Here is a 60948-nt window from a genome sequence, read left to right as displayed (position 1 = left end):
AACAACACAGACACCCTACTATCATAGCAAGAAGAGGTATGTGCATTGTTCCCAAAGTTAATTAGTGAGTACTGAATTCTCCATTTATCTAGCAGTTTGCTCTGATGAAACATATGAGTGAAATAAGGAAACATATAGCACACATTCCCATTTTATTAATGGAATCAACACTATAGATTTAATATCAGATCCAACATATATTGTGTACAACTTTTGTAGGTTGTATTTATTTTCACAGGTGTTTTGTCACTGTATCTATTTCTGCATTACATTAGTTATTATGTTAGCATGTTACATAATAATACAACATTTTCTTAAAATTCTCATTTTAAGATAATTGAAGTTGCCACCAATCACATTTAAAAACAATATATCCACTGATATATTTTCTTTATTGCTTGTGAAATACTAATTTATGCTTATATATAGTTCACAGTTACCAACATAGTAAATGTACTTGAGTCACAGCATAAAAATAATGTACATTATTTGGAATGTAGTGAATGCCCACTGAAGAATGGACAGGAGACACTCATAACACTCAAGAGTATGTTCAGGATTCCTTCTCAGCTAAGTCTTCAATGGTGATGGCATACTTGTTGTGGAAACCACCCACATTGCTCTCAACCTCAGCATGACCATTAGGGTTCACCTGTGGGCCATTGCCAATTGTCTCTGTCTCCTCACTGGAAAAACCCACATAAAGGTTACATCACTGTAGGCAATAAATTTTCAGCAAAGTGCTACATGACAAATATTTGACATTTAACTTCTTTTGTTAGTGAAGCATTTGTGCCATTGAACATTTTGTTAAGGAAAATTTCATCATCTTTATAAAGCCACATTTATGTGATCAATAATTGTATGTATGTGGCAGGACTTGCTCATTCGGTGATGAAAATCCCACCACAGCTAACATCCTTTGCAAAAATTAACCATTAACCAAACTTTCTTCGTAAACAATTTATCAGTCTGTGATGACAAAAGAAGAGTTATAAATGCATGTAAGGAGAATAAGATATGCCAGAGGAAGATTCAGATTTGTACTTAGAAGAAATAAGAATCTTTTGCATGGTTCTTTATGCTGCACAATATGTTTTTAAATCTGCAATATTAACTACCAGTGGTACCAAGTATGCATTATTTTGAATGATATCTAGAGTCAGTTTCTGTACTACAAGAACAAAAATATAAAAATGTATATTGATGTGTTGCACCTATATTGTATGCAGGATCCCTGTAATTGTTATTTGTAACCGTGTGACCTGTGATATAATTCTCTTTAACTCACCACACTTTTCATGAATCTGAGGTCGATTGTGACCAATCAATTCATATGAAATATACTACTTCAGATAACAACTGCTTTGTTCATCATAAACTAAATTCTTTGTAGAAAACGTTGGGTCTGATGTAGCATACCAGACACTCTTGGTCACTACATAAAATGGGTTGAAATTATTCATCCTTTAACCTTATTCATCTTTTTGCTCCATTTACTTTATCAGCTTTCCTTGTCTGATTAAAGTTTTTGTAATTGGATTCTCTTTTAGAAATTATCACTAATGATACAAGAGGACACCACTGATCTTAATGTTGAAAGTTTTTTTTAGAAAACCCTTTGAAGCAGTACTTCACTTCTGACAAATAATTTCATGTAAAAGATGGAGCTTTAATTACTATTAGTTATTTTAAACATCAGTAAAGACATGTCAGTAACTTTCATTATACTTTGCATAAGCAAAATCCAATTATAATTTCATTAATCCTCTGAGAAATTGTTTGATGTACAGGGGATAGGCAAAATAATGTGAACATTGTAATTACTTGGGAATGGTTTATTAATAAGGGATTGGACCCCATTTGCCTGCAATGCAGGTGTGATACTGCTTGGAAAACTGGTATACAATGACTTCAAAGTCTCCAGTGGAATGTTATGCCACTCTTCAATCAAAACCTCTTCTAACTCCTCACATGTTCATACCACTTGAGTCTTTTAGTTTTCACACTATTGGTTTAATGATGATCTGATATATTCTTGTTTTTCCTGCCTGGATAGTAACTTAGGTCTTGTGGTGTTATGTGTGGTTCCTAGACATCTTCACCCAGCTCAATTTCTTGTTATGATCTCTTGTTCTATAAGGTTTTGTTGGTTGATGTTGACACTGAGGTATGTGAATGTGTCTATCTTTTGTATTGCTAAGCTTCTGATTGTTAGATGGTTTGATCCTAACTGAGCTCTTTAATAAACATTATAAACACATTTTGCATGCAACCAGAACCAGCAGTTTGTGAGGGATTTCCAATGTTTGCATTAGTAGCCATCAGCATAACTTCAATTTACACAATACTTAATTTGAATCATTAGACATGTCATATTCCTATGTCTGGCTTGTCTGAAGTCAAAGGAAAGATGCCGCTAGTTCCTAGCATAAAAGCAGCAGCCTCACATGAAAAGGGGGGGGGGGGGAGGGGGTGGTCTTTTGTGGGTGTGACATTTGCAAGGGTGGTTGTTGTAGTTAGTCTGGCAGAGCTTTATCAGATGGCAGATGTGTGTATCTTTATGAGATGGCACTGCATTGTTTTTGGTTAGGGCGAAGGTGGCTCACTGACGTAGCAAATCAGTCATTCAGTGCACTGAACTGTTGTCTGCATGGCGAAGTTTTTGTTTCTCATTTATAAAACTTGAAGATAGCTTTACACATGTATATGAAGCTGTGGACCTGCCACCTGGACAACAAACAACTACAAGCTAAGTATATTCACAGGATTTGTGTATTTGGGATTCTATATTATTAATTAGGGCTTGAGTTAATGCCAATAAACGATGAGTAGATATCAAACTAACATGGTACTAATGCAGAATGCTTACTTCCATTCTACTAACAGAACTGGATATATCAAAAGGAAAACACCAAATGCACAATTTGACATATGATTTATGTAAATATGGCTTGCTCCTTAGCATTGGACATTATGAGTTTAGTAAGGTGGTTTTAAATACAGAAACTGGTAAAGTAAATTGCTGTCTCTATTTCAACCCTCAGGCCTGTGAGAACGCAATGCAATACTTTACTTGTTTACACTACATTAGCATACACTGATGAGCCAAAACATTTTACCCACTGTCCACTAGAAGACTGAATGCCACCTGGCACACGCTGCAGAAAGGAATGTATATGAGTGGAGTAGGGGATAAATAGGGACTCATTCTAGTGACAATACAGGTCACAATTGGGGAAATCTACTGACATAACTGACTTTGACAAAGTGAAGGGTGTTATGGTCCAGTGGTTGGAAATGAAATGAGCATCTCAGAAACTCTCACTAAAAGCCTTAAAGATATATATCTACACAGTAAACATCACTGACTAAAAGTGAGGCATTGTAAAGTGAGCCATCATGACAGGAGGCCACACAGTTCATGAACTCATTTCTTAAACTTCCTGTGAGGCACTGAAATTATTACAAAAGTTTTGTATCGTAAGACAAGACTTTAAAAAGCATCAAGACATTTCCATAAGATTTGTCTATGTAGAAAAAGTGGTTGACAATATAAAATAGTCTAGTTATTTGAAATTCTCAGAAATATATATATATATATATATATATATATATATATATATATATATATATATATATATATATATATATATAAGCTATAGGGAAAGAGGAGTAATATTCAGTATGTACGAGAACCAAGATGGAACAATAAGGATGCAAGACCAAGAGAGAACTGTTCAGATTAAAAAAGCCATGAAGCTCAACCACCAAATTATCTGCAAGGTGGGCGCCGCAACTCTTGATACGCGCCCGCACACATGTGCCGTTGCCATGGCAAAATTACAAGAACTAAGGTACGAATTGTTGCCACACCCGCCTTATCCACCTGATATGGCTCCGCTAGACTTCCGTCTCTTTCCAAAACTGAAAATTTTTCTTGGTGGACGAAGATTCACTTCAAACGAAGAACTGCTAGCCGGAGTTGACAACTACTTTGCAGGCCTGGAGGAAACTCATTTTCGAGATGGGATCAAGGCACTGGAACATCGTTGGACCAAGTGCATTAATCTACAAGGAGACTACATTGAAAAATAAAGCATTTCAGTGATGTAAGTACTTTTTTTCTATTCCGCACCGAGAACTTTTCAAGCAATCCTCGTACATGATCGTTTTGGTAGTCCAGGTGTTCTGATGTGAAGAGGAATAATTTTGTTGCGGCATACTGACCTGCAAATCCTTAAACACGGTTTGTTCACTGGTCAACGTTATTGTGACACTGTACTTTTTACCCACATGGATCTTTTCAGGGGAGCACTCATCCCTAACGCCATGTTTATGGGCGACAATCTGCCACTGCATCAAATTGCACAGGTGGAGTTGTTCTTGAAACAAGAGGATATTTGGCAAATGGATTCGCCTGCCCATTCCCCAGATATAAATCCTATTGAGCACTTGTGGGATACATTGAGAAGAGTTACTGCAGCACGTCACATGTACCAATGACTATCCAGAAGCTGTCAACTATGCTGGTGAAGGACTGGAACTCTGTACCACAAGAACTCATTGCCAATCTTATTACCACTAGAACTCATTACCAATCTTATGGCTAGGATGGGAGCACGTTGCAGAACATACACTGCTGACCGTGGTGATTAAGAAGCATGTAATGTCCAGGGAACCATCATAAATCGCAGTGACTTCATTTATTTACTGTCTTTGAATAAAAGTATAATTTCTGTTCATCTCATTGCGTATTTCTTTAAGTTATTTCTTTACTATGCTGCAGCAGTTCTTCCTATGTATGGCCCAAGATTCAACCTGAAATCTCATTGACTGGAGCAGAACTGTCTTCAGTGATGAGTCCCACCTCGAACTGTAGCCCAATGACCAACGAAGATGCGTCTGGAGACGTGTTGACAGCGGTGAGATACAAGCTTCACTGTCGTGCGCCATACGGCCCGACAACGAGGAGTCATGGTCTGAGGTGGCATAGCGGTAAGTTGACAATATTCTCTATTTTCTTACACTTAATGGAAAGCCATACTAGATGTACATTTTAGCAAGATAATGCCCACTCGCACACGGCAAGAGTTTTTATTGATTGTCCTCGTGCTTGCCAAACCCTACTTTGACCGGAAAGGTCGCCGGATCTCTCCCCAACCGAGAACGTTTGGAGCATTATGTGGAGGACTCTCCAACTAGGTCGGGAGTTTGACAATCTAACGCAAATTTGGACACAATTTGGCACCACATCCCTTGGCACGACATCCAACTACTCTATTAGTCAATGCCAAGTCGAATAACTGCTTGAGCACATTACTGGCCTGCTCAATTTGTGAAGCTCTTTCTCGTGAATAAATCATCCAGTTCATCTGAAATTTTAATCATTTATCTGTCTGTACATGTACGTCACACCTACCGATTTCCATCCCATTCAGACAATTCCTTCATGGTGCGTTGTTTTACAGTGTCTTTTTAGTGTCTGATCTGCTATGCTAATCCCCTCGAATCACCTGATTTAATTTGACTACAGTCCATTACCATTGTTTAACTTTTTAATTTGTGTTATAACCTCTTTTCAAGACACTGCACAACATATTCTGCTGATAATCCAGGTACTTTGCTGTCTTTGACAGAACTGCAATGTCATCGACAAACCTCAAAGTTTATTTTTTCTATCTGAACTTTAATTCCGTTTCCTAATTTATTTTTGCTTTTCTTCACAGCTTCTTCATTGTAAGTGCTGCATAACATCGGACACATCCTTCAACCCTCAGTCCCTTGTCAACTACTGCTTCCCTTTCTTGTCCTTTGAATCTTACAACCACAATCCGGCTTCTGTACAAGTTGTAGATAACTTTTTGCTCCCTATATTTTACCCCTGCTACCTACAGAATTTGAAAGAGTGTTTACCAGTCATCACTGTCAAAACTTTCTCTACGTCTACAAATGCCATAAATGTAGGCTTTTCTTCAATCTATCTTCTAAGATAAGTTGTAGGATCAGAATTGCCTTGCGTGTTCCATGCATTTCTTCGGAATCCAAACTGATCTTACTGAGGCCAGTTTATACCACCTTTTACATTATTCCGTAATTAATTCGTGTCAGTATTTTGAAACCATGATATTAAACTAGTGGTTCTTTAATATTCACGCATCAATCAACACGCGTCTTCATAACTGTAATTATTACGTTCTCCTTGTAGTGTGAGCATATTTCACTTGTCTGATACAAAGGTTTTCAGAAATAACTGCAACCAGTCGCCTTTTCTTACGCTTCAGTTTGTATTATGCCATGACCAGTTTCGAGTCACCTAGCGACTCACCATCAGACGGTAAAAAATTTTAATGATTGATTGTAGGACTGTAGGTTCAATCGTGGTACGCACATTACTCTGGAATGCATAATTTATGTTTTCCGGTTATGTTAAATCTGCACCTCTATACAGTTTGTGCGACAGGCAACAGTCCCGCCTGGGAATATGCGTTCCAGAATAATGTGTGCACTACGTTTAAAACGTGGGTGCTAATGGCAGAAGAAAGGGGCGAGGATTCTCAACATCTATTATGCGGTCGCATAATCGAAAATTACTGTGAATTTGCTATGAAGCGACATTACAGTACCATGCAGAAAGTTAAAAATTTAGCTGACAATGAAAGAGCAAAAAATTACATTGATCGACAAACGGGATTCATTGTTCTCTACATCAAGGAGCATCTTGTGCTAAATTTTCTGGCATGGAACACGTGAAGAAATTGGTGGTATGGCTAGTAAAATTTATGAAATCTCACACATTTTTCGATAACCATTTGCAAAAGTTTTTGGTGGAACTGAACGAACAATATGGAGACTTCACATATTACTGCGAACTGCGTTGGTTAAGTCAAGGGGCATGCCTGGAACGATTGTTCAATTTATGAACGAAAAAGGATGCAGGAACGAAGATTAAAACATTCGGAATGGATTGAAGACCTCGCATTTTAGGCAGACTTGACTGCACACTATTCACGTAAAACACTGCAAGGTGAGGAACTACGTATTTCTAATTTGATGGGGGTGCATTTAAAAAGAAAATTGCATTTACTAGGGACAAATTGTGACAAACTCAGTCCAGTTCCCTAAGCTTACTAGCGTTAAAGAAAAACGATATTTGAAGAATTCATTGTGGTTTGAAGGAATTACACAGGTAGTTTTCTGAACGTTTTGTGGCCACTTATCGATCTTACATCTATTTCCGGGCTGTTTTCGAGAGATTTTGCCGTTGAAAGCGCCGCTGTGAATGTGGACAGTAACTTATTGATCTGCAATGTAATTATCGTTTTAAAGACAAATCCTTTTACGTTAAAACTTTCCCCACGCCTGCCTAATAAAGCCGCAAAATTGCTACAATATTTCGATGAACATAAGAGTGTAAAAGAACTTTTGTCGATTTTAAAACAAAGTAATTCACAATTACGTAGCAACCTGAGTGCGAAAACTGTGACATTCACCCCATTTACATGGTGCTCCCAAAACCGGATTTCGTAAACCGATTTCGGAATACCGCTTCCGGGTGGTCATATAAACACTTCAAAATCGATTCTGGAAATCCGCTTCTAGTGGTCGGATTTCCAGTTCCGCAATCGATTTTCGCTCCCATGTAACGGGAACCGGTTTTGTAACGTTCTTGGATTGTCAAGTTACCTCTTATTTGCAGAATGCTGTTAATATAGACTTACTGCGTTGTAAAGGAGAAGCAGAAATATTAGAATGAGCACGAAGCTGTCTACGTGTAATATTTAAGTGAAGAGAAATAACGATTGTGTTGACTAATCAGGAACTGGATCAGATGTTTCCCAGAAGCCAAATTTAACTGGGCTAGCAAATCCGAATCAGACCTTAACGTGAAACACGACAGCGAAAAAAGGTTTCCGAAATTTGCTTTTCGTCTTTCGGAAGTGTGTCGCATGTAAACGTAGTGATTGTCTGTGTCTGTCCGTATCTATACCAGATAAAAATTATTTTATGCTTTCAGCGATCCAAAAATAATTCAATAAAAGTGGCAATTTGGTTTATTTGTTATATGTGTTGTTGAGAAATGCGAAATATAGAACCAGATCGTATGCAGTGCGACTGCACTGCCATTTAATCACGACATTCCCACAGTTTCCCCCTCTTCACGATCACAGTATGCCGTTGCGAGTGAGGAAATGTTTAATTACAGACCGATTAAAATTACTTAGAAGATGACGTCTGTCATTTGCCGCTACAACGTTGCCATATCGACTGCCGCCTAACTCTCGCTTATAGGTGACACACTACACATTAGATAACAAAAGCTGCTGGGATGTATGATCGAAATGCGAAATGCTCTGTCGACAGCTGATTTTAAGCGATCAATGACTGAACTGCGGCAGACAACGAGTTTCGTAACCCTGAATTCAAACTCCTGTCCTAACCTATCCACAGCATCGTGGAGTGCAATGTATCTGAGCAAACGGCAGTCAACACAACTAAAATCACGATCGCTTTGTTCACGGCGATTAAGGCTAACCCTTAAGAGTAAATTCAAGACTGAAAAATTTCTGTTTCAGTTCTGAAAGCAGACTGCAATTTCTCGCTATCATTGGCTATCTCAAACTATCCTCACACTGGCTATACGAGCTGCCGCATTACCAACCGACGAGTAGTCCTGTTTGGCACTTCGTTGCACATTATAGGCCACACACGCAGATTTCAAACTGTGTTATCGATAGCTACGATGCCACGGCGTAGGTGCAAGATCATAGGTTGGCACTACGACGCCGACAGACGACAGCGCCCTCTAGCCGGCGCTGTGCAGCTCTACGAGCGCCGCTCCAGATTCAACCAATTTGATTCCGAGTAGACGACCAAGTAACATTGTTTCTATTTCATAGTGGGCGAGCCACTTCAGATTTTGCCTGTGTACCTTCTAGCCGATTTTTGATTGATGTACAGCTTCGCACCTACGCGCGTATCTGTCAGCCAAAGTTAAGTAAAAGAGTTAAAACCCATACGCAGTACCGAAGCATTTCATCTTTTCTGCCCCTACTCACTTCCAACATTCGGCCTACCCTTCACTTTACAGGAGCAGACCCACGCGCCGCCTTCCAGGAGGGATACAAAAGAAACGAAACAAAAATGATAGGAAGAAAAATGAGAGCAAATAAAAAAGTGAATACGATGATGAAAATGATGTGGTAAAGTATTAAAAAATAAAATTACATTTAAACCAATTAATTGAATAAAATAATAAAGTCTTTTAGTTAGATTTATAAATAAAAAACTTCGCTGTGTCAGATGAGATTCGAAGCTACGATCTTCTCCATGTCAGGTTGTGATGTTAACCACTGCACTACGCCACCAGTGTAGTTGTTAAAATATGACTCTCATGTTCCAGTAGCAACGCAGAATTTGCAGCCTTAAAAAATTCGTCTTCACGCAACGTTGAGCGAAGTATATCTATTGTCGTCCGTTATCTATGATTATAATAAGTGAATCACTTCTTGTGTGGGAGGATCCAATAGCGTTTGTTTAGTGCTGTATATGAAACGTATGTATCTGGTTAGCATCGTTGTGTGTCTGTCGCTTTTGGTGTGGTTATCATGTGTAATGAGATACAAAATGAAAGGGGCACACCCAGCATTTGGAATCCAAATACATCAAGAAAAAAAATCGGTCAAGGAATTGGAAGTGAACTGACCAATTATTGTGACAGTTTGGCAACAGCGAATGGTTCGAGCGTGACATTGAGCGCTCTGATTGGAGGAAACCACCTCCAAAGCGCGAAGCGTCAACTTTTAAGTAATTTTAATCAGATTATAGGCTGAGCACTATGGCACTCGTGCCAGCGTACGGGTCGCGAGCTGAATCAAATGGTTCAAATGGCTCTGAGCACTATGGGACTCAACTGCTGTGGTCATAAGTCCCCTAGAACTTAGAACTACGTAAACCTAACTAACCTAAGGACAGCATACAACACCATCATGAGGCAGAGAAAATCCCTGACCCCGCCGGGAATCGAACCCGGCAACCCGGGCGTGGGAAGCGAGAACGCTACCGTACGACCACGAGATGCGGGCCGAGCTGAATCCTTGGCCGCCACTGTTCTAGATGTAGACTTTGTCACGGCAGAGGATGTTGTGGCGGGCTCTATCAGACCAATTAGAAGATTAATAACTAAAAAAAATCTTACTCTTGTTTAATATTTCTGGCTTAGTCAGCCATCATATTAGGCTCCAAGAAGCTGTTCCCAGAGTTGCAAGAAGATGACGAAATGTGGTGTGAGGTACCTGTGGCAGATGTTAGATTCGGTACCATTCCCGTGAGAAAGACCGCCTGCATAATGCTACTGCTCTGTGATTGGCTGCTGTATTCGAAACAAGGGCGCCGAAACGTTAACGTATAGCTATTATTATTAGTTAAACTACTCACTGGAATGACTTCACTTTTTAATATAAATATCTCTCAACAGTTGACTATCAATCAGTCATTTTAGCATTATTAAAAACAATTTAAATCAAAAACAAAAGACTGACGAAATTGCAGACGAAGCACTTTGGAAGCGTTCTGGTCACGCCTTTTCTGGTACGGCGCGCGAAGTGTTTCGGGCTGTTCGTCGCTCTGGATTAGGCAGTCGAGAAGAACAGACATGTTGTCCATCGCAGAATGTGTTTGCCAGTATTCAGTATTAAAAGATTCGCTCCGGTAGTCATGAGACACAGACACGTGCCACAAATAGTGTAGAGATACATTTTCGTAAATATTGTGTTTGATCATGTACTTTGCTGTATCAGAAGGTGTTGTGTTAAGATCATGTAGTCTTCTCGTGTGGCTATATTAAAATGCGCGAGGGACATCCCAAAGAAGTGATACATTATTTCAGAACAGAACCTTGCCAAAAGTCAGTTTCAGCCTCAAGATACAGAACCTACTATCTGCGTGCTGTTTCCTGCGCTGGGGCATCAACTTGAAGACAGCAGGTTAGTGAACTATAACAGAACCTTCGTAATCCACACAGTGCAGTGGGAACAAGTACAGTTCAATTCTTTTATCTTGGCGGCTCGCGCATGCCCGCCCAGACGCGGGAGATTGCTGCGTTGCCAGATGCAAATGACGCATGCGCCAAGAGAAGCAGCGCCGTAGTATAGTGTAGTTCGCAAACTTACGTTTAGGGGGGAGCGCGCAGTTTATGAAGTAAAGCCACCACTGCCGCATTAACCCTTTCGCTGCTACAGAGACGTGCTCCCCGCATTCCGCGCAGACACATGGTGTTCCGACTGCTTTGACACACTTATCAGTCGATTTCACAAAAACTATTTGGCCCAATAATTTGATTTTTACACATTTTCTTGACTGATACCTTCCCCCCATAAATGACTTAATTTTTGTTTCGATGTTCAACGCAGTTATTGTGCAACATTAAATGTAGTAAACCATTGCACAAAATTTTGAAGAGTTTGCAGAGGTAAAAGTCCATAGCATATACTTTCCGTTTGGTCGATTTTAGTTGCCACAATGTTGAGAATGAAACGTGGACAAGATACCCAAATTTCATATAAAATTTAATGTATAACAATATCTCATTTAATTTAAGTACCAGATAGGTGTCGTATGTAATATTGAGAAATATTCCGTCTTTCGGGACTGTAATAAAAGTTTTATTTATACCAGACTCATTTCGCTTTTTTCTACAAAGTTGGCGAAGTACACAAAACTGAATTGTGGACGTAATAAAACACAGAAACTAAAATATATTGTTAGTGAGACGCAGTGCACAAACAATTTGTGTTTGTCAGAATGGACAGCAAATACTTGCCACAACCTAGATCAGTCGACGAAAACATTGAATATGATGATGTTGCCAAAGCAGCGAAGCAAAGAATTGTGTCAGACAATCAAGTAGCTCGGCAACGTACGAGCTGAAACTCTGCTCTAAATAATCCTCTTAATACTGTCGCAAAAGAATATATCTCACTATGAATAGTAAAACAGCGACTGCAGAAGAGAAGATATACAAACAAAACAGATAACATGAATATTGTATGTGTGCCTTTTCATTGTTTTTAATTACTGTGAAAAGAAATATTGGAGGACAAAATTAGAAAAACTAGAAACTTATTATGATTATAATGAAGAGAGAAAGCACTAGAAATTTCAAAAAATTCATGAAGTAAGTCGCTTCGATATTGTTTTTAAATAAAGAAAATATCAAGCACTGAACATGGTTTGAACTCAGAACCATTCACGTAGCAGCCAAGCACCTAAAGCATTACGCTAATGTAGCTTCTCATTCAATAGATCTTCTGGAGGACTTTAAAACATCACACAAAATAACGACAAACACTGTTGGTATGACTGAATTACTCACGTTTCGTTGAAGTACAATATGAAATAATCAATTACCGCTGTTCTTTATTGCGAAAAAGCGGTTCGTGAGAATGATACAAACAGCTTTCCTTACTATCGCCTGAATTAGGAGGCTTATTGCTTGCTTGGTTTAATTAATTAATAGAATATGAAGCAATTGGTATTAATAATGCTTTTTCCAAACTTTCTGCCGGCCGAAGTGGCCGTGCGGTTAAAGGCGCTGCAGTCTGGAACCGCAAGACCGCTACGGTCGCAGGTTCGAATCCTGCCTCGGGCATGGATGTTTGTGATGTCCTTAGGTTAGTTAGGTTTAACTAGTTCTAAGTTCTAGGGGACTAATGACCTCAGCAGTTGAGTCCCATAGTGCTCAGAGCTATTTGAACCATTTGAACCAAACTTTCTATAAAAGAAAATCTACTATCAAGACATTGCTTTTGTTCAATTACTTTATTTTTGACTGAACGTTTCTAAAACTGAAGACGCTCGTCCGTGCTCTGCACTGCAGTTGAGCTCTGGCAATGTTGTTCTCTGTTTATTGGTTGACTGTTTTGTGACGTCAGATGCGCAGAACGAACCTAAACTCGGCCGCCATCGTAAATGACGCGTACTATAGGCGTCTCACGTGTACCGCATGCACAGAACAAATGTGCTTAGTGACGCGTCATCTACAGTAATGCAGAGGAAGTAAAGGAGGGTGATCGCTATTAACACCAACAATCAATTCATTCTTCCTTTGTTGCCGTACAGTTAGAAGATTAATAACTAAAAAAAATCTTACTCTGTCAACAGGTAGCGCCTAAGTCGAGTCACGCACATTGAACCAGTGGACAGGCGGTGGTTTGTATGGTACTTTTCGAGAGATATCTTAGCCAGAGTGACTTACTGAGTGACGCGGTAGCCCTTGTCGTCGGCCTCGTAGTGGACGGTGCGGCGGAGGAAGCCGTCGCTGTAAGAGTACTGGCCGATGGTCTTGAGGCCCTCCCTGGTCTCCTGGCGCGACTGCGTGTTGTCGTTGATGGAGTCCTGCAGGCTTGAGCCGAACGAGTAGCGCGCAGACTCTGCCTGCCGGCGGCGCTCCTCTTCCAGCGCAGCGTCCGCCTTGGTGTCGCCGCTGCGGATCACCCTGCCACACACACACGCCAGCTACTTTAACAACTGCATCTATAATAACAGGTGTCGGCAGAAATTTGTCCAATAGGCGGCAGGATTCTCAAATTGCGGTCTTATGTACACTACTGGCCATTAAAATTGCTACACCAAGAAAAATGCAGATGATAAACAGGCATTCATTGGACAAATATATTATACTAGAACTGACATGTGATTACATTTTCACGCCATTTGGGTGCATAGATCCTGAGAAATCAGTACACAGAACAACCACCTCTGGGCATTGAGTCAAACAGAGCTCACATGGCGTGTACAGGTACAGTTGCCCATACAGCTTCTACATCTACATCTATACTCCGCGAACCACCTTACGGTGTGTGGCGGAGGGTACTTATTGTACCACTATCTGATCCCCCCTTCCCTGTTCCATTCACGAATTGTGCGTGGGAAGAACGACTGCTTGTAAGTCTCCGTATTTGCTCTAATTTCTCGGATCTTTTCGTTGTGATCATTACGCGAGATATATGTGGGCGGTAGTAATATGTTGCCCATCTCTTCCCGGAATGTGCTCTCTCGTAATTTCGATAATAAACCTCTCCGTATTGCGTAACGCCTTTCTTGAAGTGTCCGCCACTGGAGCTTGTTCAGCATCTCCGTAACGCTCTCGCGCTGACTAAATGTCCCCATGACGAATCGCGCTGCTTTTCGCTGGATCATGTCTATCTCTTCTATTAATCCAACCTGGTAAGGGTCCCATACTGATGAGCAATACTCAAGAATCGGACGAACAAGCGTTTTGTAAGCTACTTCTTTCGTCGATGAGTCACATTTTCTTAGCATTCTTCCTATGAATCTCAACCTGGCGCCTGCTTTTCCCACTATTTGTTTTATGTGATCATTCCACTTCAGATCGCTCCGGATAGTAACTCCTAAGTATTTTACGGTCGTTACCGCTTCCAATGATTTACCACCTATGGCATAATCGTACTGGAATGGATTTCTGCCCCTATGTATGCGCATTATATTACATTTATCTACGTTTAGGGAAAGCTGCCAGCTGTCGCACCATGCATTAATCCTCTGCAGGTCCTCCTGGAGTACGTACGAGTCTTCTGATGTTGCTACTTTCTTGTAGACAACCGTGTCATCTGCAAATAGCCTCACGGAGCTACCGATGTTGTCAACTAAGTCATTTATGTATATTGTAAACAATAAAGGTCCTATCACGCTTCCCTGCGGTACTCCCGAAATTACCTCTACATCTGCAGATTTTGAACCGTTAAGAATGACATGTTGTGTTCTTTCTTCTAGGAAATCCTGAATCCAATCACAAACCTGGTCCGATATTCCGTAAGCTCGTATTTTTTTCACTAAACGTAAGTGCGGAACCGTATCAAATGCCTTCCTGAAGTCCAGGAATACGGCATCAATCTGCTCGCCAGTGTCTACGGCACTGTGAATTTCTTGGGCAAATAGGGCGAGCTGAGTTTCACATGATCTCTGTTTGCGGAATCCATGTTGGTTATGATGAAGGAGATTTGTATTATCTAAGAACGTCATAATACGAGAACACAAAACATGTTCCATTATTCTACAACAGATTGACGTAAGCGAAATAGGCCTATAATTATTCGCATCTGATTTATGACCCTTCTTGAAAATGGGAACGACCTGCGCTTTCTTCCAGTCGCTAGGTACTTTACGTTCTTCCAGCGATCTACGATAAATTGCTGATAGAAAGGGGGCAAGTTCTTTAGCATAATCACTGTAGAATCTTAAGGGTATCTCGTCTGGTCCGGATGCTTTTCCGCTACTAAGTGATAGCAGTTGTTTTTCAATTCCGATATCGTTTATTTCAATATTTTCCATTTTGGCGTCCGTGCGACGGCTGAAGTCAGGGACCGTGTTACGATTTTCCGCAGTGAAAAAGTTTCGGAACACTGAATTCAGTATTTCTGCCTTTCTTCGGTCGTCCTCTATTTCGGTGCCATCGTGGTCAACGAGTGACTGAATAGGGGATTTAGATCCGCTTACCGATTTTACATATGACCAAAACTTTTTAGGGTTCTTGTTTAGATTGTTTGCCAATGTTTTATGTTCGAATTCGTTGAATGCTTCTCTCATTGCTCTCTTTACGCTCTTTTTCGCTTCGTTCAGCTTTTCCTTCAACACGATACCACAGTTCATCAAGAGTAGTGACTGGCGTATTGTGACGAGCCAGTTGCTCGGCCACCATTGACCAGACGCTTTCAATTGTTGAGAGATCTGGAGAATGTGCTGGCCAGGGCAGCACTCGAACATTTTCTGTATCCAGAAAGGCCTGTACAGGATCTGCAACATGCGGTCGTGCATTATTCTGCTGAAATGTAGGGTTTCACAAGGATCGAATGAAGGGTAGAGCCACGGGTCGTAACACATCTGAAATGTAACGTCCACTGTTCAAAGTGCCGTCAATGCGAACAAGGGGTGACTGAGGCGTGTAACCAATGGCATCCCATACCATCACGCCGGATGATACGCCAGTATGGCGATGACGAATACACGCTTCCAATGTGCGTTCACAGCATGTCGCCAAACACGGATGCAACCATCATGATGCTGTAAACAGAACCTGGATTCATCCGAAAAAATGACGTTTTGCCATTCGTGCACCCAGGTTCGTTGTTGAGTACACCATCGCAGGCGCTCCTGACTGTGATACAGCGTCAAGGGTAACCGCAGCCATGGTCTCCGAGCTGATAGTCCATGCTGCTGCAAACGTCGTCGAACTGTTCGTGCAGATGGTTGTTGCCTTGCAAACGCCCCCGTCTGTTTACTCAGGGATCGAGACGTGGCTGCACGATCCGTTACAGCCATGCGTATAAGATGGCTGTCATCTCGACTGCTAGTGATACGAGGCCGTTGTTACCCAGCACGGCGTTCCGTATTACCCTCCTGAACCCACCGATTCCATATTCTGCTAACAGTCGTTGGATCTCGACCAACGCGAACAACGATGTCGCGATACGATAAACCGCAATCGCGATAGGCTACAATCCCTGTATCCACATATTAAAGTTTCCCAGTCTAGAAGTCAAAACCCGAGGAAACCATCTCCGAGGACGTGCATGGAGAGGAGATAATGGTGGTTGAAGAGAAAGACAACAGACTGCAAACGAGAACGAAAGAGAGAGTGACAGTGGGAGAGAAAAAATAACGGGACGTAGACAATGGCAGTTGACAGAGAGTCAGTGAATGTGAAAGAGAAGTTGACAATGGTAAGCTAGTGTGAGAGAAAAGGGTGAAGGCAGTGACGGAGGGAGAGACAAAGAGGAGAAAGTGTCCATGGGAGAAAAATGAGACAGTGGGAGGGAGATGCTGAATATGAAGGCTTCACTATAAAAAGAGACTGTATGAAAATGACTTAGAGTTTTCTGCGTTAAAACAGCGTGAATATGTTCGGATGCCAAAATTTTTGGTGAGGAAGATGACCACTGAGGTAGCTGGTTCCCCACTTTTATGTCAGAGCTTTTTAAAGAGAAACATATGCGCCCTTTTTGTGCTCCGATAGGAACTATTCTCAGCTGGAGTAGATTATGAAAATTTTTGTTAAGAAATTATTGTTAATGTATCTTAATTTTTGTTTCCCTAAATTTCGGTTCATATCTAGTTTGCCCTGTGATGGAGCTGATTAGTTGATGGGTGCTTAGCAAGCCCCCTGAATACAGCAGCTGGTTTCTGTGACAGGGGCTCTCTTCTGGCCAACTTTGCGTTGGGTGCCATGTGTGTTTGGTAAACACAGCAACTTAGATCAGCTGTGGATGACCACATAGCGGTCTGGAACCAGTCCCACACCATCAACAAGCGCTGCAAGGCGCCCAATGTGCTCTTTCAAGGGCGTCACGACCGCAGGGTCTTCATAAATTAGCTATACAAAAATAGCCTTTAATTGAGAAAACGGTAAATAACTTACAGATGTTTCCAGAATGAGATTTTCACTCTGCAGCGGAGTGTGCGCTGATATGAAACTTCCCGGCAGATTAAAACTGTGTGCCGGACAGAGACTCGAACTCGGTACCTTTGCCTTTCGCGGGCAAGTGCTCTACGAACTGAGCTACCCAAGCACGACTCACGCCCCCTCCTCACAGCTTTACTTCTGCCAGTACCTCGTCTCCTACCTTCCAAACTTTACAGAAGCTCTCCTGCGAACCTTGCAGAACTAGCACTCCTGAAAGAAAAGATATTGCGGATACATGGCTTAGCCACAGCCTAAGGGATGTTTCCAGAATGAGATTTTCACTCTGCAGCGGAGTGTGCGCTGATATGAAACTTCCTGGCAGATTGAAACTGTGTGCCGGACCGCAGAAATAAAGCTGTGAGGACGGGGCGCGAGTCGTGCTTGGGTAGCTCAGTTGATAGAGCACTTGCCCGCGAAAGGCAAAGGTCCCGAGTTCGAGTCTCGGTCCGGCATACAGTTTTAATCTGCCAGGAAGTTTCAACTTACAGATGTGTTTCATACAGCACGGGATGTAGTATATGTTCAAGTTTTATTTCCGGTTAACACTGGTATTCTCCGAAGTTCCCGCAAGGTTGTATGAGCTAATGAGTTATTACAAAAGTCATCAAGGAGTCTTGTAACGGCGCGGAGGGGGCGCAGTGTTGTCTACGGTTTCATGAATCCAAAACGGCTACCGCAGTTCAGAGACAATTTAGGACTAAATATCGCAAGCCACCACCTTACAGACAAACTGTTCATATTTAGTACAACCGTTTCAACGAAACTGGCTGTGTATCACATAGGACGCCGGGTCAGGGTCGGCCAGCAGTCTCTGACTCAGCAACTAAACAAGTTCCACAGTCTTACTTTCGCAGTATAGGTAAATCAACAAGACGTGCCGGCTTAGAAAAGAATATGAGTAGTATTACAGTGGGGAGGGTATTACGGAAATGCCTGTCATTCAACCCCTACAAACTGGAACCGTTGCAAGCTTTAAGAGAAAGTGCCAAAGAAAAACGAGCTGAGTTTTGTGTATAAATTTTTAACAAAATGCAGACTGACGATAATTTTATTAATAAAATTGTTTTCAGTGACGAAGCAACCTTCCATCCCTGCGGTAAAGTGAATCGGCATAGTGTTCGGATATGGGGTGAGCAGAGCAGAAACCACGTCACGTAATCGAACATGTACAGGACTTGACTGAGTTAAACGTTTTTTTCGCTGTAAGCCGTAACAAGATTTACGGTCATTTCTTTTTTGCCGTGTTAACTGTAACAGGCATATTGTACCTACACACGCCTGAGCATTATCTAATGCCTCAGTTACGACAGAATACGAGCACAGAATTTATTTTCCAGCAAGATGGCGCGCCACCACATTATCATCGTGAAGTTGTCTCTTATCTTCGTAGCAACGTGCCGACTTGGAATGGACGTGGTGGATCAATATCCTGGTCACAAGGATCACCTGATTTAACACCAATGGACTTCTGTGTATGGGGTTACATTAAAGACAGAGTGTTCGTTCCTCCGCTTCCAGGAAACGTCGACGAACTCCAACAACGGATGACACAAGCAGTTGCCACCATACATCAAGACATGCTTTATAGGATTTGGCAGGAAATTAATTACAGATGCCGTGTTACAAAAGGTAGCCACGATGAACACTGGTACATACATTGAAGCGCCAAAAAAACTGGTATAGGCAAGCGTATTCAAATACAGAGATACGTAAATAGGCAGAATACGGCGCTGCGGTCGGCAACCCCTATAAAGGACAAGTGTCTGGCACAGTTGTTACATCGGTTACTACTGCTAAAATGGCAGGTTATCAAGATTTGAACGTGGTGGTTTAGTCAGCGCACGAGCGATGGGACACAGCATCTCGGAGGTAGCGATGAAGTGGGGATTTTCCCGTACGACCATTTCACGAATGTACCGTGAATATCAGGAATCCGGTGAAACATCAAATCTCCAACATCGCCGCGGCCGGGAAAAGATCCTGTAAGAATGGGACCAACGACCACTGAAGAGAATCGTTCAGCGGGACAGAAGTGCAACCCTCCCGCAAATTGGTGCAGATTTCAATGCTGGGCCTTCAACAAGTCTCAGCGTGCGAATCATTCAACGAATCAATATGGATATGGGCTTTCGGAGCCGAATGCCCACTCTTGTAGCCCTGATAACTGCACGGCACAAAACTTTACGTCTCGTCTGGGCCGATCAACAGCGATGATGACTGGAAATATGTTGCCAGGTCGGACGAGTCTCGTTTCAAATTGTATCGAGCGGATGGACGTGTACGGGTATGGAGACAACTTCATGAATCTGTGGATCCTGCATGTCAGCAGGGCAATGTTCAAGCTGGTGGAAGCTCTGTAATGGTGTGGGGAGTGTGCAATTGGAGTGATATGAGACCCCTGATACGTCTAGATACGATTCTGACAGGTGACACGTACGTAAGCATCCTGTTTGATCTCCTGCGACCATACATGTTCATTGTGCATTCCGACGGATTTGGGGAATTCCTGCAGGGGAATGCTGCACCTGACACGTCCCGAATTGCTACAGAGTGACTTCAGGGACACTCTTCTGAGTTTAAACGCTTCCGCAAGCCACCAAACTCCCCAGGACATGAACATTATTGACCGTATATGGGATGCCTTGCAACGTACTGTTCAGAAGAGATCTTCACCCCCTCGTACTCTTACGGATTTATGGCCAGCCCTGCAGGATTCATGGTGTCAGTTCCCTCCAGCACTACTTCAGACACTAGTTGAGTCCACGTCACGTCGTGTTGCGGCACTCCTACGCGATATTTAGGCAGGTGTTCCAGTTTCTTTGGGTGTTCAGCGTCAAACTTGAAGCTATACTGCATTCAATGCTGTATCAAGTGTGTGTGTGTTGGGGCTTATGGGCGCTCAACTTCGAGGTCATCAGCGCTCTGGCACACATCTAAAGGAACGAATGTGGACAGACCTAATGAAACTGAAGCACATACGCAAAGAAAGCGGGAAAAGAAGGCAAATGCTACATAAGAAAGTAAAGCGTAAGGAAAGGGAAAACGTAGCAACAAGAATGCCACAGTAAATTGTCATTGGCTGGCCACTTACATAAAATATGGGCGAGCTTGTCACACAGTGAGCAAATTAAGATCCTCTCCATAAAATCTTTGTAAAAATATTTGACATGGCACAGAACTTTAAAACTTTAACCACATTCGTCCGAGTGTTGCCTAAAAGAGATGGCAGGTCCGCGGGCAAGTCAGCCGAGGCCCGCTGGTCAGAAAATAAAACGCAATCCAATAAAACGTGGCGCACAGTGACCTGGACGCCACAAGCACCACACATTGGAGGGTCCTCTCGCTGGAGCAGGAAGCCATGCGTCATAGGGCTATGGCCTATCCGAAGCCGAGTGAGGAGAACCTCGTCCCGTCGACATTTCCGTAAGTTATTTACCTTTTTCGCAATTAATGATTAGGTTGGTTGGTTGGCTGATTCGGGGGAGGGCACCAAACAGCGAGGTCATCGGTCCCATCGGATTAGGAAAGAATGGTGAAGAAAGGCGGCCGTGCCCTTTCGAAGGAACCATCCCATTAGGGAAGAATGGAGAAGGAAGGCGGGTGTGCCCTTTCAAAGGAACCACCCCGGCACTTTCCTGAAGCGATTTAGGGAAATCACGAAAGACGTAAATCGGGTTTGAACCCTCGTCTTCCCGAATGCGGGTCCAGTGTGCTAACCACTGCGCCGTCTCGCTCGCCAATTAAAGGTTTCTTTTGTATAACTAATTAATAAATACGTTCTGTTTTGTCCGGAAACTTTTTTTACAAAATATGTATGAAGACAGTAACTGTTCTCGAAATAACAGATACTGTAGATGACTGTGCAACTTTCCACCGAGGACACACATGAATAGCGCGACTGAGGGATAGAGCGTCTGCCATGTAAGCAGGAGATCCCGGGTTCGAGTCCCGGTCGGGGCACACATTTTCAGCTGTCCACATCGAGGTATATCAACAACACCTGTCGGCAGCTGATGGTTTCAGTTAGTTATCATTTATTTTTTACAAAAGTCATGCTCGGTAGCATACTCACACGTCAGGTGTGATCTTCCTAACGGGCTGCTGAGGCAGCACGACGGGTGCTGGCAGCGGCTTAGGGGTCGATCGCTCTTGCGAGAAGCGGTGGGGCGGCGCCGCGGGCAGGACGACCTCTGCCGGCTGAGGAAGGAGGGCCGGTGGGGGTGGCGGAGGCGGCAGCGGCGCCGCCGTCGTCGCGGGGGTGGAGGGCTGCCCCCTGGACTGGTGCCCGAAGCGCTGCAGCACGGGCGTCGCCTCCTCCGGCTGCTCCGGCAGTCTGAGCCTCGGGGGCGGTGGGGGCGGCGACGGGGGCGTGCGCGGTGGCGCCGACGTCGAGGTGGGCGCCCTCTGGTGCACTGCGAAGCGGTGCGGAACGTGCGCGGGCTCTGCCGGCTGGTCGGGCAGGGTTACCAGCGGAGGCGGTGGGGGCGGCGGCGGAAGCGGAGACGCGGCGCTGGGGGCGGCCGCGGGGCCTCTGGCGGTCTTGGAGACCAGCACGCGCGCCCTGCCCCTGGCCGGCGGCTCAGTGGAGGCGGCCGGGGCGCGGCGCAGCACGAACAGGGGGTCCTGTGCCGCGCTGGCGTGCAGGCACGCTAACGTCACCTGCGCACGCGACACAAATAAGAATTACCAATCACTGTCAGTAGCTCACTTAATCGGACAGCTTGAGGCCATTTCCATTCCAAATTATTGGAAATCCGAGTATAAGCATGTTTCCAAAAATATTTATTTGAAGGTTATTAGGAATGTATGATACAAGGGCGTGTTGAAAAGTAATGCCTCCAAACTTTTCTATGTGAAAAATCTTAAAAAGCTTTTTAAAATAAAACTAACGTTTTTAACATTCTATATCTTCTTCATGTCTACATATTTGCAGTCCTCTTCCGCTAGAAGGCTCAGAATTGTAGCGTGTAATATGGCGGTGTCTTAACGTAACTTTGTCGATGCGTGAGAAACAGCGTGCTGTAATCGAATTTCGAATTCAAAGAGATCGTCCACATGTGGCAATGTGAGGCTGGAGCCTAGCCCTGCGACGTCTGCAAGATTCCGGCGCCCTGTGTTCACTGTCATCGATCATCATCCGTACAGTCCCCATTTGGCCCCATCCCATTTTCATCTGTCTCCAAAGCTTAAAGCACATATTTGAGGACTTCACTTTGATAGTGACAAAGCGGTGCAAGCGGCAATGATGTTATGGCTCCGTCAACAAACTCAAACATTCTACAGTGACGGTATCAACGAACTATTCTCTCGTTGGGAGCAATGTGTTCGTCCCCAGGATAACCATGTTGAGAAATAAATATGAAGACATGAAGAATACAGATGTAGAATGTTAATAAGGTTTGTTTTATTTAAAAAGCCATGAGATATATCACATAAAACATTCGGGACATTACTTTTCAGTACGCCCTCGAGCAACGTGTGTAGCGGTTAAAGAAACCTGTATGAAATATAAATTATCTGAAATACTCTACAATATAATTTGAAAACATGTCATGTAATGGTACTACAGTAAGGAAAAATGGGATTAAACAAATTAAAGTTAAAATAAGCTTTCCAAGGTTACACTGAACAAGCTTAATGCACAGATGGTTTCATAATCTTGGTATCAAACGTCTAGGGGTGACAGACCACTTCAGGGGAAACAACTTTTGTTACAAAATGTTCCCTGTCGCTCCCCGGTGACATTAAGCGTCCTCTAGTATTGCTTGTGCTCCTCTGTGGCGTGCACACCTCTTGTGTGTTGCCTGTAATCCAGTCACCTGCTCCTTATGAGAGTCGATGGGATAGGGCAGAGGGGGTAGGCCCAGCAAAGTTAAAGTTCCTGATTCGCTTATGGAGTACCTTCATCCGCTCAGGGATACTCATTCTTAAGGTAATCGTACTGAAAATCACTCAATAAATTTTCTGGTGTAGGTAGTATGCAGCATACCTGGTTAGTAGACCCTGTTAGCTCGGTGAAATCTCGTCGTCCCAGGGCCGGTGAATATTAAAGGACGCCTAACATCGCTGGGATGGTTTGTCTAACATCACCACTAAAGTCTGATGCAAGGACTTAGAAACACCCTGTATCGTCCTACTGCAAATATACATTACTGTATTAATCCAGAAATCTGCTCTGTACTCAAAATTTATATGCTGCAATTACTGCTCCTTGGTATGTACGTTAGCAGTTATTTGCTGCTGTTATATGGGTCTACAATGATATCGCCCACATGAGCCAAAGAGTTACGACAGCCTAACGTTGATACCGTGGCAATATTTTCATCGCCAATTTCTGTTCATAATGGTCTGGAGAACTAACTTACTTGCGGCTGAGACTCCTTTTGTGCACAGTTATTTTTTCTGTTACTGGCGCATCTCTTTTAGAGTGAGGTAATAGGTTTGATAGTCCGAATTAATGTAAATAAAGTCGATAAGTGTGCCCAATGACAAATTTTCAGTTCTCCAAAACATTCTAATTCATTTCGACGTACAGCATCTCCACTTGAACTTTCCCCACACATTTTTCTGATAGAGCTACTTTGTCGATTACGGAATCTGAACACCAGTCCAACACTAACTTTGAAATATGTTTGGCATAATTTATCTGTAAATCTTTCTACTGCTGCGTGAAGCTCGATCATTTTTACAGGAACAACGACAGAGCATTGGTATCTGTGCCGGGTAAACACAGCACTACAAGTGGTGAACAGATTTTTACTGTTAGATCGTTTTCTTTTAGCAGAAAGTATGAATTTTTATTTCGATGCTTCTATTTCCTAAAAAGTGGATATTAATGCAAAACTCTGTCAAACACTCTAGGTGGAAGTATCGGCGTGTATTTTACGTAGCATTCTCGTTTTATCTTTTATATGTAAAAATCTATATTTACTTTTAATACTGTATTATTGTACTACACTTCAACATACTTTTAAGCTTATAATTTATAGAGTGCAGCAATCAGTCGTCCTTTTTAGATTTAATTGTGCAAATCCAGATTCCGGCTAGTAACTAGCCATTCTCAGTGCGCTGTTTTTTATTCTCAATGCATGTAAGTCCCTGTTGTTCGGGCGGCAGTCACAGTTCTTTGTGATTTTACAAAGCATAATATAACTAATAATTTTCTTAAATTATTGGGGGGCCTCTGCCCCCCCTCCCCCACCAAAAAAAACGAATTTTTGTGGGGGCTCGGGCGCCCCCAGGCCCCATGGAGAAGCGAGAAGAGGATTTTACGATTTATGAGCTTGGTGCGAATGATGTTCGGTACAGTAAGGACGCTTTCACTGCACCAAAAATGGTTTATATGGCTCCTAGCTCCGCAGATGATGGAGGAATTGAAAGAATATATGATGAGATAAAAGAATTTATTCAGATAGTTAAAGAAGACGAAAATTTAATTGTGATGGCGGACTGGAATTCGATGCACGGAAAGGAATAGAAGGATAAAATGCAGAACATGGAGCGGTGCAAAGTAATGAAAGGAAGAGTTGCCTGGTAGCATTTGGCTCAGAGCTCAGTTTAATCATTGCAAACACTTGGTTTAAAAATCAAGCAAGAAGGCAGCATGCATGGAAGAGACTTGGAGACAACGTAAGGTTTCAAATAGATTACATGACGGTAAGATAAAGATTTCGAAATTAAACCTTAAACTGCAAAACATTCTAGTGGTAGATGTGGACTCTGACCATAATGTATTGGATATCAACTGTATATTAAAACTGAATAAACTGCAGAAATGGAGGAAATTAACGAGATAGAATTTTGATAAGTTAAAGGAACCGAAAGCTGTCGACAGTCTGAAAGGTAGCATTACACAACGGTTGACTACAACAACGGATAGGAATGCTATAGAAGATGAATGGGAGTCCCTGAGAGATGGATTTATTTGAAAGTCGCAAACCTACAGAGTACATTTCTGTTTTCAAAGAGTAAAAATAAATAATGGGAACAAGAATAAAGAAACAATTGCATCACACATATGGAAGTATTAATAGCAACAATAATAATTATTCTTATTATTAATACTTATTCCTATTATTGTTATAATTATTACTATTAATACTTTGGCACGTGTTATGTAATTGTTTCTTTAGTCTTCTGTTCCGATTGTTAATGTTTATCCTGTGAAACTGCAATCGTACTCTATAGGTCTGCGAAAACGGACTGCCAATAGAACATTGCTATGAACTCCGAGAAGTCCTTTTATATGTCAGGAACATATTGTCCCATATAACAGTTTCACACGTATTGCAGTACAAGAACTGCCATAAACAGGGCTCGAACCCGTGACCGTTGGTACGACAAACTAATGCTTTACATACTTCCCCAGTAGAGTTGCACCACACAGACGCTCACCAGTTACGCTTTTCCTGTGCTCCATGGGTCAGGTGTTACGTATTAAACTATATTGGAGTTCTGATTGTTACTCTGTCAATATACGACGTTTGGTAGCGATCTGACTGACTGACAATTGGAGGTTTGGGTGTCAGACGCTCAGCCGTTAAAATGCAGCGGGCTTGTATGGAAGTAATGGTTGAATACTATGGAATGAATAGACTAACGAGTACAGGATATGAGTTGAAAGTAAACCGAAGAAAGAGGGAAGTTGTGAAGAGTAACAGAAATGAGATTAGCTATCAACTTAACATTAAAACTGGGACCACGAAGTAGACGAAGTTAATTCTGCTACCCTGGAAGCGAAATAACATATGACGGAATAAGCAAGGAGGACATAAAAAGTAGACTAGCACAGGCAAAGAGGGCGTTCCTGATCAAAAGAAGTTCATTAGTATCAAACATAGGCCGTAATTGGAGGAAGCAGTTTAGGAGAACGTAGGTCAGGAGGACAGTATTGTACGATAGTGAATCATGGACAGTGAGAAAACCGGAAAAGTAGAGAATTGAAGCGTTTGAGATGTCGTATACAATGATGTTAATGTTAATTGGACTCGTAAGGTAAGGAATGAAGAAATTCTCTGCAGAATCGGCGAATCGAGAAACGTTTGGAAAACACGGACAAGAAGAAGGGACAGGATGATAGGACATGTGTTAAGGCATCAGGTAATAACTTCCGTGATACTAGGAGTTGTAGAGGGTAAAAACTGTAGGGGAAGACAGATATTGTAATACATCCAACAAATAATTGAGGATATAGGGAGCAAATGCTATCGGCCGTATCAAATGTGTCGCAAGACTGATGACATAAAAAGATTATTGGCAAGCAGTACAGGAAAATTGACTGGCGATGATCGAAGTGGATGAAATATAAAATGCCAGTAACAAGAAATAATGTGTTGACATTAAAAAAAATGGTTCAAATGGCTCTGAGCACTATGCGACTTAACTTCTGAGGTCATCAGTCGCCTAGAACGTAGAACTAATTAAACCTAACTAACCTAAGGACATCACACACATCCATGCCCGAGGCAGGATTCGAACCTGCGACCGTAGACGTCGCTCGGCTCCAGACTGTAGCGCCAAGAACCGCACGGCCACTCCGGCCGGCGTGTTGACATAAAATATATATTTAAATTTGATGAAGTCTTTTCTAAAGGTATTTGCTTCGAGTGTAGCCTTGTATGGAAGTGAAACGTGGAAGATAAACTGTAGAGGCAAGAGCAGAACTGAAGCTGTTCAAACGTGGTGCTCCACAAGAATACTGAATGTTAGATGCATAGATTGGGTAAGTAATGATGAGAAGGCCCGCCCGGTTTGCCGAGCAGTCTAACACATGGCTCTCCGAAGTGGGAAGGAGCGCCTGATCCCCGGCACGAATCCACCCGGCGGACTTGCGTCGCGGTCCGGTGTGCCGGCCAGTCTGTGGATGGTTTTTAGGCGGTTTTCCATCTGCCTTGGCGAATGCGGGGTGGTTCCCCTTATTCCGCCTCAGCTACACTATGTCGGCGATTGCTGCACAAACAAGCTCTCCACGTATGCGTACATCGCCATTACTCTACCACGCAAACATAGGGGTTACACTCGTCTGGTGTGAGTCGTTCCCTGGGAGTGGGGGGGGTCTACCAAGGGCAGAACCGCACAATAACTCTGGGTTCGGTGTGGTCGGTGTGGGGCAGCGGAGGGGTGAAGTGGACTGCGGTAGTCGTCATGGGGTTGTTGACCACTGCGGCTGCGGCGGGGACGGAGCTTCTCCGTCGTTTCTAGGTCCCCGGTTAACATACAATACAATACAATACAATGATGAGGTACTGATTCGAATTGTTGAGAAAATAAATGTATGGCACAACTTGGCTACATGAAGGGATCAGTTGATACGACACGTCCAGGGGTATCGTCCGTTTGACAGAGGAGGTAAGTGTCGAGATTAAAATTTTTGAGGCAGACCATAGTTTGAATATAGTTCAAACGGATGTGGGTTGCAGATGTTTTACAGAGATAAAGAGGCTTGCACAGCATATATTAGAGTGAAGAGTTGCATCAAATCAGTCTTCCGACTGCAGACAACGGCGGCAGCAGCAGCAGCAACAACAACAACAATAACTCTCGATAATAATAACTGGTGCTTTGAAGTCAGGTACTGGGTCATACTAGGATACATCATTCCCCAAGAGCACAACCTGCGAAATGCAGTTTGACTTTCTACACTACCTTGCTTTGAATAATATAACGCAGAACATTACACTCAGAACGAATGTCCGACAGAAACAATACAATAATGCCAGATGTTGCCGAAGGAAGTGTAATAGCAAAGGCAATGTTCTCAATATTCGCTGACGAAATTCCAGTTAAATTTGACGTTGAATACGTCGCGAAATTAGCTCCTTTTCAAGCTTATATTAGTCGAGAATCTCTCGTTCAGCGAATATTTCCGTCTGACTGGAAAAGTGCGTACCTCTTGTTTGCAAAAACGGTAAAAACTATGGTGCACAGAAGTGTAGATCAATATCAGTGACGTACATCTCTCACGCGATGTTAGAGCATATTCTAAACTCAGACACTGTACTGTGTCAAATTTGACGTACATTAAAAGACGTTCTTCGTTTCCACATATGAGCTACGTCACGTGAGATATAGAGAAGAAATACGAAGAGTTTTAATGTAATCATGTTGAGTTATAGAGAAGAAATACGAAGGGTTTTAGTGTAATCATGTTGCAATTCTTGCCTAAGCATTTTTGTATATTTGTTGTAGGTATAGAGATCGACAAACGGGTGCAAAACACATCAGCTGTGCAGCAAAGCAGAGATTGGGCAGCGGCGACGGCGGAGTCCAGAGATAGTCCACCATCGCAGATATCTGGCCGCTATACGACGCCGCGAGAGCTATTTTCCACAATGTGAAAAAAGTCGTTGCATTTTGTCTGTCATATGGTTCCTGGAGATCTTAACGTTTTGAGACATGGGACGTAGCAGATGCGGGAGATAATATTGGTAACAGTTTGCTGGGTCGATAAGTGTAACTGTTGAGAGAAGTTGTGGTTAGGTCGTTCCGAAATTTGTTCCGTTTAGGAAATTTAGTAGTGTTCCTAACCGTAAGGTTCCGCATGTTAGAATTTGATTAATTAAGCTGCGAATGCAGTTACGTGGATTAAGGATATCGCCTATTTGAGTTAGGAGCTCGTGTACTAAGCTGTGTGTGTGTGTGTGTGTGTGTGTGTGTGTGTGTGTGTGTGTGTGTGTGTGAGGCTGGATAATTCCAGTGGAAGTTAGTTTATTTGGACTTTAGGGGTCCTACAGTTCCGTGAAAGAGTGTTAGCGAACCTGCTGGCTGACTGAGGTGGCAGAATTCGTGCTTATTTGGTTGAAGTATTATTGTGGTTTCCGATCGGAGGTCTCCACGTAATTTATATTTTGTCTGGCAGTCGCTAACGATTCAAACATTGGAACTTTGTCTCACTTTGCTGCTGGACGCATCGTGTTACGTGATGTTTGCGAACTGCTCCAACGATTAAAGAAAAGGAACTGAAGATCAGAAAAACTGGAACCGTATTACGAGACACTGTGTAACCGGAAGAAAGTTGGAGAGATCCTTGAGCTTTTATCTATAAACAGTAACAACATAGGTGACTGGCAAAGGAAGTAAAACCTAGAAAATCGTTTTCTAATTACGTAGTGTGATTGTGTTAACGCGTGCTGTGAGAAGCAACAAATTTTTAATGTTTGTGGATATTTGTCGTATTATATGGAAAGTTCTTTATTGATTGAACAGACAGCAATACCACCAAATTCCACGAATAGTTTCTAGTTATTTGAAAGAGATTTACATATGAGAAACATTGCGCAAGTATGCGTGACGTATAAGCAAAGGTATTATTAATTTTGTTTCGTCAAACGAACTCGCGTTAATTAAAAATATAAAACTTGAAAATTATTCAAAGGAGTCATATTTACTAGGGAGTAACTCCAAAGTGGAGATAAAAGAATAAAATTAAATGCAATTATCGTTAACATTTTAGTAATAAGAATTGTAGATCAGAGACTGTACTTACGTAATAGTGGCATCTGAGAGAGAAAGTTTATCATATCTTTGAGTCAGCAAAAGAAGATAGAACAAAAATACCCTAAATTTTTACGTTAAATAACAAGACTCGAGAAATAATTACATACAAAAGGTATTAAAGCAGTATAATCCGAGTCAATATAATCTGCAACCAGGAACAGTATGAGAATAAACCGACGATCCCTTAACATTTTGCTGGGTTAATTAAACTGAATTACGTCGTATTATCGTAGTGTGAAGGTACGACTTTGCATTACTTACAGTGGTTTTTTGTTTAGAGTAGCTTTGCCATAGCAGTTAAAAGGGTTTTTAAGAGTCTTTGCAAATAACAGAATTACCATTAAAGCGGTAGTTTTGATGATAAGTTACGTAATTGAAGCTGTTACGTATACATGGTGTGTAGGTTTGGTGATAATACTGGTACCCTGTGTTTACACGTAATGCGTGGGTGACGTGGTGATTGACTCTTCAAGTCATTGTCATTCGCTAGAGTCTAACCGATTTAAGGAGTAATAGTTAAGTTATCTCTGCTGAACTAATTTCAGAACGGTTGACTTTTTGCACATTGTGAAAGTGGTTGGATGCGATTGCGCATCGCGTATAAAAATTACTTCAGTTTTGCTAGGTGTACATGCGTCAAATAAAAGCGTGACGAGTGTCATTCCAATAATCTGCTGAATAATAACACTACCTACGTAGAGTTACAGCGTAAGCTATTCTAGCTGGGAGATAACGCTCGACATAGGGCAGACGACATCAGATACGTACCCAGTTGAACTTTGACATTGTTCAATATCAAGACATCTGTGAGCTAAAGCTATCTCCTCTCATATAATCATCCGAATTCAGGAAAAACCACTCGTGTGAAACACAGATTGATTTATTCACGCACGACACTTTGCAAGCAATACGAGTAGGTGGGGTCGAACAGGTAGATTTCGTCTTCCTAGATTTCCGAAAGGCGTTCCACACACTACCACACCGCGGATTGCTAACCAAGACATGATCATACGGAGTATCTGCGCAAATAGAAGGTGGCGCACGAAATGGTCCAGCTTTTGTTTCTGTAAAAACATGTTTAGCTCCCACGTTTTTAATCACTCCCCGACACGTATCCTCAGTTTTCTCGCCGCACGCCTCAATTACTAGCACTCGCAGTTCCATCACTGTACGGGCATGTTTAGGGAAAATCTTTTCCTTTAGCAATACCAAAACAAAAACAAAATCACTCGGATTCAAATCACGTCTGTTTGGGGACCAGTTTTGTCCGCAAGCGCAACGATTAGGAAATCTTTGTAAAATTGCATTTGCCTTAAAATTTTCATGCAGGAAGTCTACGACAACATTTAGCTTTGAGTGGTTCGGGTCCATCCTGCATGAACCACTGGTTTTGTAACTGAATCCCTTTTGTACGAAGCTGAGGAACAAAATTATTAAACAGCATGTTTAGATAACGTTCACTGTCTGTTAAAAAAAGAATGGCGGCATTACTCCATGACATGCGGTAGCGGCTCATACAGTAATTGTTGGGGTGTAATGCACCTTTTCATGAAGCGCGTTTGGATTGTCTGAAGCGGAAAAATGCACTTATGTTTATTAAAAGCTCCATGAAGGTGAAATTGTGCCTCATCTGAAAACCAAACATTGTTCAAGAAAACGCCTTGATTCACAGCCCTTTCAGCGAATGTGATTCTTCAGTGTTTCTTGTCCGTCTTTAATTTAGGCAACAGTTACTTTGTACGGATATAAACGCAAATCAATTTTCAAAATTCACTGTACAGATCATTTTGAAATCCCAAACTGTACTGCAGTTTTCCTTGACGACTTGCCTGGTCTTCCCAGTAACGCTGCTGCGACAGCTTCGACACACTGTGGGGGAACGAACATTGGCAAGGGCGTTCTCGCTTCCTCTCAAGCACTGAACCATTACTATTAAGTGTTTTGTAGCTTCAACGTACTGTTTCAAATTAGACTGACCATCGAGTTCAAAGATGTGCACGAAACCGCCTCTGTGAAAGCACCACATTTTTCTTTTCATGAAAAAAATAACACAATTTCGACGCGCTGTTCAACAGTCAGTTTTTCTTGGTCAGCCATCTTGGGTCGATGCATGAGCAGTGCACTTGGAAATAAAAGAAACTAATTTCCATGAGCTATTCTCACTTCTGCGAATGTAACACAAAGTAGCAAATGATAACCTAAGCAATTAAGGCCAAAATAAATGTTGGGTGATTTCGTGCACAACCCTGTGCATGTGATGTGATTGGTTCTAAGTCGCAGGATTATTTTATGAACAGAAACCAGTAGGCTGTAGTACTACACAGTGGATGTTCTCCAGATACAGAAACAATTTTTCATATGGGATCGACAGCATTAAGATTTGTCGCTGGCGGTGCTGTTTTCTACCGGGTATTATCGTTGGACGCTCGCAAGGAACTGGAGAAGAACTTGAACAAAGTTTCAACTTCGTGGAACGAATGGAAGCTATCTTTAAATGTGGATAATAGCTGTAGCAAACAGAAAGAACGGAATCGTATGTCACTATATGATTAATGGTGAGCATCTTGAATACCTCACATCGTATAAGTATTTAAGTGTAACACAAGGAAGCGACATGAAACGAGGCGATCGCGAAAAACTGGTATTAGGGGAAGCGAACTGGTGGAAGGCTTTTGGGAAAGTGCAACGCACGTATAAAGAAAATCGCATACAAGATGGTAGTGCGTCCAGTTCTATTGTTGCAATGTCTGGAGTCCTTATCAGGTAGGTGCAACAACAGACATCGAAAGATTTCAGAGACACGTTGCTAGATTCGTAGCAGATCTGTAGAAGTCATACAGCAGTGCTCGGGGAACTTAAATGTGAATTCTTGAAAGAAAGACAGCGTAGTTCTTGCCAAACCCCTTTGGTAAATTTATAGAATATGTATTCGAAGAAGAATATGCGGAAATTATGATGCACTATCGTTTATCTCTCGTAGTAACCATGACAGGAGAGATTAGGGTACGTACGTAATTTTCCTTTCAATGTGCGAACTGAATAGGTAGGGGAAAAAATCGATGATGTACCCTCCGCCATGCGCTATACAATGGCTTCTGGAACACGGATGTAGACGTAGATATAGTAAATACGTAAACTATTTACCATACGGTCACAGCAACACCAACATATTATTCACTGGCAGTGGTGTTGTTGACAGGATTGAAAGGAAATGCTGAACAATCCAGTGTTTATTTGATGCACTGAATGGCGGCTCTCTTGAAAATTGGGCAAATTCTAGCGTTAGAAATGATACAAACTGGGGCGAGCACCTAAAATCACTAACAGGAAAAATAAGCGGAAGCCTTCGGGTTCTAAAAAAGCGGAGTGCATTTCTTAAGAGCGCTGTTCCAGCGTAAGTAGACACGACAGCGTACAGAACAAACGTTCCTAGGATTGTTACAGTTCGTTGTAGCAGCTATTGCAGTCTATTCATTTCAAAGAAAAGCTAACAACCCGTCTGTATCAAAAATTGTGCGAACAAAACTAATTCAGCAATCGTGTTAACGTCTGAGCTATAGTATGTGCAATATGTACCAAAATAATAAATTTACTCTTTTACTGACATCAGTGTCGTCTCTGTCCCAGCCCTAGATTTTCTCACTTTTCTCTTGTAAGTGACCAGATGAAACTGGACTACAAAACTAAGAATATGGGAGCATCTATATGTCCTTTGCGGATGATATTACGAATTATGTGGAAATTAAGCAAAAACTGTACGACAAACTTTTCAAACGTACAGCAGAGAGAGAAGAGGTTTCCTTACATTTTTCACATAAGTGGAGTTCATGACGAACGCAAAGCATTCCGAAAATTTTTAACACAGATTATTGAAAAATTTAGAAATTTAAACATTTTGATAAAGTAATACAGGTGTAATGGCGTGACGAAGAGGTGACTGAACTCATCAGCAGGATAGAAAAGGCCTATCAATTGGAAAACACCTTCGTAGGCTGAGGTTTGTATCTGTCAAGGCAGGATGTAGCATTACGCCACTAATTAAACAGGAATATTCCTAAGCAGCCGAATCCCTGGGTTTGATTTTCGTGCATGTGAGAAATCGAAATTATGGAAAGAAAGAAATATAATGGGAAGAACACCGAGATCTTCAAAAGAGAGTGATACACACCATAAAGTGAGTAATGAAGATCTGATCTAAAAAACAGAACCATTAAATACAAATGCGAGGGGTGAAGGCTGATCTTTTACGGACGTCTGTTCCGAATGAATGAAAGGAAACCTTGGAAGAGGATCTTTTAATATATATACAGGAATGAAATCGTCGTGTTACAAGAAATTAGAAGTTATCTGGAAAATATTAGAATCAAGACTATAAAGTACTAGACCGAGTGATATTCACAAAGTAAATCTGGAATCCCTCCTGCAGAGAAAATCAACGTAGAGAAGCTTGATGATAAACATGGTATTGAAGGAATTATGGGATATCAAAATAATTTTTTCCAAATCAGAGAATATGTAGGTTAAATAATATAGAATAAGAAAACTAAGGCAAATAAGAAGTTTACTCTATCAACAGCAGAAGCGGAAGGAAATGAAGTTGGACTGATGGCAACGTAAAACAAAGTCGACAAATTGCGAGATGTGGGATATTCTGGCCGTCATGACTCTCTTTTACTGTTGCCGCGTTTCTGTTTGAAAACAGGAATGCATAAAAAAATCATAATACTGCCATTAAAAAAAAGATTTACAAATTAAATCCAAAATCTTAACCATTGAGACATCTAAACATAATTGTAAAAGGGAGTGATGCCTCTTGTTACTTTATGAGGACTCAAGGACGACCCAAATGCCAGACTTAAACGTTTCTGTAAGGTTTTTGGCAGACGTCACACGAGTAGTGGTGTGCTAGTGTTGCGTAAGAGAGCTGATGTTGTGTAACGATAGGGTTGCTTGTCGCCTCTACCTGGTGCCGTAGGAAACACTTTCTCTGCCTGGGAGTCGTACTGACACATTCCAGTCTGTTTGTGCCTGGAGGAACGGTTCTTACTTCTGTTGTTTTGTGGCGCCTTCACAATACCCTTCCTGCTGTAACCTTGGCAGGGTTACAACATGGGAAACTGAACAGACACCAGCATTACAGTTTACATTACCATGACCGTTTTTGGAAGTACCGTTTCAATCTACGCCAACTGATACCGTTCAGATAATGAAGTACTTTATAACAAGTTTCAATCGACAGCTTAAGAAAAAAGTACTTCATTTCTTTTTTTGCTATAGTTATTTATGATGACATCTGTAGTTTCGCCTTGTATTTGTCAACTATCAACACTTTTATCGACGTGATGTATCAGTTTGATTTTTTTTTTTCTTTTACACCCTTACGTATGCACTCTAATCGCCATTGTGCAGTGTGAGGCGGCGGATTTTTCTGGCCATTTCTTGTTTCCTTCAAGACTGAAGCAATGGAAAAATGACCGTGTATACACCTCCATAAAAGCATTAACGTCTCATATAGTGTATTTATCTGAAACATTGATTAGCTATGTTTATCCAAAAGTAATTCACAAGAAACAAGTCGCCTTCTTGTAACGATTTCCTTTACGTTTCTCAAATATCTCTGTAAAAACCCTCATATTGACAGAACAGATTCGTTAGTTCTCCATCTTCAGACTGACTTCAGAACGAGCACAAACATTTGAGCAGTAGTTACGATGAAGAAGTTTTGCAAGCATTTTCCTCTGTATGTACTCTATAATTTCTTAGAATTCTCTCTACAAATCAAAGCCTTCCTCTATAGAGTGGCTTGGAACGTTCATTCAGATTCGGTTCCCTTCTCTGTACTACTCCTACACATTTAATCAATAAGATAACTAATGGAGGATCATCATTTACACGCTAATAAATTATACGAAATTTTTCTCTTTCTTATCCGTTAACTTGAGTTTAAGGCTAGCGCAACGCCAGAAGACAACACTGAGGTGCAGGAAGGCCTGCAGAGGATCGACAGTTGGTACAGCGACTGTCAGTTGACCATGAACAAAAATAAATATAACGTAATTCGCATTAAGTACACTTCGATTACACTGTTGGTGACAAATCACTAGAAGCAGCTACAACAGTAAAATCATAGGAGTAAGAGTGGCAGGCGATCTACAGTGGAATCACTACGTAAAAATAATACATTGCAAGAATAAGCAGATACTAGACTGATTCATTGGAAGAACACTTAAGAAAATGTATAAATGAAAAACAAAACATTGTGTACGTTCTATAGTATTAATTTATTTAGCTACCCGGTTTTGGCTTAGAAATCCATCATCAGACTTTAACAGATTATCGTCGTCAAAGAAGTTACCATATTTGTCAACAACACTGGAAAATATGTTACTCACCTAGAATGAGACACGAATACAGATGCAATGCCATCTTTGACAGCACAGTGGTAATGCGATTAAAAAAGTTTAAAAACTAAACAGTAAATAAATATACCTTGCAATACAATAAAAGACGCATTACGAGGGATTTATGCGAATGGGACGGAAATCGGTAGATGTGATGCACGTGTGCAACAAGCGAATAATCTCAGTTTCAGAAAAGCTGGGTGATTTATTCACAAGAAAGAGATTCACAAACTGAGCAAGTTAATGACGCGCTGGTGCAGCTCTGGCCCTTATGCAAGCAGCTATTCGGCTTGACACTAATTGATTTATTAGCTGTCCTGAATTGTCTCCAGCGATGAGTCCCGCTTCGAACTGAGCCCCATTCACCAGCGAACACTGTTTGGAGACGCCCTTGACAAAGGTGGGATGCCAGCCTGACTGTCACACGCTGTACGGCCCGACAACCAGGAATGATGGTTTGGGTGCCATTTTTTTAACGTAGCAGAACCCCTTTGGCTGTCATCCCTGACACTCACACAGCACAGCGGTAAGTCGAAGATATTCTACGCCGCGTTTAGTTGCCCTTCATGACAAAGCATCCTGGGCTTACATTTCGGCAAGATAATGCCCACCCAAATACGGCTAGAGTTTCTACTGCTAGTTTTCGTGCTTGCCAAACCCTACCTTGGCCAGCGAGGTCGCTGGATCTCTCCCCAACTGATAACTTTCGGAGCATTATCGGCAGGGCACTCCAACCAGCTCGAGATATTGGTGATCTAACGCGCCAGTTGGACAGAATTTGCCACGACATCCCTCAGGAGCACATGCAACAATTCTGTGAATCAATAGCAAGCTCAATGACTGCTTGCATAAATGCCAGAGGTGGATCAACGCGTTACTGACTTATTCAATTTGTGAAGCTCTTTTTCTTGAATAAATCATCTAATTTATTTGAAACTATAATCATTTGTTTGTCTGTACACATAAATCACATCTACTGATTTCCGCTGCATTTAGGCAATTCCTTCGTGGTGCGTCGTTTTCTTTTGTCTTAGTGTGTAAATGGAGCAAACTAGAAAAACATTAACATTAAAGAAGTGTTGTTTGAACAGTAAATAAATATAAATGAAGCAGACCTGGAAACGTATTAACACTAGACAAGTATTTAGTTTGATTTGCTCCATTTATATTTATTTGTCGTTCACCTTTTAACCTATTTAATTTCATTGCCACTACGCTGTCAAAGATGGGCCGGCCGCGGTGACTAGCGGTTCTAGGCGCGCAGTCCGGAACCGCGCGACTGCTACGGTCGCAGGTTCGAATCCTGCCTCGGGCATGGATGTGTGTGATGTCCTCAGGTTAGTTAGGTTTAAGTAGTTCTAAGTTCTATGGGACTGATGACCACAGTAATTAAGTCCCATAGTGCTCAGAGCCATTTTTTTGGTCAAAGATGGCATTTTATCTATGTTCATGCCTCATTTTAGATGAGTAATATCTTTCGCAATATTGTTTACGTATTGTAACTTATTTGACGACGACTACCTCCACGCTAAATAAAGTAAACAATAGAGTTCAAATGGCCTAATGCGCTTCTGATAAACTACAAGAGGTTTCGAAACTAAGCTGCCGATGTGTCACGATAGGGAAATTCATAGTTCGTGTGAGTTGGGATTTATGACAGTGAGATTTTGACTTCCACTACGTAAAAGCGTCCAAAAACGAAGCGTTTCACAGCATGTAGTGAACAGACAAGAAAATAAACAAATGGATTTTGGACTAAACTTGAGTGTAAGATGTAATTCGAGTCATAATGAGAATGATGTGGAGGTGGTTGTGATGTGTTGACAGGCGATAGGATGATACATGGATCAGGAACTTTCTTTGCTGAACTGCAAGAGACAAGATGTTAGGTGCGTAGATAACAATAGAAAACACTCAGGTGCGAAATGAAGGCCGCATTGAATGGAAAGGCCTGGAGGAGGGCTATAACTATAAGTGGTGGTCACATTGTTGCTGTTACTGACGATATTATAAACAGTAGATTTTAAGGAAATGGTGATAACACAGATCAGTTTTTTTCCTTAAATCTATTCTTTCTCCTTGGGTGGAAATCAGCCCCTGGCCGGGAAGTGTTTCACCAGAGGGAAGAAGAAGAAGACTGAGGCGACGCGAAGAAAGGTGGGCACGTGGACTGGAGCAGGCAGCTGTGACGTGTGTATGCGACCAACACGGACTATAGCAGTCTTAGGCCATAGTTGATATAGACCGCGCATGACGTCAATCTATTGAAACAAACATCTCGATCAGGTGAGTAGTGGCGGATTATTACAATGGCGGAAACCTGTACACCGTTTGGATGTATTGAAAGATATCGGAAAGGAAGTAACATATCGTTCCACGGGTAAAACTGTCTAAAAAAAAAACTGAACCTTTTTTTCGAGCTTAAGTCAATGAATTTACAGGTTGATGTTAAAGAGTGATATCTTTATCAAGCAGATATGGATGGCTTTCTGTTTGTACTTAATTGTGCCTTAGGATATCAATCTAGTGAAAAATGCTTGTAGAAACTTATGAAATATTAATTAATTGCAAGATCTTTCTTTTTTCTGTCTGTTTCATAATATGTTCTTACGTAATCTCAAAAGTGGCTACAGTTTTCACACTGATGAAGTAGAAAGGAATGTTAAGACCTCTGCTTTTAAAAGGGAGGTATTTGTAGGCCAAACGACTCCACAGATGTTTGAAGCAAACACAATTCAGAAGTCTTGCAGACGTAAGTTAGGATGTAAGTTGGTACTCAGGATCAAGGAGCCGATGAATGAAGAAGATTTTGAGACGAGAGAGTGTTAATATCTAACTGACTGAAAGAGTTTTCTTTGCAATCAACATTTTCTAATACAGTACATTTCCTATCTTGATAATTTCGGTATGAGTATAGGATTAAGCTTATACTGTGTAAGAAAACTTAACATCGTGGATAGAAATGGAAACATGGCAAACTCTTTTACGCATATTGTTGAGAAACAGGCAGGAAACTAAATGCTTCCAGCCGAAATGATATTCCGTTTCCTGCCCCTGTGGAAGCGGTGAACCAAACGATTCACAATGCAACAAAAAGAGGAATTCACCGAACAACTAATATTTTGTAACTTGTAAAAAGAAAGAAGTGTCAATACAGTGTTTCAAACTGTATGTTGTCCTTTCACCTGGCCAAAAGTAAAAACGATGACCGTCCCATTAATATCGAAAGTTTCAGAGAAATTTGGTTAACTTTACTGCAGCATGAGTAATTGTGGGAATCAGTACTCGTTTGAGCTACAATGAGAATAACTTCACTAGGAATAGTGCTGAATGACACAAACTTGGCATTTTGCCCCCCCCCCCTTTTCACGTGACTTACACGTCGGTTTCAAAACTCAGAACAGCAGAATTAGGGGCGTGCGCGCTCTGTATATGGTGTCCCAGGATGAATGGTCAATATTCAGAGATATGGCAAGAACGATCATTCGAAGCAAAGAAGTCTAGTGATCTAAACTGCATACCTCAAGAGCTATGAGCACTTCTCCATCTTCGCTACTGTGGAACAAATCTCTTCTAGGGAAGAAGTGCTCATAGCTCTTAAGGTGTGCATTTTAGATCCAATGTTCACTTGACAACTTTTCCTTATTTTGTTCCGTATTACTTCCTCCCAAAATATGGAAAGCAAAGAGCTTGCAGTGGAAGAGATTTGTTTCACAGTATATAAGATGAAGTAGTGCTCGTAGCTCGTAAGGTATGCGTTTTAGACCCAGTATTTATTAGATTATTTTGCTTCGGTTGACCATTGCTGTCATATCCCTGAATACTGACCTTTCCCCCTGGGACACCCTGTACGTGTCTACGGCCTAAGTTGGCAGCAGTGAACGGGTACTCACCGCTAGGAGCAGAGGCAGCGACCTGACGAGCATGTTGGCGACTGCAGCGGCCGGCGCCCCGCCTCCTTAAGTAAGTCCACACCCGCCTGCGCCCCCTGGCCACTAGGATGCGGACACCACTTTCACAGCGGCGCAGCGTTGCGCACTCCCCTTTGGCTGTTTTTGTTTCCAGACAAAGAGTTGCCTCTCAGGATGAAGCAACAAAATATAGGTATTAAATTTTTCTAAGAGCCGATGTTGAAAATGTTCCTTTTGATATCACGGTACAGTGAAATACTTTCTGATCTTTTCCATTGGTCGTCCTCCAACATCAAATAGCGTCTTCTTTTACACATTACGCTACTGCAAATTAGAAAAAGCACGTAAGTTAGGCATTTCCTACTATACTACCCTCGCAGCTGTCAGCGAACACGAACTGGGTGCAACCAACGCTTGTCCATGCTTTAGTTTATCATTGGTCTCACACACTTCGATCTGCAGAATTGAATATGCTGGTTTTCTCAATTAGGAGAGATATAATTTTCGACAAGCCACTTAAGCCGGCCGGAGTGGCCGTGCGGTCTTAGGCGCTACAGTCTGGAGCCGAGCGACCGCTCCGGTCGCAGGTTCGAATCCTGCCTCGGGCATGGATGTGTGTGATGTCCTTAGGTTAGTTAGGTTTAATTAGTTCTAAGTTCTAGGCGACTGATGACCTCAGAAGTTAAGTCGCATAGTGCTCAGAGCCATTTGACAAGCCACTTAACTGTTGTTTTGAACAAATTAGTTACAAAATTCTCCGTTTCTGTATGACTCTTCGGTTTCATTGTAATCATCATCAGTTTCCTCCCATGTGAACAGATACTATGCATCTCTGGCAGCTCATCGCTTCCTTCCTCTCCCCTCGACCCTCACCGCCAGGCTGTTTCTTGTACCTTGGCATCGTGCCCTACAAATAAAGAAAAGATTTACTTATGCGGTCCATACCATTCGACTTTGATACGCCACATATTACCCGACTGACAGTACATATTAAAACACGAGAGAACAAAAACCGAGTTCAGTGTGCGGGATTTCATTATTACGATAATACCTACACTAGACTCCTTAAACATTAATACTAGTATTATGATATTCAGTGTAGTACATAATATATACATAATTTATAGTATGATAATATTCAGCAGTAATAACCGATGCTGAAAGTTACACCGTTCACCGGGTTCAACGCTCAGAAACAAACTCGAAGCTACACTTCTCAAATGTCAGTAAATGGCAGAGTAATGTCTGCACGTTATTCAAAGCACTGCATGCTTTCGCTGTCGAACTGCAAGTGGCTTATACTTATCGCCGGCCTATACAATGCCACCTATTCCACTCCTCTCAACACCTCCTCATTTCTGTCTCTGAGCACTATGGGACTTAACTTCTGAGGTCATCAGTCCCCTAGAACTTAGAACTACTTAAACCTAACTAACCTAAGGACATCATACACATCCATGCCTGAGGCAGGATTCGAACCTGCAACCGTAGCGGTCGCGCGGTTCCAGACTGTAGCGCCTAGAACCGCTCGGCCACACCGGCCGGTCCCTCCTCATTTCTCGTCCTATCCATCCTATTTAGTTTTTTCATTCTTCGCCAAGGCCTCCAATGTTTATCTGTCTCCCCCATTGCCCACGTTTCAGCGCCACAATGGAGGACACTTCATAAAAAACACTTTATCAGTCTCTTCCTCAAACCCTTGTCCATATTGCAGCTGAAAGCTCCTTTTCCCACAAAATGTCTCTTTCGCCTTTGCTATCCCGATTTTAATTTCTGTGCTGCGCTCACAGCCGCTGCCTGTTCTGCTTTCTAGGTATTTCACGCTCTGTACGTGTTCGATTATTTCTTCATTCCACGTTATTTTCAGATTTTTAATCCCTCCTTTGTTATTTTTGTACTGATTTTCTTTCCATAGCTCTTTCATTTGGTTTTATTGTAATATTTACGTCATAAAAGCAGTAACCTCAGAAAATGGGAAAGAGAACAGTTCAAGCAAAAAGAAAACTTTTGCAAGTGAATGACCGAAACAAAACAATGCATCCTGGGAATGGTTCCGCGTACCTGGGATCAACAATAAGGTAGAAGACACGGAGAGCTGTCACTGGTGGAGAAGTTGTAATTAATAAAGCAACAAAGCTCATGAAAGGCAAACAATAGCGAAAGAAACTAAAATATTTTGTGAAAAATGTTGTCTTTTGAGAAATTCAGCAATGTTGCAAGACGTCCAGCGCTAGTCACATGAAACTAGCAGACGTTTTTATGAAGTGGTGCTGAGCAGCAGATAAGAGAACCCTTGTACCTTGAATGTCAAGAAATTCTGGGAGGTTTCTAGTCACGCTATTAGGGGGACGTAGAGAATTTTGAAGAAATTGCCGTACGTGGAAAAATTAAAGTCTTGAAGCCAACAGGGAGAGCAGGGGAGTCGATCAAGTGAAGAGCAACTCAGACTTACAGTTAGGCCAGGGACAGACGCAAAGTGATTGAGAAAGAGTGGCAAAATAGAGTCCTACTATCACAAAGGTATAACAAAACTGATGAGGGTATCTAGTTTGCAATGATCCTTTTGTCAACACAGAATAACTATAGAACTTCCAGTGACCACATTAGAAATAGTTTGTAGACGATACTTTGAGCTTTCAAGTGCCGAATCACCATTTTATTACTCATTTTTTGGCTCCATATTTCCTATCAAATGACGCGCCCACCGTTTACAACCATGTATTTTCGAACCACGCATTTGGAACCATTCCATGCAAGCTCATCACTACTTCATTTTTTTCCCGCAAGTCTCCATTAGTTTTTAACGTAATTACCTAATTACAGTGTTACAATAGTTACTTTTCCGTACGTCTACTCATTCTTTCTCAATCGTTATTCAGTCAGGTTGCTTATCTGTTATACCCGTCCTTTCACGCTATTCTTATGTCACCGTAATTTTGTCGCACGGGTACCACTGACCAACTAATGTTTACTCGTATTTTCCCTTTGTCTTTATGCTATTCAGAAAAATGTCTTTTCATCCTAAATACAACTCTTTAGGCTTAGATGGAGACCATTTTGGTGGTTTACGCATCTTAAATTTTCACGAATAGGAACTAACTGTCTTAAGTTCACCAAATTTATTAAACGCTGCTACACATTTCTTTGAAATTTTATTCCACTTAATGATAATTACTTATCGCAATTGCCTTTTATTCCTGTTTTCTAACCATGAATATTTCAATTTCTGTCATGCAATAATTTTAGACTGTATTTTATTTCCGATACGGTATTTTCATTTTGCTGTAGAGCCCTGACTTGAAAATGAACGGCGGTTCGAAAGCAAGAGAGTTGATACGAAAGAAATAAAGAATTTACTGCAGAACGTGGTAGTATCTATCGAAAAGGGTTATTAGCAGTTGCATGTCATATCATTCCTCGTGCTGCTATCGTGCAGGGTGACTACATTTTCCCTAAATGATCGCTAGTTAAGGAGACATGTCTCCACTATTTGTTTTTTTCCATTTTTTCTACCATGTGATGATTTGCTTACAAAATATGGGAATGTTTCTTGCCGTTTATAATTATTTTCCTTCTGTTTGTGCCAAAGCGGGGCCACGTGACAATTTTATTTGCTCCTTCCTTTCATCTTTTTATCATGACTCCTCCTCTTTTTTCAGATCACTTCACACAAAAGTTCTTACTGCTTCTACCTCGGAATCCTTCAAAATTTAGTACTTTATTTCCGAAAATATCTCTTTCTGCTGTTCCTACAGGTTTATCTTGTATACTTCCAAATCTTTTTTAACTTCTCGGATCCAGCTTGTCGTTAATTTCCTTTCCCAGAGATATCTAAAGGTCTGTTGTATCAGCCTATTGGTATTTATTCTGTACAGATACCCAAATAATATGAGTCTTCTATTTCTTATTGGTTCTGTCATTTGTTTTCTATATTTTGATATGTTTCATCGTTGCTGTTTAATTTCCAGTCTTCTTTGTTTCTTGCTGGGCCTAAAATTGTGTGATGATTCTCCTCTTTGTATTTCGTTTGTCTAATTCATAATTTAGTGTTTGGCATACGCTTGGGTATAAGCATTCTGGTCTCGTAGTAGTGTTGTAATGCATTATTTTTCTTGATATGCACTTTTTATTGTATATGTTTTTTTTATTTCGTATGTTCTTTCCATCTGTGTATCCTTTCGTTTGCAAAAGATTTTTCTAACATCTTTTCTTAAATTATATCTGATAGACGCTTCAACTTTTTAGTTTCCATTGGATCAGTGCCCATATGTCTAAAATTTTGGTGAAATTTTTAATTACTGATAAATTTCGTTTTCTCTACTGAGCAATTTTCTGTACAGGCCGTCTGTTCCAAGAGAAGGACTTGTAATTCTGCATGCAAAATCATATTTAAATTCCAGGCAGTTTACTGCAGTGTACTCTTTCTTTCTTCCTTCTTTTGTTAGTGATATTTGATATTCTCTTAACTTTTCATTACAAAGTCTTACTATTTTTTTCAAATATACTGTTGAAGATGACTAGAGATAAGCCATCACCTTCCCTTACACTTACGTTTATTTTAAAGGATTTAGAAATATCACCCATGAACTTTACTTTAGAGATTTTGCCTTTAAGCTTTTCGGGATTAGATCTGGTAAAATTTAGGATTAAACAATGAAAACTCCACGTAAGAATATCAACAGGGCAGGAGAAGGTAGATTGCTACTTACCATAATTAGATGACACGTTAAGTTGCAGGCAGGCACAATTTTTAAGTGACACACAAAGCTTTCCGCCACAGCCTTCATCAGCAAAAGAGAAACATACATTATTCAAACACACAAGCAAGCACAGCTCACACACGCATGACCGCCAACTCTGGCAGCTCGGGCCTGAATGCCACTGGCTTAGCTTTTTTCCTGCTTTGCCACAATGTATCTTCTGTCAATCACACATTTTAGAGGTCTGTATTCCCTTTTGCCTGCTTCATTTGCTGCACTTTTTATTTTCTCCGTGAAAATTACATGCCACACAGGGTGTATCATACTTGATAGCGAAAATTGACATATATGAGAACATGCGATAATAGGAGCGAAACCATTCCAGCAAAAATGAGTAGGGGAAATGAGCTGTTTGCTAGACAACAGCGAATGTGTGGATACGAGCCATTAACTTCAGTATGAAATTTTGTGTATACGAGAAATCGCACGAATCTAGGGGTTGTCAGTTCGACTAAATACCTAGGAATTGCAATTACGAGCAACTTAAATTGGAAAGACCACATAGGTAATATTGTGGGGAAGGCGAAACAAAGACTGCGCTTTGTAGGCAGAACACTTAGAAGATGCGACAAACCCACTAAAGAGACAGCCTACATTACACTTGTCCATTCTTCTGCTGGAATATTGCTGCGCGGTATGGGATTCTTACCAGGTAGAATTGACGGAGGACACTGAAAAAGTGCAAAGAAGGGCAGCTCGTTTCGCGTTATAGCGCAATAGGGGTGAGAGTATGACTGATATGATACGCGAGTTGGGGTGGCAGTCACTGAAACAAAGGCGGTTTCCTTTGCGGCGAGATCTATTTACGAAATTTCAATCACCAACTTTCTGTTCCGAATGCGAAAATATTTTGTTGACACCCACCAACGTAGGGAGAAATGATTATCATAATAAAATAAGAGAAATCAGAGCTCGAACGGAAAGATTTAGTTGTTCCTTTTTCCCAGCCGCCATTCGAGAGTGGAATGGTAGAGAAGTAGTATGAAAATGGTTTGATGAACCCTCTGCCAGGCACTTAAGTGTGAACTGCAGAGTAACCATGTAGATGTAATGTATATTTCTTTGTCAGTACAAATCAATTACCGTGTACTTTTACTAATTCAGTTTTCCTTGTTAACCCGTACAGTACAAACAGATTTGTCATAACGCGCAGTACCAAGGGAGGAGGGGAATTGGTGCCCACCACAAAAATTTTTATAATTAAAATTTCTTTAGTTTTTATTGATCTTTGTTAACAAAATATTGTACAAAGAGCTACTAACGCGTAGTAAAGATCCAGAAACGGCAAATTTCTTTTAGCACACTCTACAAAAACTGATTTAGTATTTTTCGCTTTTTTCATCATTAAAGTTTATTTCGTCTTATTTTCTTGAGCAGCACACTGCACATTGGCAGAAAAAGACATTAAAAAGTTATTGACGAACACTTTATTATAATTAAAAAATATTACAGATATTTTAGGTTAAATACAGCAGTTTACAGAACATAGTCTATGGGATCACTTATTCATCTGTTTCTTCGCAGATGTCTTCACATTCGGAACATATAACAGTTTTCTTGCTGTGTTTACTGCATGTGCATCTCACACTGTTCACTTCATTGCACTCCAATGCTTTTGACTGGCTTTCACGACACAAATCACATCCTCCCCTTCCTGCTTCAGCTTCCTATTCAGTGTATGGTTTCGTCAGCTGTAGTCCCAATTCTTTTCAAAAACCGTCGCTTATTAGATTTTGTCTTATTCCACTTTGGGAAGTTGAGCAGAAACAATGTATAACCATTTAACGCTGCTATGTCCACAGTAGTATAGAAAACAGATAGCAGCCACCTACTAGCTGCTCTCTTAGTTGAGAGTTTCCTCACCATTTCACCATTTGATGGATTGTGTCAACGCTGGCTGTCGTCTCATTGTAATACAAATTTATGACTGTTTTCTTCTTAGCGCCAGTAGGTGAACCAATTGCAGCGTCATAATGTTGAGTCGACAGCAACAGAAGGTTTTTTTTGCGTTTCTCAGGGTGAACATAAGAAACAATTGCGATTAGGATATTTCCAGTACTAGAATTCGCTGCATTATAATTCTCGAGATGTCTTTCAGTTCTTGAGGTATATTCTTCCTATTAGCTTGCAATGTTCCTGTGAGAGTTAGCTTGTGGTTCCTCCACGAATCTTCGGCAAAATCAACTGAAGTATAACATCTCTCGCGGTGACATTGCGCCCTGAATGATGTATAGGTACAACCAGATGCTTCACTACAGCTGCGCCTGTATTTGATTGTTGTGGAGTATAATTTTTCTTCCCTGCATACGACTCCATGCTGAGCACATATTTGGTTTTAGCGTTTGTGAGCGTTCGTATAAATATACCAAACTTCCCAGGTTTCTCCTTTATGACGACCTTGAAGTGACGCCTGCCACGGAACAATGACAACATTTAGCGTCTTCCTGTCTTTAGATCTTACTATTTCAGTAAGCTGATGGAATCTAGTTCTACTCATAGTAGCGGTATGAACAAATATTCCTGAAGTATTGGACCATAAATCAGGAATAGGTGAATTATGCCATCCCTCCTCATAATAATAAGTAACCGTTTATATGCCACGAATTCAAGTCTGTCTTTTTTAGGTGAATTTCGTCGCCTCGCGGGATTAGCCGAGCGGTCAAAGGCGCTGCAGTCGTGGGCTGTGCGGCTGGTCCCGGCGGAGGTTCGAGTCCTCCCTTGGGCATGGGTGTGTGTGTGTGTCTGTCCTTAGGATAATTTAGTTTAAGTAGTATGTAAGCTTAGGGACTGATGACCTTAGCAGTCAAGTCTCATAAGATTTCACACACATTTGACCATTTTATTAAAATGTTGTCTCAATGCTTCTTCATTGGTATGCTTTATTATGATGTTACAAATTTCTGGAGAAACAAATCTTTCCGAATGTTTCTCTTATTGTTCCTAGTTTACCTTAATTTCTTCTGCCTTCTCACTCTTTCACTATGTTTCGTGCTATTCGCCTTATGGTATATGGAGATTTGGACGTAAAAACTTTTCCAAATACTTTTCACTGACCTCACCAGTTGTGTCACCATCCGTTGCAGGTGTCCAGAGGTCGTCTTCAGAGCCTGTTTGTATATCATCACTGTTCATATCCTCGCTCACAACACATTCAAAAATGGTTCAAATGGCTCTGAGCACTATGGGACTTAACATCTCAGGCCATCAGTCCTCTAGAACTTAGAACTACTTAAGTCTAACTAGCCTAAGGACATCACACACATCCATGCCCGAGGCAGGATTTGAACCTGCGCCGTAGCGGTCGCGCGGTTCCAGACTGTAGCGCCTACAACCGCTCGGCCACTCCGGCCGGCCACACAACACATTCCCATTCAGTTACACTCACTACTTCATCACTGTCACCAAATTTCAGAATCTGTAGGTTCTTCTAAAAATGTTTGATGCATCTCTCTCAGTAAGACAGCGGCGGTACATTTTCAATCAGTTCTGTCAACGGCGCTGAATAAGAAAGGACAAGAAACAATCAGAAACCGAAGAGAAATGAATCATTGTGGAGATCATTGTTGCTACGCACACAGAGAAGTTCAATCCCCAGAAATGTTATAATTTATGAAATACGACATTCGTTGTCAACTCACATCTACTACTGAGGAGGTAGACTTTACGACCACCGGCATTAGAATTAAATTAACATATTAAGTTTAGCTAAAAATTATGTATTTATAAAATCTGATAGAGGAAATGACAAAAAAAAACAATAATTATTTTGATCAGCATTTTAAAATATGAATAACAATCGAAATTTCCATATTTAGATGTTTACAAAAGACGGGCACAAAGTATCCCCGTCGCCCTGGGTACTGCAAGGGTTAACGATTCACCATGTGAGTTGTGCAGGGGATAGGCAAAATAATGTGAACAGTGGTAGTAATGGGATGGTTGTGTTTGACGGTCAACAATGCAGGTAAGGCACGTGTCGCGCTGTACTGTTCGTGGTCCGTACGGACTAGGCATCAGTGCAGGCTATTTACGAGTAGCGCACACTTCGTATTTGGAGAGGCCGGGGTCGACGTGCAATGAAAGACTTAACAGAGTTCCAAAGAGGGCAGATTGTGGGGGTCCGATTAGCTGGAGCATCAGTAACCGAGACAGCCAACTTACTGAATGTTTCAAGAGCAACTGTTTCAACAGTCATGACAGCCTACACAAAACATGGAAAGACATCATCGTGTAAACGTAATGGTGGACGCAAATCAGAACTAAATGACTGAGATGGTCGTATGCTAACACGAATTGTGTCAAAACAACGCAAAACTTCAGCGGTTAAAGTGACTGCAGGGCTCAATAGCCATCTTCGAGACGCCATATGTATCGACACTGTCCGCCGAGAACTCCATAAATCGAATATTAATCTACGAGATGCTATACCGAAACCGTTAGTGACGCCAACCATCACAAGGAAGCGTAAAACAAGGTGTCAGGAGCATAAATACTTGGCAGCTGATCAGTGGAAACACGTGATATAGTTCGACGAGTCAACGTTTCGTTATTTCCAACATTGGGCCGGGTTTTAGTCTGGAGAGCGCTAAAAGAAGTCTACAATCCTGATTGTTTGATTCCAACGGTGGAAGTGTGATGATGTGGGCAGCCATACATGGTATTCTGCTGGTCCCATCATTACTCTCAAAGGCCGTGTTACAGCCAACGATTATGTGAACATTTTAGGTGATCAGGTGCACCTGATTGATTCAAATGTTGTTCCACAACAATGATGCCATATTTCAAGACGATAATGTACCCATTCACACAGCCACGACAGTATAATCGTGGTATGAGGAGCATGCAACTGAACTGCAGCGTCTTCCCTGGCCAGCACAGTCACTGGACTTGAACATTATCGAACACTTGTGTGTGTGTGTGGGGGGGGGGGGGGGGGGGGAGGGGGGGTGGTATTGGAGCGCAGACTTCGGAGCGGATTTCCGCCCTCCTCGCCACTGCCGGAGTTAGAAGAGGCTATGATCGAAGAGTGGCATAACATTCCACTGGAGACTATACAGTCATTATATGTCAGTATTCCAAGAAGAATCACAGCTGTATACATGCCAATGGGGTCCAATCCTTTATTAATAAACCGTTCCCAAGTAATTTCAATGTTCACATTATTTTGCCTATTCCCTGTGTGTTATCCAAGTATTTTTACTGGGACTAAGCTTTTGTAAAAACGAAAAATTTACGATCAAATATAAATTTAAATATTAGCAAGTTTTTCTTGAAGATATTTGTCTGCAATGTAGCCCTGGATGGAAGCGAAATGCGGACAATAAACAGCGCAGGCAAGAGCAGAAGAGAAGGTTGTGGAATGTTGTGTTGCAGAAGATGCTGAAGATTAGATTAACAAATCGACCAACTAATGAAGAGGTATTTAAACGAACTGGAGAGAACAGAGCTCTATGGCACAACTACAACAAAAGAATGGGTATCAGGGAGTACTTATTTTGATAATGTAGGGAGACTAAGTCTTGACTACAGCAAACAGGTTCAAGTGTATGTAGCTAACAGCAGTTACGGAGAGGCTTCTACGGGATACAAGGACAAGAGAACGGCATCAGAACACTCTTCAGACTGAAGACTACAACATCGGGGCAATGGGTGACTTTGTGGTAGAGCAGTCTGTCACTATGTCTCGCCTATCTTTTTGCATGTATTTGCTTCAAGATTTTCTCGTGGATAGCTATTCATTGTTGCCCCATCTGATAGTATTTTGTGCTTGGTGATACTGTGACAAGTTGAACAAGAATCTCTGATGTAACTACAATGAGGTGACGAAAGTTGAGGGAGAGCGATATGCACACATATAGATGGCAGTAGTATCGCGTACACAAGGTATAACAGGGGAGTGCGTTGGTGGAGCTGTAACCCGTACTCAGGTTTCCGGCGTGATTACGGTTACACGACGAGAATTAACAGAGTTTGAGCGCGGAATGGTATTTGGAGCTAGACGCATATACATTCCATTTCGGAAACTGTTAGGGAATTCAATATTCCGAGATCCACAGTGCCAAGAGATGCTGAGAATACCAAATATCAGGCAACGCCTCTCATCACGGACAACATAGTGGCCGAAGGCCTTTACTCAACGAGCGAATGCAGTATCGTTTGAGTAGAGTCGTTAGTGCTAACAGACAAGCAACGATGCATGAAATAATGCATAAGGGCCATGGCGGACAACGCGTTACTGACTTGCTCAGTTTGTGAAGCACTTTCTCTTGAATAAATCATTCCGTTTTTCTGAAACTGTACTTGTTTGTTTGTCTGTACATGTACATTACATCTATCGATTGCCGTCCCATTCGGTTAATTCCATCGTAGTTCGTCATTTTTCTTTTTTGTCTTAGAGTGTAATTGTGATGTATTGGTTTTGTTACACCCGATTAAATTTGCTCTATAAAAGTACCTTCATAACACTGAAAAAGTCTGTAACACACAGGACCAAAATGTAACATCATCAGCTGCTGCATCAACTTCATTGAAATGTGGTGTATGTGTAAGTGGGCCATCGTCTGGTACAGGATGAAATTTCCTTCTAGCATCTCGCCTTCTGATGAAAACATACTCGTAATTGTCTTACTATTGACCTACATAGGAAAAATTTTAGTATTTATATTGTACTTGTGAAACACAAAATAGCACAACCGGGTTGGGAGTTGTGTAGAGTGTATGACCGGAAACTACGTGACCCGAAGTGCCGCCATCTTGTATTTTAGAGTATAAAAGGAGGCCTGCGGTAGTTAAAAGTGTCAACATGGATTCCTCCAAACTGCTAAACATTTCTCAGCTATTAGGGAGGAAGACGAAACCAACAGACAAACTCTTCGGTTTGTTGTTATTACAGCAGACTCTAGATAACTGGTTACAGACATTGACAACATAAATCACACCGAAAATGGTATGCTACTGAACAGGAAGAATGTAAATGTGCTAACACCTATTACAGAACCGTTTTGCGATAGCGTTATGGTGGTCAAAATTAGTGATCAAGTGGACTGTCAAGAATAGTTAGGAGGAGATGTGTGGCTCGTTTAACTACTATCTAGGTAGTAAATTCCCAGTTTCGTCACTGCGAGACATGGCGTCAAGGCGAAGCTGCCTTTTCTCTTTTATGGGAACGATAGTGTGACAGCAAGAGGAATACGGCAAAAAAACGGTAAGGAAGCACTGGCAACTATTAAGAAGATATATAAAAATACTATTGTTATACCATATAAAGTGAAATTAACTAGATTTGGACATAACGCAAGACTTTTCCGGGATTTTTTAAAAAATGGAGATGTGCAACTACTTAATATGAAACCACGACATCTGCATGGAAGGAGATCGCCAGGGAAACAGCAATGTGATTGTGGACAGCGGTAAGACAGTTGGAATAGAGTGTCTAGCGTGGTTAAGCTCCAACTGTAAAAACGTATAACAAAGTTATATGTCAGATCGGAAGTTCTGGAGTGAACAAAGATATTTGTAACCACATTATAGATTTTGTATAGTTTCAGTTCTTCCTCGACTAAGCAGCATGGCATTACCAACCTGGAGGCTACAATATAAACTACAGAATGGATCGTTATTCGACCCTGTGCAAGAGTTTACATGTATTAGACACCAACAGACAGTGTTTACAATGTGCTCCACTGTACTCTGTGCCAATTACGTCCATGTGGCGTTAATTATCAGATAAGTTATAGAACAACTGCTGAGTTGTGTTTAATAATGATCTGCAATTTGTGTACTGGGGTAATAACTATACCCCGAAATTGACAGGTGTAAAAGTAAGTGTTCCAGATACTCAAGACTGAGAAAAGCTTATCAGCTATGTTCTGTCTGCATACAATTTTAATGATCTACCTATAAATTTTGTGTAGATACTTAGCTCTGAATCCAATAAAGATGATATAAGTATTATCAGATGAGTTATGTTAAAGCAGGATAAAACTTATTTTTCTCAGCTTAGAACACTGTGTGATAAACCTTTTGCGTTTCCATTATGTTTTCGTCTTCTTTAAAGGCAAAGAGAGAAGATGAAGCGGTAGCCCATCATAGAGCCTATGCCTACCGTCATGTATTTTTTGACTTTCAGTTGTTAAAAAACAGAGGATTTTTTCTGGTACCAGTAGGAGGAAGGAAGGATTCGCGCTCAGCTAGTGAACGAGTGAGAAGCACGCCATTTTTAGCGAGTGAGGAGTATGTATCTCATATGTGCACCGTTTAGAAAAATACAGTATTGTTTGATTAACAGAAAGGTTCGTGTGAGTTGTTATTTCAAATAGTACAATAATTACAAGAACTGAAGCCCACCTGTGTACTTTGGAAAATTACGAAGATCCGATAAGCTTAATGGGAACACGGTCAAGACTTCAAAGGTGAACACGGCGACCAAACGTAGCATTATAAAAGAATGGTAAGCAGAAATCTACAGCGGAGAAAGAAACTACTTCGCCCTGCAAAATAATATGAACTAATACGAACTTATTTCCAGGCATAGCTCAGCTTATTGTGCTTGTCATTCATGCCGAAAAATTAATCTCATTAATTCAATACATTTTAAAAAGCCACGCATTTCAACATTTTATTATCATCTATTCCATTATTTTATTATATTATAAAGTGGCGACAGGTGACAGGCACGATACGTAGTGGGCAAAACTGTGAGTACTAGTATTGTTAGGAAAATGAATATACATGTTTGTTAACAATTTCTTTATGTTCCATGCACGCTGATGATGTGACGGAGACGGTGATGTGATACTGAAGAAATACTATCAAAAGGAAATAATAAATAAATTAGAAGGAAGAGGGCGACAATACCAAGAGCACACAACAAAGCACAATAGAGGAAGTACCATTTACAAGACATCAATAAGGTAGGACCGCGCAATGCATATAGAGAATGCGTTCCCAGTAGACCTATTAGAAAATCCATCCACCTATTTCCTAAAATTCAGAACCTAAAGCTTCAGAGATTAACGCTATTGTAGTCAAGTAGAGATAATGACATTTCATTATTAGTACGGAAAATATATTGATTGAAGAACAGTTGAGTCTACAATTACATACAACTGTGTATGCATTTTTTCGCGTGAGAAGTAGCGCGGAAGTAAAATTTTAAAAAAGTGGTATAAGGATTTCTATACTGGAGGGTCAAAACAATAAGGAAATCTCATTCGGAAATCAGAATGCCAATGTAGTGGATGTTCATTTGCAAAATGCAACAATGAGTGGTTTGGAACCGTTTAGCGGTGATTATTTGGATGCTGGGCGCGACATGCCATTGTTGCATTCGACGCCCGTGAATACAGAACATTACAAGCAATACGTTAATTACAGTAGACGTAACTAATGGCACCTCGAGGCCAGAGAATATTTTAAATGAGAGCAGTACGCGTAGTACGGACGCAGATGCTGACAGGCGTAGGCCGGAAGTGAATACGGAGGATATGCAAGCCTTTTTTCGAGCCTTAACAGAATCCATACAAACATGCATGAATGCAATGAAAGCAAACATAAATTCAAAAATGTCGGGTTTAGAGACTAAAATGTCAAGTTTACAAACGATACAAGCAGACATGACTAATATGAAAGCAGACATGACCACAGTAAAGTCCGAGATCGGGAAGGTTAATACAAACATGACACACATTTCAGACGAGGTGAAAAATTTGCGCACAGAACTCAATAGTCTGGACACGAAGTTCACACAGCAGATTTCACAAATCTCCACGGAGGTGGATAGGAAAATTAATGAACAAGTACAAATTTCGGTTCACGATATGGGTGAGAAATTAAAAGGCATAATGGGCGAAAAATTTGAAACACTAACACACACCTATCGACAGGAGCTATCCGGAATTAGAGAAACCCAAGAGAATTTAAAGGCAATGCAAAAGAATACGCAGGTCAACTTAGACAATGTGCAATCAGAAGTAGCGAAACTACATTCTTTCTGTGACGACCTGCCAGAAAATGTAGAAAAAATCACATTGGGGGTAGGATTACTCAAGTTAGATCACAAGAGAATCAACTCAGACATTGTGCAGCTTTATGAATCGGTAAAGAGCAATGCAAAGGACGAAAATACAACGTTTGCAGAAAAATGCGTACGTGAACAGCGTACCTATGTGGAAGCGGTAAAGGAAGTAATGGGGGACAAGGAAGAAGAAATCTTAAAACGCGTAGGACATGATATCAGACAGTTAGAACAACGGTTAAGAGACGAAATAGTTAACAAACAAAGTACGGTAATATCATCGCCTGGGGCGGTAAGCGGAGCGATAAACAGCCATCCGCCAGTGGGAAAAATCAGTGGCGCGGACAACAATGCCCAACCCACGCCGCGCGACCGCATGTCGACGCGCGACGCGAGCAGCGGGAAAAACTTTGCTGAAACAAATATACCATCACCGCATGGAAATACTGTTCCGCCGTGCTGGACAGCGTTGTTAATGGATGAGAGCATAATAAAACATCGACAGTTTCCCGTATTCTCAAATGAGAAAAAGCGAACGCACCCGGTAGTGTTTGTCCGAGCCTTTAGAAATGTACTGCCCAGGACTTGGACAGAAGCTCAAAAGATTAAATATGTAGTAGGACACACCGAGGGTGATGCCCTTTTGTGGGCTACGGAGACGTCAGAACTTTGCGAGACATATGATCAGTTTGAGAATGCATTTTTAGATAAATACTGGTCAACAGCTATCCAGGAGCGTTTAAGACGAGAGGTATTTAACCCAGTACCATATCATTCAAAATTCGGGGGGCTAAGAAGTTATTTTGAAAAATACCTAAACAAGACCCGTTACTGGAATAATCCGATATCTCATGTCGATGTACTGAAAATCTTAAAGAACAAGTTACCTGCAAATGTTAGGGAAAAATTAATAACTGTTCCCGAATATGATCTCGAGTATTTTCTTTCAGTGCTCGACTCAATAGATCTGATTCATGAGGATGGGCATGAATGAATGGCATCCGTATGCACCGCCGCGCCACAACGGAAATCCATACAATCGGTCTACCCATCAGCCACAGGGTGACCGAGGGTACGAAACTAAATATCAGCACCATAGGTACGGTAATGGCCGAGACAATAGCAATTCGAGGGAAAACTTCGACAATAGGCGACAAGGAAATGCAAATTACCAGGAACGGAATATGCAACACAGGGATCCGAGAGATAACAGGCAGCCCGTACAGTCAAATCGAAACAACCGAGACACGAACTGGCGAGCACGCGAACATACGGTAAACATAGTAGAAGTGACGGCAGAAAATGAAACAATACCTTTACCGGTCCCAGGAAATAATAATCGAGCGTGACTAGAGGAAGAAGGGAATGAACTGTCAGTGTGCCACAGTACTAATATGAGCAACTTAAACACTAAAACGAACAGGAACGGAAAGGAGGAAGCAGACACTGAAACAAACCTACACATACAGCATATCCGGAATCTATTTTTAAGGTATGATAAGGACGCAGAAATGAAAGAAGACTTGTTTATCGAAGAGAAAGAAACAACACGCAAGGTAAGTGAAATTATTCAAGCCACAATAAAGGTAAAGGTGGGAAACATAGATGTACTAGTTGTTTTGGATACTGGCGCGTCGACAAGCCTAATGTCTACTAGCTTGTTCAAAGAGATAGCGAGGGAAGTAAATGTTCCCACACTACCTGTAGAGAACTGTAAGAGCGTAACGGCGATGGGAAGTAAATCTAAATTTATAAAATTACAGGCCAGCATACCCATTAGCATATGTGGTGTAATTTTGCAGTGTACTTTCTTGTTGGTAGACAAACTTATAGTGAACTGTATACTTGGTATGGAGGTGTTCAGAAGATACGGGATAAAAATAGATATCGGCAGCGGGGAATGCCAATTTCATGTAGGGGAGCGCACACAGACTGTGGACTTAATAAGAACTACAATGACAAATCAGATTAGGCCGATACCAGACATTAATGTTAAACTTGTCTACCCTCAATCCTTAATGGCAAAGGAGATGGAACTTGATGACGCTGGTAGGGAGATCCTAGATGAGCAAATAGCAGACAGTAAAATAAGTAAATCCACTTGTATTAACAATGAACAGCGAAGTGAACTGACAAAATTACTCTTCAAATATCATAACACTTTTCGTAAACAACCTAGTGTTATTAAGGGATATGAGTATAAAATGGAAGTACACCCGCATGAAACATATTGTAGAACGTCATATGGCACCCCTTGGGCAAAGAAAGAGGCAGTAAGAAAAGAAATAGAGCGTATGATTAGGTGGAGGGTTATTGAAACATCGCACTCACCTTACTGCAGTCCGATTCTCGCAGTTGGTAAAACTGACGGAACGGTGCGGTTGGTGTTAGACGCGAGGGAAATAAACAAAATCATCGTTCCTATAAGAACAAGGCCAGAGAATCTAGAAGAGCAGCTATTAAAGTTTCATGGCGTTAAGTATTTAACATCCCTTGATTTGAAAGCTTCGTACTGGCAAATTTTATTACGTGAAGAGAGTAGAAAGTATACAGCTTTCATAAATGCCGGGAGGAGCTACCAATTTAGGGTGCCGCCTTTCCAATTAAATGTGAGCGCTGGTGTATTTGTTGAAGCATTAGACAGGGTACTTGAACCGGAACTGCGTAGCCAGATTACACTCTACGTTGATGATCTATTAATTGCAACTCAAACATGGGATGAACATGTAAGTATTTTGGAAAGGATTTTTCAAAAATTTGATGAATACAATGTCACAGTTAACTTTAAAAAGTCTGAATTCGGAAAGGAAAAAATAAAATTCTTAGGGCATATTATTTCACCAATAGGAATTCTACCTGACCCCAGTAAACTAGATGCGATACGGGATTTCCCAACACCCTATACTAAGAAACAATTAAAAGGTTTTCTAGGAATAGCCTCGTTTTTCAGGAAGTTTCTGCCACAATTGTTGAACAGTAGTTCACTATTAAACTTACTGCGTAAAAACCACAGTTGGTTGTGGAATAAAGAATGTGAAAATGATTTTCAGCAGATTAAGCAGGCGCTGATTAACGCGCCTATCCTGAAACACCCAAATATGGAATTGGATTTTTGTTTAAGCACCGATGCTAGTTATCAGGGGCTCGGTGCGTGCCTGTTTCAAATAATAACAAAGGATGGTAAGGAAGAAGTCAATGTAATCAGTTTTGCCAGTAGAACCCCCACAGAATGTGGAAGATCTTATTCCGTAACTGAGCTAGAAGCGTTAGCAGTAGTCTGGGCGTTTCGTAAATTTCAATATTACCTTTGGGGAAAACATACCAAAGTTTACTGTGATCACAAGCCTTGTCCTTTCTCCTAACGTGCAAGTTGTTACATAAGAGAATAGCGAGGTGGTGCATGTATGTCCAAGAGTTTGATTTTGAGATAGTGTACATAAAAGGGGAACAGAATGTTTTGGCAGATGCACTATCACGGTTACCTCAAGGTCTTACCTATTTCCACGAGTTAGAGGAACCAACATCAGACTTCAAGGTGCTTTTAATAAATGATGGAACTTTTAAACCATATTATATTAAAATGTGCAAAAACATGCAACGTTTACAGGAAGAAGACCCGAGATGGAGTAAGGTAAGGAAAAAATTGCAGGCTAAAACACACGAACGTTTAGAGCAGTAATACATTATACATAATGGCGTCCTCTTTCACAGAAGAGATCGACGAATGGATAAGTGGTTTGTGAGCACATCCCAGGAATATGTGTAAAACTTAATTCAACACACGCACCGCACATGGGGGCACTATGGAGTGCTAAAGTGTGCCGCCAAAATTTCTACGTATTGTTATTTCCCTAATATGAGGCGACGTATAGAGCAAGTAATCAGACGCTGTGCGGTGTCAAAAGGTCAAACATCAGAATAGGGCATGTCTTAACGTACTAAACCCAATAATACCAAAGCAACCAAGAGATCTTGTATCTATTGACGCCGCAGGACCTTATCTCCAAGCCCGCGGCGGAGTTAAATACATCGTAGCCCTGTATGATGTTTTTAGTAAGCATCTCCAGCTGTACGCTGTCAAAACAGTTAGGTCAGGGCCAATTATAAGGCGAATTCTGGAAGACTACATACCACGCATTGGGAAACCCCAAGCAGTCTTAACTGATAACGCCTCAAATTTTACATGTGACCAATGGAAATCTTTTTAAAATCACAAAACATACGTCATATTTTAGTATCCAAGTTCCACCCGGAAGCAAGTCCCGTCGAACGGTGCTTCCGTGAATTTAATAGGTTTATCCGCACATATATACCACAGAACCAAAGGAAATGGATAGAATACCTGGGTCCGTTTCAGCACATAGTAAATCACCTACCACACACATCAACAGGGCACACACCGGCCGAACTAATGTTTGAAAAGGTGGAGCTAGATGAATGGGCAAAACCGATACCTAAATTACGGCACAAAGACATGAGAAAGTACGGCGAGCGCTAATAACATTGGAAGAGCAAGCTAAAATAAGGAATGGAATTTACGACAGGCAATTGAAAAACGTAACAGAATTCCAGATTGGACAGGAGGTAATACTAAGAACGCATCCGAAATCATCAAAATTAAAGGCACTGAATAAAAAATGGCAATTGTTATATGTTGGTCCGTATACCATTGTTGACGAGCCACATCCGGGGTGCTACTTGATAGGAAATATAAAAAAATGGTAAAATAAAATGCATGTATCCCCATAAAGATTTGCGGAAATTTATTAAATGAAAATTCAAATCTCATTCTGTCCTTATCTGTTGCATCAGTAAAACGCAAGAAGGTAGGAGGTTTGTCGCTCTTTGACGAATAAACCGACTGGCGCTCGGTTTCTCTCCAGCTAGGGGGTACAATATTTATATTTCCGGTGCCCTCTCCCTCTTCTACTATCCTGCTTAATCAATAAGGAATGTTCAATTTTCTTTTACTATCTAACATGCAGAGAGTGAGATGCAGCCTAGTGAAAATAAATTTTCCTTGTATTTTGATATTGTGCTTTCTTAAGATTTAATTCACAGCGCGCGAGCTTTAAGCGAGAGGCACGAGCGATGAGGTATACTGAGCCGTGCTGCCGCGCTTAAAGCAGAGCGTACTTCAACAATTATAGACGAAGCGGCCAACAGTTGATCGTAGGGGCCAAGTAGGCAAAAAGCAAGGTTGAGTTCAGTGTCCCCTGTACGATGCGCAAAGACACACTGCGCACCGCGACGGAAACCATTCTAGAATTTAAATGAATCGGCATCCACACCGCGCAACCAGCTGGACAAAACGGAAGCGACACGAAGTGGGGTACCTATCAGCTAGTTACTCTGACGTAGAAGAGCAACACAAACTAAACGAATAGACATTTATTCCTAAGTCGGCGACTATACCGTAAAGAGCACTAATTTTAAGAGTATATCATTAAGTTAAGCATATGAAGCTTTAAGAAAATGAGCGCATTGACGCAAGTAAACTATAAGGAGAGTAGAATACGCTAAAGTTGTGAACTTCACACAATCCATTGAACGTACATAGTTATACTTATTTCTCAGTATTCAACGTAGAAGAGAATAAACACAGGAAATCACCTATCCGACTATATACAACAGGATTAAGACAAGTTGAAAAGGGAAGTAACAACATATACACTTGAAAGAACGCGATTAGTACATAACTTAAGAACTAAGCGACTTACATACAACACATTAAGTGAGCGACGATGTGAAAGGTAGAATGAGATATAAACATAGAAAAATGCGTGTGACTGAGACGTAAACTATAAAATAACATATCGTACAAGATTTAGCGAGAGGAGCAGTTGTACACTTATAGAACTACACTTCTTTACAGACAACATTAGAA

The 60948-nt window shown here is 41.3% G+C and overlaps 1 protein-coding gene across 1 annotated transcript; it reads right to left on the bottom strand.

Moving 5' to 3' along the window:
* Positions 1-469: 469 nt before the first annotated feature.
* LOC124775351 (formin-like protein 14) lies at positions 470-48178 on the bottom strand. The gene is made up of 4 exons (XM_047250183.1): positions 48101-48178; positions 21552-22138; positions 13256-13495; positions 470-686 (listed from the first exon to the last, which is right to left on the bottom strand). The coding sequence occupies exons 1-4, from the start codon at positions 48176-48178 to the stop codon at positions 554-556; spliced, it is 1038 nt and encodes a 345-aa protein (XP_047106139.1). The 3' UTR covers positions 470-553.
* Positions 48179-60948: the final 12770 nt, after the last annotated feature.

This window comes from Schistocerca piceifrons, chromosome 2, assembly GCF_021461385.2.
Source record: "Schistocerca piceifrons isolate TAMUIC-IGC-003096 chromosome 2, iqSchPice1.1, whole genome shotgun sequence".
Classification (NCBI taxonomy): Eukaryota; Metazoa; Arthropoda; class Insecta; order Orthoptera; family Acrididae; genus Schistocerca; species Schistocerca piceifrons.
Note: the sequence above shows the minus strand (reverse complement) of the source record. Positions and strands in the feature narration are given on the sequence as shown.

What these genes read in the sequence shown, in the direction of transcription:
- LOC124775351 (XM_047250183.1), bottom strand. Translation starts at nt 48,178, where the DNA reads ATGAACAGTGATGATATACAAACAGGCTCTGAAGACGACCTCTGGACA. An exon ending in ATGGTGACACAACTGGTGAG is followed by an intron (nt 22,139 to 48,100) that starts GTCAGTGAAAAG and finishes TCGCGTGCGCAG; the next exon opens with GTGACGTTAGCGTGCCTGCA. An exon ending in AAGGGCTACCGCGTCACTCA is followed by an intron (nt 687 to 13,255) that starts GTAAGTCACTCT and finishes GGGTTTTTCCAG; the next exon opens with TGAGGAGACAGAGACAATTG.